Source organism: Oryctolagus cuniculus, chromosome X (genome assembly GCF_051225735.1).
Source record: "Oryctolagus cuniculus isolate XC-2025 breed Fujian yellow rabbit chromosome X, ASM5122573v1, whole genome shotgun sequence".
NCBI lineage: Eukaryota > Metazoa > Chordata > Mammalia > Lagomorpha > Leporidae > Oryctolagus > Oryctolagus cuniculus.
This window is the reverse complement of record NC_142888.1, coordinates 115216619-115288268: the sequence shown is the minus strand read 5'-3', so window position 1 is coordinate 115288268 and position 71650 is coordinate 115216619. Positions and strand designations below refer to the sequence as shown.

The 71650-nt window shown below is 43.8% G+C and overlaps 2 protein-coding genes, 1 long non-coding RNA gene and 1 pseudogene across 4 annotated transcripts; 2 read left to right on the top strand and 2 right to left on the bottom strand.

Annotated features, from left to right (window-relative positions):
• Positions 1-9552: 9552 nt before the first annotated feature.
• Positions 9553-10105, top strand: LOC100359245 (thioredoxin). Its single transcript, XM_002720541.6, has one exon. The coding sequence runs from the start codon at positions 9637-9639 to the stop codon at positions 9952-9954; it is 318 nt and encodes a 105-aa protein (XP_002720587.2). The 5' UTR covers positions 9553-9636; the 3' UTR covers positions 9955-10105.
• An 8834-nt stretch (positions 10106-18939) lies between these two features.
• Positions 18940-19235, top strand: LOC100356399 (10 kDa heat shock protein, mitochondrial pseudogene; annotated as a pseudogene).
• A 24344-nt stretch (positions 19236-43579) lies between these two features.
• On the bottom strand, positions 43580-54527 carry ZIC3 (Zic family zinc finger 3). 2 transcript variants are annotated; one of them, XM_051831605.3, is made up of 3 exons: positions 53335-54527; positions 52050-52213; positions 43580-44140 (listed from the first exon to the last, which is right to left on the bottom strand). In XM_051831605.3, exons 1-3 carry the CDS (start codon positions 54392-54394, stop codon positions 43991-43993), a joined length of 1374 nt encoding a protein of 457 aa, XP_051687565.1. In that variant the 5' UTR covers positions 54395-54527; the 3' UTR covers positions 43580-43990. The 2 variants fall into 2 exon arrangements, with proteins under 2 accessions (XP_051687565.1, XP_002720572.1); XM_002720526.6 differs by lacking the exon at positions 43580-44140 and adding an exon at positions 49009-51248.
• On the bottom strand, positions 45317-47841 carry LOC149119731 (uncharacterized). The gene is made up of 2 exons (XR_016228250.1): positions 47153-47841; positions 45317-45419 (listed from the first exon to the last, which is right to left on the bottom strand). It is a non-coding gene; the product is annotated as an uncharacterized LOC149119731 (long non-coding RNA).
• Positions 54528-71650: the final 17123 nt, after the last annotated feature.

The following is a 71650-nucleotide window of genomic DNA, read 5'->3' as shown; positions in this document are numbered from 1 at the left end:
TGGTTCACTTCCCAGTTAACTGCAATATACAGGGCTGGGCCAGTGGGAAGCCAGGAGCCAGGCTCTCCATTTGGGTGTCCCCATGAGTGGCAAGGATCCAAGTACTCAAGCCATCTTTCCATTGCTTTCCCAGGCACATTAGCACGAAGCTGGTTTGGAAGTAGAGCTGCCAGTACTTGAAGCAGTACTCCTATGTGAGATTCCTGCATCACAAGTGGTGGCCTAACCCATGGCGCCACAGTTGTGGCCCCAGGTCAAAGATTCTTAAATAGCTAAAGTGGTTACATGGCCCCAAGGAAGTACCTGCAGTCCACCGTAGAGGTCATCAAAGTGGGGAATAAGGGGCTACAAAAGGAAATAACTTGGCAGCTGCAGTGCAAAAAGGGCTACTCTGTCAGGAGAATTTCTCTGGTTGGCATTAATTCCCTCTCTACCTTTCTGTAAGTTTATACCAGTGTACCACCACTACACCCAGTTATCAGTGGGCCCCAGGCTGGATGATAAACCAAGAGAAAATCTGGGTCCCCAAACCAATAGCAGGGGTAAGAGTACTCATAATTGTACTCATTATGAAAAAAGAAAATTTATATCTATGGCTGATAAAGGTCATAAGCACCCCAGCTCTGAAAGAAATTATTACATTTAATTTATTTGTTTTCTTTTTTTATTTGGAAGGCAGAGAGACAAAAGGAGACAGATCTTACATCTACTGGTTTACTCCTCAAATGCCCCCCAACAGTGACAGCTGGGCCATGCCAAAGACAGGGTCCTAGAATTCAATTTGAATAACTCCCAACAGGTGGCAAGATACTAACTATTTGAGCCATCATCTGCTGTCTCCCAGGGTCTACATTAGCAGGAAGCTGGATCATAAGCAAAGTAGCCAGGACTCAAAGTACATACTCCAATATGGAATGTGGTATCCTAAGCAGTGACTTAACTACTATACCACATTACCCAACTCAAAGGTATGTTTATTGCCAGAGGAGCAACATACAAATCAAATGTCCTATACCTCCTCTGGCCATGACAACTGAAATCCAGGAAACTATGAACCAAGGGAATATTGGCAAATTGATTTTATTGTCATGCACACAGCCCCTGGAGGATAAAGATATCTCTTACTGTACATGTATATTTACAGGATGTACTGACGCTTTTATTTTTATTTGAAAGGCAGAGTTACAGAGAGAGGATAGAGAGAGACAGAGAATAAGCTTCTATGTGCTGGTTCACTCCCCAGATGCCTGCAATGGCCAAGGCTGAACCAGACTGAAGCCAGGAGCCAAGAGCTTCATCCAAGTCTCCCATATGGGTGCAAGGGGCCCAAGCAAGTTACTTGGGCCATCTTCCACTGCTTTCCAAGGCACATTAGCAAGGAGCTGGATCGGATGCACAGCAGCTCGGACTGCAACTGGCACCCAAATGGGGTGCTGGCATTGCAGGCAGTAGCTTAACCTGCTACGCCACAGCATAGTTTTCCTTGTTCGTTAGAAAGAAAAAGTGACATAACCAAGTTGTTGTTGTTAAAAGAAATAACTCCGTATTTTGAGTTGTCTTGATCTACTCAGAGTGACAGAGCTCCTGTCTTTATATCAAAACTGACATCTGACGTGGTCAAGCATTTCCAGATTAAGCAGAGGCCACATACTACTTGGAGACCTCAGTTTCCGGGAATGCTGAGCGTGCCAGTCAGACTCTGCAGAAAACTTGGAATGGACTGTGCCAAGAGACACAAGAAAATTGGCTGAAATTCCTGCCAACAGCCCTCGTGAGAATGAGGCCCACTCCAAAAGGCAACCTGAAGGTTAACCACTTCAAAATCACCTACAAGCAGCTATTCCCTAAAGATCCAGACTCCTGTCCATCCAGAGCTAGAGATCTCCATGTCCATGGAATACACAATTACTCTAAAGTAGATGGCAGACACACTGAATAGCTATGGAAATCTGTGTCCTCCCTCACCTACTGAAGACAAATTACACCCATATGTATCTGGAGATTGAGTTAACATTAAAATGAGTAAAGTGTGTCACCAGAGGATCAGTCAAATCCCACTGAGGGGTCTAACATTGTGGCACGTTGGTTAAGCCGACACTTGCCATGCTGGAATCCCACATCACAGTGTCAAAATCCTGGCTGCTCAGCTTCTGATCCAGATCCCCTCCTAGGGCACCTGGGAACACAGTGGAGGATGGTGTAAGTAATTGGGTCCCGGCCACTCCTGGCTGAGCCCTGCTATTGCAGCTATTTGGGAAGTGAACCAGCAGATGTAAGATGTCTCTCTCTCTCTCTCTCTCTCTCTCTCTCTCTCTCTCTCTCTCTCTTCCCCCTCCCGCTCTCCCTCCCTTTCTGCCCTTCTGCCTTTCAAATAAATAAATAAGTAAATTTTTTTAAAACTTCCATTTGGGTAGGTCCCCATCTGGTATTACCAATCACATATTCCTCTGTAAAACTGGAGGATGTTACATCCTAAATTCACCATAGAGAGGCAAAGACAGCCCTGACACTAGAGCAACAGAATCAAAGAAGGCACCAGATAAGTTCTGCTTCTGTGAACCAGTCTACTTCAGCAGCACTATGAGCAGAAATCAATTTGAATCCTCCCCAGTTGTGCTCCTCTACTGGGAATAACTTCTCTTACAGCTTTGTTAGTAGCTTTCATGCTTACACTCAGCTGTGCCTGCCTGGAACACCCATAACCAAGTGGTTTGGCCTCACTCCTACCCCCAGAAGAAATATTACAATTCAAAAGACTGGCTTACTTTGGAGTGCTTTCAGTAGCTATATAGTCATCGGTGCTTTATGGTTTCCTATGGCATCATGACAGACTAACTTCTTTTGCAACATCACACAGGACATACAGAAAGGGTGGAATCTTGCAAATTGCTGGATTTGCCACCGGCAACCCACCATTAACAAAGGAAAGCTACCTGTTTCACAGGGGTATCTTCCCCACTCAAAGTAGGCTTGAATGGCGCAACAGAACAAGAAGGCCTTGACATACTCTAGTCCCACACAATTTTAACAGAGCCTCAATCCCTTTTACTATCTGCCTAGGATATGAGGACCCCTCAAAACATCTATTTTTGTGCTCAGTTACTGTTACCGGGCACCAACATTGCCCCCTGGGACTAAAATTTAACAAAAAACTTCATTTGTGAGAAAGACTATAATTTAACTCTTACCCCCAGACTAGTGTAATGATTCAGGCCCTAGCAGAGGAAAGACCACTCTGATCTGCTATAATGGGGCTGAAGAACAGGGAACCTGCAATGGTACTAAAATTACGTCAAGAAAATAGTCCCTCTATAACAACAAGGAAATTAAAATGGAGATGGGATTAAATTGCTCTGCCTATGAGAAAACCTATAGGGGCCGGTGCTGTGGCACAGCGGGTTAATGCCCTGGCCTTGAAGCACCAGCATCCCATATGGGTGCCGGTTCTAGTCCTGGATGCTCCACTTCCGATCCAGCTCTCTGCTATGACCTGGGAAGTCAGTAGAAGATGGCCCAACTCCTTGGGCCCCTGTACGCACGTGGGAGACCTGGAAGAAGATCCTGGCTCCTGGCTTCAGATCAGCGCAGCTCCGGCCGTTGCGGCCAATTGGGGGGAGTGAACCATCGGATGGAAGACCCTTCTCTCTCTCTGCCTCTCAGTAACTCTGCCTTTCAAATAAATAAATAAATAATTTTTTTTAAAAAAAGTGTTGGCTCAAAGAGCTAGTTTAAATGAGATACATTTGTGTTACACACACTACATTTCTGGCACTATACTATCTACTCTTTAAATGTTATTGCATGTAATTTTAAAAACAACATCATGAGGGACATGCTACCATGTGTTTTACACATAAGAAAAGAAAGGCTGAAAGAAATTCAATGACTTGTTTCAAATCACCCAGATAGTTTAGAGTACTATAGTCTAATCCAGGTCTAGCTGTACTTGAAGGTGACTGAGCAATGAGTAGGTTTTGGAGGGTCAACTGGCTGATAAAACAGGCCTGAGACTAAGGTTTGCATCATAAAATTATTTGATTCAAAATACAGCCACAGCACTTTTCCTTCAATTAAGTCATTCTTTGGGTTTGACTGTTTTAACATCATTCATTTTTTTTTCCTTTATCGCAAACTGATTCCCTGCATTCCACAGAGTTTTAGAAAAGATCTTTAATTTTGCAAGTCTGTAGACACAGTCAGACATTTGGCTATTATTTGGCAATGTGTTGATAAAGGTAAAAACCAGGACACAGATTTAAAGACACAGGAGGAGTGCTGAGTTATATCCTGTGCTGAACTACATGCAAAGATGTAACAGGTAAGTGGGGGAGAAGATCACATTTACACAAAGTTCCAAGCATGAATGTTCTTATTGACAGTGACAACATATGGGAGCCGGCGCTGTGGCACAGTGGGCTAATCGGTGTCCATATGGGCACCGATTGGAGACCATACACTCAACTTCCAATACAGCTCTTAACTATGGCCTAGGAAAGCAGCAAAAGATGGCCCAGGTCCTTGGGCCCCTGCAGCCATGTAGGAGACCCAGAAGAAGCTCTTGGCTGCGCTTCCTGCTCAGCCTGCCTGAGCACCACAGGGACGTGGTGGTGTGCGACAAGCTGATGGCGGCGGTCCGCGACAACAACATGGCTCCGTACTACGAAGCCTTGTGCAAATCCCTGGACTGGCAGATGGACGTGGACCTCCTGAGTAAAATGAAGAAGGCCAACGAAGAAGAGTTGAGACGTCCGGATGAGGAGCTCGAGGATGCCGAGAAGAACCTGGGGGAGAGCGAGATTCGCGATGCGATGATGGCCAAGGCCAAATACCTGTGTCGCATAGGGGACAAGGGAACTCTCCAGATTTATCGCTGCTGGGAGACTACACTGCAAAATAGATAAAGTGAATGAAATAGTAGAAACCAACAGACCTGATAGCAAGAACTGGCAATACCAAGAAATGATCAAGAAGGGAGATCTGCTACTAAACAGAGTTCAGAAACTTTCTCGAGTAATTAATATGTAAAACCTTGGAGGATTTTCTCTAGAGATAATTATTTGGAATTTTTATAGCTTCACTGTGTGTGCAATTCAGCTGTGTAAAATAAACTTTCTTTCAGTTTAAAAAAAAAAAAAACTGTTAAAGTGACCACATATGGATCCAGCTTTGTGGTGCACTGGGTTAAGCAGCTGCTTGCAATAGCCATACCCCATTAAAGCTGCTCCCTGCTAATGTGCCTGGGAAAGCAGCAGAACATGACCCAAGTGCTTGAGCCCCTGCACCCATGTGAGAGACTAGGAGGGAGTTCCTGGCTCTGCCTTTGGCCTGGCCCAGATGTCACTGTTGATGCTGTTTGAGGAATGAATGGAAAATCTGTCTCTGTCTCTCCTTCTCTCTAGCACTCTGCCTTTCAAATAAATAAGATAAATCTTTTTTTTTTTTTTTTGACAGGCAGAGTTAGACAGTGAGACAGAGAGACAGAGAGAAAGGTCTTCCTTCCATTGGTTCACCCCCCAAAATGGTCGCTGTGGCCAGTGCGCTGTGCCAATCCAAAGCCAGGAACCAGGTGCTTCATCCTGGTCTCCCATGCAGGTGCAGGGCCCAAGCACTTGGGCCATCCTCCGCTGCCTTCCCGGGCCGCAGCAGAGAGCTGGACTGGAAGAGGAGCAACCGGGACAGAATCCGGCACCCCAGCTGGGACTAGAACCTGGGGTGTCGGCGCCGCAGGTGGAGGATTAGCCTAGTGAGCCGCTGCGCCGGCCAAATCTTATCTTTAAAAAAAAAAAAAAGTGACCACACAATTGTTTCCCCTCTTTCTCTTCAGATGAGTGAAAGAGAACATGACTGCCTTTTCCTATATTAAGAACTCTTTTCTTACACAGAGAATCCCAGCTCTGTTAACTTTTAAATTACCCAATAGTCTTAAGAAATAAAATTGGGGGCTGTCATTGTGGCATAGTAGGTAAAATCGCTGCCTGCAGTGCCAGTATCCCACATGTGTGCCAGTTTGGGTTCCAGCTGCTTCACTTCCAATCCAGCTCTCTGCTTTGGTCTGGAAAGAGCAACAGAAGATGGCCCAAGTACTTGTGCCCCTGCATCTGCATGGGAGACCTGTAAGACGCTCCCAGCTCCTGGCTTCGGATCAGCCCAACTCCAGCCGTTGTGGTTATTTGGCGAGTGAACCAGTGGATGGAAGACCTCTCTCTCTCTCTCTGCCACTGCCTCTCTGTAATTCTGCCTTTCAAATAAATAAATAAATATATTTTTTAAAAAAGATAACATTGATCCTATATCCATAGAGAAGAATTTCTCCTGTGTGCCTTTCTGGTATCATATTTCAGGATATTACTAAAATCCTTAGCTTTTAACAATCCAGTCAGATTCCCAGACTTCACAATTACTGGAGTAACTATCTTCTGAAACCAAACAGTATATATTTTATCAGACAAATGCCTGTTTAAATGTGTCACAAGGATGGAGTGTAAAAGTCCATTAACATAGATGCTATCACAAACAGGCCTTTAATAGTTTTCATTTGGAATACAAATCCCAAAGTGTCTAAGCAAAATGTTTACGTTAAGACTTATCAGAACTAATTACTCTTTTCTAGATAAAGTGATAAGGAAAAGGGAAAAGAAAAATCCAGAGTGGATTTCTTGGAAATAGAACAGGAGCATTGTGTGTGGTTGTGGATACTCTGATTTTTCACACATAAATCTGGAGGAACAGCATTTCAGCTTCCTAATTAAGTTCAGTGTGTAGACTCATTTCAAGCATCTGAATTTTGCAACCCCACTGACATACTCAGCCCACATGGCATGGCGATTTGCAAATGATTGCTTTAAGGAGCTAAAACTCTGAGATTAAAAAAAAAAAAAAAAACAGTGAAGTTCACACTATGTTTTGAAACTTCCTGACTCTTTAAGTGTTTTGAATGCTTAACACTGTTTGGAACCCATTTTTATTAAGTTTTTCCTTACAGTTTTTTTCCCAATTTGAAAAGAAAATTTCAAAGGCCAGTTAGCTGTGAAGTCGCTCCTACAAGCAGTTTTAATTACCTGACAAATGTTTCCTACACTTATCATACCCTTCTGCTGCTGAGAAAGCAAGCACCCCTTGAGAAAGGGATGGCTACATATATTTGTTTGTGTGTTTGTGAGTATCTGCAGATTTGAGAGTGTGTGTTTTTAAGTCAAGAGACAGCCACTTCCTTAGCATAGGCAACCAGCCTAGTGTACACAACAAGAAATCTGTTTAGATTGGTTCAATACTAAATTACTGTTATTGGTGTTTTCAGCACTTTGTATTCTAAAGGACCTAACTCTAATGTTCATTTCCTTCAAGATAGTTTCATATGCTGAAATTTGCTCTGGTAACCAGATGTCATGCTCCATTCTTTTAAAATCTCATTAGGTGGCCTTGTTCTCATTTCTAACACACTGTCTTCCTTGGATATTTAGGGGAGGAACAGATGCTCAGAGAAGATTCAAAAGATGAGGTAATGAGACTGACTTCCTATAAAACATCGCTGGGCAGTTAAGCACAGATTAAAAATCTATGGGGTGGGTGTTGTGGCATAGCAGGTTAAACTGTCAGAGGGGATGCCCACATGTCATATCAAAGTGCTGGTTTGAGTCCCAGCTACTTAGTTTCTAATACAGCTTCCTGCTAAAGCACCAGGAACAAGCAATGGATGATGACTTAAGTACTTGACTCCTTGCTACCCACACAGGAGATTCAGATGGAGTTCCTGACTCCTGGCTTTGACCTAGTCCAAACCTGGCTGTTGCAGGCAATTGGGAAGTGAACCAGTGGATGGAAGATCTCCCTCTCTTTCTCTCTTTCTCTGTCTCTGTTTCTCCCTATCTCTGTCGTTCTGCCTTTCAAATAAATAAATAATAAATAAGCCTTTTTAAAAATCTATCCATTTGCTATACCAAATAAATTCAAAAGAAAAATAAACATACATAAAATAAACTAGAACATTAGATATCAAAATGCTAAAAGTAAGTGGTTGCCTTAAGATAGAGAATATGAAAAATATTTTTTAAAAATCTACTTTTCTAATTCTCTGTAATAAATGTGTATTTCTTTTAAATGAAAAATTAAATTCTAACACATGATTTCTTTATATCATACAGAAAACAGTTTACTTGTCAGGTCACTTGTTTGACAATTACTGCAAGTGCTTCTGTGGACATCCTTTGGTTTTGTTGATAAGTAGTAGTGATTTATGCTTTCAAGTCTCCTCAAGATTTCTAAGCCTATTCATTTCATAATGATAATTCTTGGCTTACAGAAAATTGGGCCCTAAAAATTTGGTTGTAGCAATAGAGATAGAAACAACGATTTCCATCATCAAGGACACATTCTCACAGGGAACCTTTAAGGAAGAGATTAGGAATCTCTGTCTCCTTTAGATTTCTACAGAATTTTTTGTTTGTGAAGATTATTTTGCACTTAGCATTCATAATTGTTTATGTTTTAGTGTTCCTCATACACACTTGTTTCATCTATCAAATAAGTAATAAAGCTCCACATTTTTTAGAAACCTTTTTATTTAATGAGTACAAATTTCATGAGTACAACTTTAGGAATATAGTGATATTTAGGAATATAGTCTCCTCATAACTGCCCTCCTACCCCCACTCCCACCCCACTTCCTCCTCCCTCTCCCATCCCCAGTCCCATTCTACATTAAGATTCATTTTCAATTAACTTATATACAGAAGACCAACTCTATAATAAGTAAGGATTTCAACGATTTTCACACACACACACACACAAAATGTTTGAGAACAAGATTTACAGTTAATTCTCATAGTACAACTCATTGAGGCCAGAGGTCCTGCATTGGGGAGTAAGTACACAGTGACTCCTTTTGTTGATTTAGCAATTGACACTCTTATTTATGATGTCAGTGATCACCCGAGGCTCTTGCCATGAGCTGCCAAGGCTATGGAAGCCTTTTGAGTACATAGTCTCCATCAGTATTTAGACAAGGCCATAAGCAAAGTGAAAGTTCTCTCCTCCCCTCAGGGAAAGTACATCCTTCTTTGATGGCTGCTTCTTTCCACTGGGGTCTCACTCACAGAGATCCTTCATGTAGGACATTGTTTTTTATTTCACCAGTGTCTTGGCTTTCCATGCCTGAAATGCTCCCACAGGCTTTCCAGCCAGACCAGAATGCCTTAAGGGCTGATTCTGAGGTCAGAGTGCTATTGAGAAAGCTCCACATTAGGTGCCTTTGAAAAGACTTTAAATCAGTATTTGCAAAGATGTGTGAGCATCATGTACCTACCCAGATCAATCCTTGGGTGCAGTTGGGAGTTATGGATGGAATGAGTACAATCAACTAGGAGAGATTGTAAGTCACACAGACTGAGTTGGACCGAGAAAGCTCTCACTTTTCCTGAACATATGGGAAAGAGAACAACAAAACAAAATGGGGCTCCTCCAATGAGGAAGAAGAGGCTGAGCTTGTTAGGAATGGGGCCACCTGCAGCAGCAGATGATGTTCTTAATATGAAGGTGTAAGTAAAGATTTCAACATCAACAGGCTTGGCCCGGCGCTTTGGATCTGCTTCCATCTGTTCTTACGGTCGCTCGTCAGCCCCCTCCCCACCAGCAGCCAAAATGGTGAAGCAGATCGAAAGCAAGTCTGCTTTTCAGGAAGTCTTGGACAGCACAGGAGATAAGCTCGTCGTGGTGGACTTCTCAGCCACGTGGTGTGGGCCCTGCAAAATGATCAAACCTTTCTTTCATGCCCTCTCTGAAAAATTTAACAACGTGGTGTTCATTGAAGTAGACGTGGATGACTGCCAGGATATTGCTGCAGAGTGTGAAGTCAAATGCATGCCGACCTTCCAGTTTTTTAAAAAGGGGCAAAAGGTGGGTGAATTTTCTGGAGCTAATAAGGAAAAGCTTGAAGCCACCATTAATGAACTACTCTAATTGTGTTTTCTGAAAACATAACCAGCCTCCAGCTGTTTAAGATTTGTAATTTTTTTTTATTTACAAAAAGTAGAAATATGGAAACTATATACCCACCTGCCATCTGATTACAAATGACAATAAAGTATCAATTCTACCCTTTTAAAAAAAAGATTTCAACATCAAGAGAGGTGATTGTTCAAACAGTGGGATAGGGAGCAGGAAGAGAAAACAGAAAATTAGAATGCAAAAAAAATCAATCAGCAAAATTTCTAGCACTATATGTATACATTGAATGTAGAAACACAGATGGGTATCCACAGTCAACACCCACAATATGGTCACTTAGGTGCCCTATGCAGCTTACTTGTGTGATGCACTATTCTAATGTGCCTAAGGCACAATCTTATTTGTGTCTCCCAATTACTTTATTTTTCATGTATAGAAGACATAAGAAGCAGATAGAATATGGAAAAGACTCCTGCACAATTATAATATGATAAACCCAAGAATATAAATTGATTCATAATATAGACTCAATTGATGTGTTGCAAAACAATACAGGTTTTTTTAAGTTTATTTATTTGTAAAGCAAAGTGACAGAGAGAGAGGGAGAAACAGAGAGATCTTTCATCTACTGCTTCACTCCCCAAGTGGCTACGATAAGCAGACTAATCCAGGTCTCCCATGTGGGTGGCATTGATGCAAGTACTTGGTCCACTTTCTACTGATTTCACAGATAAGTTAGTAGGCAGCTGGATTGGAAGCAGAACAGCCAGGATCCAGACACTCTAATATGGGATGTCAGTCTCGAAGGCAGTAAGTTAACCATCTGTATCACAACACTAACTTCATATTTTTAATGCAGATTGTCTGATGTTTGCATTATGCCTTGCATTTTGCTCAGGGAGCACACAGGGACTTGCACATAATAAACATAAATATCTGATGAATGAGTAAGTGGGTGAGTGAATAAATTAGCAAGTTATAGAAACCAGAGAATATAATTCTCATGCGTAGAGGAGGAAAAGCAGTATCTTTTCTTCACCCACCCAAGGTTTTTGTCTGAGGAACCCACAACAAAAGACAGATTAACAGGAGAAAGCATCTAAGTTTAAATTTTATATAAACTAGACATGACATCAGCAGGACAGATGCTCTGGAAAATAACCTTGGGGTTGGCATTGGGTCACAGGAGCATCCCATATCAGAGCACCACTTCGAGTCTCTGTTGCTCTACTTCTGATTCGGCTCCCTGTTAATGTGCTTGGGAGAGCAGTGTAGACCCAAGTGCTTGGGCCCTGTGCCCACATGGAGAGATGGAAGCAGTTCCTGGCTCCTGGCTTCAGCCTCGCCCAACCCTGGTTGTTGTAGCCATTTGGGGAGTAAAACAGCAGATGGAAGGTCTCTGTCCCTCTCTCCCTCTCTCCCTCTCTCCCTCTCTCCCTCTCTCCCTCTCTCCCTCTGTCCCTCTCTCCCTCTTTCCCTCTCTCCCTCTCCCTCTCCCTCTCTCTCTCTCTCTTCTTCTGTATGTTTGTGTGTGTGCATCTCCCCCTCTCTCTATAATACTCTGTGCTCTGTCTTTTAAATAAGTAAATTAATATTTTTAAGAAGAAAAAGAAAATAATATTCTCAAGTAACATGACTGAAAAACATCAGCTACCTAAGAGACAAAGACCCAGTACCTCTTGAAATGTACAGGATCATTGTATAGGACAGAGAAATTAAAAATATACATGCAGCTATGCGAATTCTCAGAAGAATAAGTGATGAAACATTTTTCTTGAGGGACAGCCATGGATCAGCTGTCTTTGAAACTGATACTAAACAGAAACAAGATGTCTGATAACAATGTGAAGATAAGAATGCTTTAAATTCCCAAAGTAACATCAAGTAAAATGCAACATTGTGTGTAATATGGAAAATTCGGCAGATAAGACATGACTGCAAGGTAAAAGTACTGCTTCCTTTAAGCCACATATATAGATGCATCTTGAGACTTCCTGGTCATAGCCCATCTAGTCAATTATTTTAAATTTATGTATTTAAAAGGAAGGGTTACAGAGATGGAGGGAGATACAGTGAGACAGATCTTAGATCCACTGGTTCACTCCCCAAGTGACTGCAACAGCCAGGCTTCATCTAAGTCTGGAGCTTCATCTAAGTTTCCCAAGTGGGCCATCTCCTGCTACTTTCTTGGGCACATTAGCAGGGAAGTGGCTTGGAAGTGGAGCAACTGGGTGTCCATATGGAATACCAGAGGCATCACAGGTGGAGGCTTAACCTGCTAAGCCACAATGCTGGGCCCCCTTGTCAGTTCTTAAAGGAATTCAAAATCTGGCATCTAGAAGGAAGCAGCAGACGGCCTGTAATCAAATAATCACAGAAGGAATCATTTAAAAACTTTTGCCAAACCTTCCCTATACATGAAATATGAATGAAGAAATATCCTAATGAAGAGAATGAGAATAAATGAAATAATGTAAAGGAAAAGTTTAAGCCTTTGAAAGTCATGAACCATTGGAATGGGAGGTGGGGAATATGGAAGTGAGAAAGCAAAGTTTGAAGGGCAGGCTGCCAAAGTCCAAATCAAGTCTCTACCATGTACTATCTGAGCAAGTTCCTTAAGCTCTGAGATTCAGTTTATTCATTTCTAAAATGAGAGATTAAGTAAACACCTACTCTCGGAATTGTTGTGAGATTAAACTAAATGCAAGTGTCTTTTCCACCACTACAATCGTGTATAATAAAAATTTGATTCCAAAACCACACTGCTATATGTATTATAATTAAACAGGGCTTCTTCACACAATTAAAGTTTACCTCCTTCATTTATGAACCGATGCAAATTATTCCCTATGTTTCAGCAGAATAAAGGAGATGGCTTTTTTTTTCTTAAAGATTTATTTATGTATTTGAAAGTTTTACAAAGAGAAAGAGAGAGAGAAAGACAAAGAGAAAGAGAGAGATTTTCCATCTGCTAGTTCACTCCCCAAATAGCCCAAACAGCCAGGGCTGGGCCAGGCTGAAGCCAGGAGACTGAAAACGCATTCTGATCTCCCATCAGGGTGTAGGAGCCCAAGCATCTGGGCCACATTCCACTGCTTTCCCATGCAGAGAGCTGGAATGGAAGCTGAGGAGCCAGCACATGAACTGGCTTGCTGCTATAGGATGTAGGCATCCCAAGTGGCAGCTTACACCACTGTTCCATAATACCTGCCTGTAAAGGATATGGCTTTGAGAAGTAGCCTTTCTATTACATTTGGTATTGATTCTATAACAAATTACTCTCTATGGTTTGGTGAGTTATTTCATATGAAATTTTCTTGGTAGAAAAATATCAACATTCAAATTTTAAATTACTGGGACCAGTGTTGTGGAGTAATAGGTTAAGCTGCCACATGCAACACTGGCATCCCCATATGGGCACTGGTTCAAGCACCAGCTGCTTCACTTCCAAACCAGCTCCCTGTTAATGTGCCTGGGAAAGCAGCAAAAGATGGCCCAAGTTCTCGGGCCCCTGCACCCACATGGGAGACCCAGAAGAAGCTCCTGGCTCCTGGTTTTGGCCTGGCCTACCTTTTGCTTTTATGGCCATTTGGTGAGTAAACCAGCGGATGGCAGATTCTCTCTCTCTCTGTCATCCCCCTCCCCCATCATTCCCTCTAACTCTCTGTAATTCTGCCTCTCAAATAAACAAAATAAATCTGAAAATTAATTAATTTTTAAAAACCTAAATTTTAAAATATTTTGTTGGCACATGTGTTCTTCAATCAAGAAACATTATAGATTATGTGCTATAGCAGCAGGAGTGGATAGTGACTATGAGGTGACTAGAATAGAATGCACATGGACAAAGAGAACAAGCTCAGCACCAGTGACACTCGCCCAGGTATTTTATGTGACCCTAACAATCAATTTTTTTTATTTCTAATTTTAACTGGCAGGCAACAATTGTACATATTTATAGAGTAACATTGTTTAAGAGAAAGGATAAAAAAGAGCAATGGAAATATCTGATGTGCAGACAAGAAAGGAGAAACAGAAAAAAATAAATGCCCTCCATAGTGAAATGTACCAAGTGTTGTTCTTCACCAACCTTGCAAAACATGTGTGCAAGAACACACACACACACACACACACACACATTTCTGATCACCACTCATCTCCAACTTAGATAAGAGAAGAAGAAACTTTTGTGATATGCAGCTACCCTCACCCAATAGCCTGCAAGATAAAAAAATAACAATAACTAAATACAGAGTCCTGGAAGTGAGGAGGGATAGGCAGAATAAAGAAAAGCATCATCTACTAGTTATCTCAGTCCTTTTCCAATTTAGTGATCTTTTTGGTAGATGGCTTGAGTCAGAAAATATTCAGAAAGATAAAAATAGAACAAATGAGATAATAAAGCACAGTGGTTAATGTGGAGATATTAAAGTATTATCGTTAGACAGACACAGACAACGTTGTGCTGGTAATTGGGAGGGCAATGAGACCTTATTCTGAATTTGCCAATTTCCATGGTACAAACACTGATTTTAAGTTCTTACCATGACATCAGTCATTCCAAACAATTATTAAATATTTAAAAATTGCTTATTGCAAACTAGTTCAAGACAGCTCCAGCACACCACTGACTATAGCTTTATAGCCTTATGGCAAGCCATGTTGTCTCACAGCAGTACACATTCCTCTTCTGTAAGTTACCATCACAATGTTATTATTATCCTATCACTATATTGTGTTACTATTCTCACAATCATTATGTTCATCATCTTCAATACTACTCTATCTGTTATTCTATTTGTTATTTTAATCCTACTTATAGCCATAGCTCCCAATCTGTTTTTTTTTTCTTTATTTGAAGGGCAGACAAAAACAGAGAAGAGATCTTCCATCAGCTGGTGTACACTCCAAATGCCAGCAGAAGCCAGGGCTGGACCAGGTCAAAGCCAAGACCTCAGAATTCTATCCAGGAACCCCAAGTAGATGGCAGGGGCTGAAATACTTGAATTTCACTGCTATCTACCAGGGTGTGCATTAGCAGGAAACTGGAATCAGAAGCAGAGCTAGGACTCAAGCCCAGGCATTCTAATAGGTGATACAGATACCCCAAATAGTGTCTTTTTAAAAGATTTATTCATTTATTTAAAAGGCAGAGTTCTATATAGAGAGGGAGAGGCAGACAGAAAGAGAGAGAGAGAGAGAGAGAGAGAGAGAGAGATCTTCCATCTGCTGGTTCATTCTCTCGATGGCTGTAATTGCCAGCAATGGGCCAGGTTGAAGCTAGAAGCCAAGAACCCCCTCCAGGTCTCCCACATGAGTGCAAGGACTCCAGCACTTGGGCCATCTTCCACTGTCATTCCCAGGCCATTAGCAGGAGGTTAGATTGGAAGCAAACCAGCTGGAACTCAAACTGGTGCCCAAATATGGATGCTGGCACTGCAGGCAGTGGCTTTACCCACTATGCCACAATCCCAGGCCCCCAAGTGGTGTCTTAAAAATTTTTCATTTATTTATTTTAAAGGCAGAGTGACAGAGAGAGGGGGAAAAACAGGGAGAGAGATATTCCATCCACTAGTTCATTCCCAAAATACCTGCAATAGCTAGGCTAGATCAAGCTAGATCAAGCAGAGGCCAGGAGCCAGGAACTTCATCAGGGTCTCCCAAGTGAGTGGCAGGAGCCCAAGTACTTGGGCCATCATCTGCTGCCTCCCAGGTGCGTTAGTAGGAAGCTGGATTAGAACAGAGACAGGACTCAATCACAGGAACTCTGATATAGGATGTGGGTATCCCAAATGGTATTCCACTGTGCCACAATGGCCTCTCCCCAAGTGGTATCTTAACCACTGCACCAACAGACTACCCCAAAGCTCCCAGTCTTTATGCCAAAAGTGTCAAGTCTCATACCAAAATCTCTAAGAAACACTATAGGGTTTTTTGTTTACATAGAGTTTGATTTATTTATTTGAAAGAGTGACAGAGAGAGAGGGAGAGACAGAAAGAAAGAGATCTTCCATTCACTGGCTCACTCTCCATGTACCCACAACAATCAGGGTTGGTCTAGGCTGAAGCCAGTAGTGAGGAATTCCATCTGGGTATCCCACATGAGTAGCAGAAACCCAAGTTTTTGGATCATCACCTGCCCCCTCTTGGGCACATTAACAAGAAGCTGGATCAGAAATGTAGAGTAGCTGGGACTTGAACCAGGCACTCTTACACAAGATGTGAGCATTTCAAGTGTGGGTCCAAACCACTGCACCACAACACCCACCCCCACTAGGGTTTCTTTAAGACAAAATTAATAGAGGCTGACATTGCGGCACATCAAGTCCCTGCTACACTTCCTCCAATGCAGCTTTCTGCTTATGTGCCTGGGAAGGCAACAGATGATGGCCCAAGTACTTGAATTTCTGCAACATAGGTGAGAGACCAGGATAAAGTTCTTGGCACTTGGCTTTGGCCTAGCCTAGCTCTGGCTGTTGTGGGCATTGAGGGAATGATCATAGCAGATAGAAAATCTTTCTTTTTCTCTGTCCTTCCCACTCTCTCTGTCACTCTGCCTTTCAAATAAATAAACAAATAAATAAATAAATATCTAAGACACAAGTAATTACATAAAATTAAGTTTCCAAATATCCAAAGAATTCTTCGGGTTATCTAGGTTCTTGTAGTTCAACATTTTCTTCCAGGGAAGTAATCTCATAATGTGCCTAACCTGTTTTGTGTTGTAAGTATCTAATTTCAATTTTATTTTATGGTTGCCTGCTTATGTGTTCTAAAGGCATGATCAAATCCAAATCTTAATGGAAGCAGAGCTTATATCTTCCTAAAACACCTCCAGGAAATCACTATACAACCAGACAATTGGATATACAGGCACCGCACAATTTGTATGCATAAAGGAAGTGGGAATACTTGATGACTGAAAATGAAAACACATTTTTTAGAGTTGGATGTTAAAAAACCTATGGCAGAAGAGAACAAGCCGAGTGTGTTAGCTAGAATTTTGCTGCATCAAATATTTCTGGAAATGAGTGGATCATTGGCTGGGTCTTAGATATTTTTAAAGAAATGTTGTTATGTGAGCAGTTTCATTGGAAAGGCATTTTTTTGTAATAAAATTTAATGCCAAGACCAGTTTGGTATGCGCTGAACCAAATATTAAAAGTTGATGTATGTCTCACTATATTTGTTAATTGAGTCTTTCAATAAGATAAGATAAGATAAGAACATCTTTGGTTCCATATGTCTGAACCATTTGGAATTCTGCAGCTTTAAAAACACTGAAAATATATAGCAACTGACCAAATTAATTATAGTGGTGTTTCTTAAACCCAGTGAGGAATTATATACAGCCTATGTTCTAGGGTTAAAATTTAGATTTATACAGTTACAGACTGAAACTTTTCACGTAAAATCTAAGCTTGGAGAGACTTTTGTGTGTGTGTATGTTAAATTTCTTTAAAATTACTACTTATAATTTTAGACTACAGAGCCCTGAAAGTTAAAATTCTTTTTTTAACTACTCCAATTTATGGATGGGCAGAGAGAGAGCGAACTTACATTGATGTGAAATATTGCATATTGACTGTCTTTCTCTTACTCATTTTTCTATGAATGTTTATTGAGCTAATTTTTATTCACCACTAAAATGTAATTAAAATGTAGAAATGTAGGGCCTAGCAGAAATTTAAGTCATTAAGACTATCTGAAATATGAAGTCATATTTGAAAAAGTTTACATGTCAAAATTATAGACTTGTATGTCAAATATATTTTAGGGATGATAAGGAACAGTGTGTGTTGTGATTATAGTATATACCATCAGTCACAACATAACCTGAAGTATGTCCCAAAGAAACACAGTAAATATTCAGGTCATTGGTTCTGCCTGTGTGACTTAGAATTTTCTCCTAAAGACTGAGGTTTCTTTTCCTTTTTCAATAGCTGCTTGTAACAATGAAATTAAAGGTGGCCTTCTAATTCCTGACATGATGGAGAACTTAAATGGGCCAGGGTATCCCGCTCCTGAGCTCAGCCTTGGGGATGATGCAGAAGTGTGTGTGTGTGTGTTTGTGTGTGTGCGCGCGTGCTCGCGTTGAAGTAAGGGGGGCTGTGACACCAGAATACTAAATGAAAACTGTGAGGAATCACTAGAGTCAGAGAAAGTAGTTGGACCCCCATTGCTGAAGATGAAGATGGAGTTGAGTCTAGAGTCACCCATCCTAATGGGAGGAGTGCCAGTTATACTCTTCAGTTTCACCAACATTTTTCTGGGACAGCTCTTTCCTGAGGATGGCATTACTATGGGAGAGAAAGTAATAAGAATAGCACCACTTAGAAGTTGTAGGGTGGAATCGGCATTGTGGCACAGCAGGTATCCCATATGGACCCTGGTTCCAGTCCCTACTCCTTCACTTCAATCCAGCTCCCTGCTAATATGACTGATGAAACAGCAGAAGATGGCCCAAGTGCCTGAGCCCCTGCCCTCCCCGTGGGAAACCCGGAAGGAGTTCCAGGCTCCTGGCTTCAGCCAGTTGTTGCCATCTGAGGAGTGAATCAGAGAATAGAAGATGTCTCTGTCTCTTCCTCTCTGTAACACTGCCTTTCAAATAAATACATATTTTTTAAATTACACAGTTTAAAAAAAAAAAAAAAGAAGTAGGGAAATATCCGGACAGCACTCAAGTTCATCTGTTTTTAGGAGCAGATAAATGAAGCTATTGGCAAATAGGGTGACCACTCCACCTCCATCTCATGAGCTAATTGTTTAAAACTCAGGAAAAAGAATAAATCCCAGTGTAGACGTATAGGGTGTTCCCTGAGTGTCAGGATTACTTGAGATGGGGAGAAATAGCAGACGTGAAGATCAGATTATGTTCTGTCCCAGACTTGGAATTTCCCAAAAGGAAACCCCTCGAGACAAAACTGAACACAAATACTTTATCTATGGAAGAGGCAAATGGACTAATCCAGTGATTAAAACCTTGGCTCTGGGGCCATGGCAGGACAGGCATTTAGGAAGTTTCTTCCACTCTTGGTTGAGAGGAGCGCCACGGAAATGGTAACCACAGGAGGCGTTATGCTCCCTGAAAAATCTCAAGGAAAAGTGTTGAAAGCAATGGTAGTAGCTGTTGGATCAGGCTCTAAAGGAAAGGGTGCAGAGATTCAACCATTTAGTGTGAAAGTTGGAGACAAAGTTATTCTTCCAGAATACAGAGGCATTAAATAGTTCTAGAAGACAAGGATTATTTTCTATTTAGAGATGGTAAAATTCTTGGAAAATACATAGATTGAAATCTGTTTAAACGGTATCACATGAACCTTCCCATTCCACTGAAGTTCTGAAATCTTTCCTCATGTAAATAATTTCCTTCTCTTTTATAATAAACTAATGCTACATAAAATAATGCCACCATTGTCTCTAAACTTTGGTTTCACTGTCCTGGTGTAAACATTTACAAATTATATATACACACACAAACACACACACACACACATATATATATATAAAACTTTGTAGGACCAGCTGCATTACTCCCTCAATTCAGTGAGTGAATTTTAGTAAGTGGTTGGTTAACAATCATAAGAGCAGGATCAGGACACTTTAAGTTAAGGGAGGGAAGATGGAAGAGTGCAGCTAGCATCTGTATTCAAGGTACTGCTCAGTTTTAAGAGTACCTATATTTAAGTCTAGGCTATACTTTTTTTTTTTTTTTTTTTGACAGGCAGAGTGGACAGTGAGAGAGAGAGACAGAGAGAAAGGTCTTCCTTTTGCTGTTGGTTCACCCTCCAATGGCCGCTGCGGCCAGCACACCACGCTGATCCGAAGGCAGGAGCCAGGTGCTTCTCCTGGTCTCCCATGGGGTACAGGGCCCAAGCACTTGGGCCATCCTCCACTGCACTCCCTGGCCACAGCAGAGAGCTGGCCTGGAAGAGGGGCAAATGGGACAGAATCCGGCACCCCAGCTGGGACTAGAACCTGGTGTGCCGGCGCCGCAAGGTGGTGGATTAGCCTATTGAGCCACAGCGCCGGCCAAGGCTCTACTTTCTATTCTAGCTTCCTGTTACTATGCATCTTGGGAGGCAATAGGTGATGCCTCAAGTACTTGAATCCCTGCCATGTATGTAGGCAACCCAGATTGAAATTCCTGGCCCTGGATTTAGCCTGGCCCAGCCTTGGCTGTTCTGGGCATTTGGGGAGTGAATGAGCAAGTGAGAGTTTCTTTCTCTCTTTAAAGATTAATTTATTTCTTTGAAGGCAGAGTTAGAGAGAGGCAGAGACAAAGAGAGAGAGAAAGGTCTTCCTTCTGCTGGTTCACTCCCCAGTTGGCCGCAATAGCTGGAGCTTCGCCAATCCAAAGCCAGGAGCCAGGAGCTTCTTCCGGGTCTCCCACGTGGGTGCAGGGACCCAAGCACTTAGGTCATCCTCCGCTGCTTTCCCAGGCCATAGCAGAGAGCTGGATCAGAAACTGAGCAGCCAGGACTCAAGCTGGCGCCTATGTGAGATGCCGGCTCTGCAGGCGGCAGCTTTACCCACTATGCCACAGTGGAGACCCCAGAAGTTTCTTTCTCTCTCTCTCCCTCCCTCCCTTTCAAAAATAATGAAAACAAATAATGAAATAAACTTCAGTTTAAAAATGCACCTACATAATAGAAAGAATTGTGACTCCTTTGAGAAATGGCTGACTCTAGGGCTGGAGCAGAGAATATGAAAAAGAACCTGGCAAATGTTAAGTGCTAAAAAAAAATCAGAATGTGAAAGACACACAGAGACCAAATAAAAGATCTCCAAAAGCCCAAATATGGAACTATTTGAACAACAGAATCACAGGACTGTCCACTCTTCCGAAAGCAATTCAATGCGATACCAATCAAAAAACCAAAGACATTCTTTTTACATATAGAAAAAATGATGCTGATATTCATATGGAAACACAGGAGACCTTGAATGACTAAAGCAACAAAAACAAAGCTGGAGGCATCACAATACCAGATTTCAAGACGTACTAGAAGGCAGTTATAATCAAAACAGCCTGGTACTAGTAAAACAAACAAACAAACAAACAAACAGATGGATAGACCAATGGAACAGAATAGAAATGCCAGAAATCAACTTATATTTGATCAAGGAGCTAAAACCATTCCCTGGAGCAAGGACAGTCTCTTCACCAAATGGTGCTGGGAAAACTGGATCTCCACATGCAGAAGGATGAAGCAGGACCTCAGCCTTACACCTTACACAAAAATCCACTCAATATGGATTAAAGATCTTAATCTATGGCCTAATACCATCAAATTACTAGACAACACTGGAGAAACCTTGCAAGCCATTGGCATTGGTAAAGACTTCTTAGAGGGGCCAGTACTATGGTATAGTGGGTAAAGCCAGCACCTGTGGTGCCAACATCCCATATGGGTTCCAGTTCAGCTCCTGGCTGCTCCACTTCTGATTCAGCTCTCTGCTTTGACCTGGAAAAGCAGTGGAAGATGGCCCAAGTTCTTTGGGTCCCTGCACCCATTGGGGAGATCCAAAAGATGTTCCTGGCTCCTGCCTTCAGACTAGCACAGCTCCGGCTATTGTGGCCAATTGGAGCGTGAACCAGCGAATGAAAGACCTCTCTCTCTCTCTGCCCCTCTTTCTGGCTCTGTGTAACTCTGACTTTCAAATAAATAAATAAATCTTTAAATAATAATTAAAAAAAAAACTTCTTAGAAAAGACCCCAGAAGCACAGGCAAAATGGGATTACACCAAATTGAGAAGCTTCATGGGGCCAGGGCTGTGGCTTAGTGGGTAAAGCCACCGCCTGCAGTGCCAGCATCCCATATGGGCACCAGTTCAATTCCCGGCTGCTCCACTTCCGATCCAGCTCTCTACTACAACCTAGGAAAAGAGTAGAAGGTGGAGCTCCTGGCTCCTGGCTTTGGATTGGCGCAGCTCTAGCTATTGCAGCCAACTGGGAGTGAACCAGTGGATGGAGAACCCCACCCCACCCCTCTCTCTTACTCTCCTTCTCTCTCTGTGTAACTCTTTCAAATAAATAAATAAATCTTTTGAAAAAATTGAGAAGCTTCTGTGCTGCAAAAGTACACTCAGGAAAGTGAAGAGGCAACTGACGGAATGGGAGAAAATATTTGCAAACAATGAATGGAAGATTCTCTCTCTCTCTCTCCCTCTCTCTGCCTCTGCCTCTCAAATAAATAAGTAAATCTTAAAAAAAAAAAAAAAAGTTCTGTCCCTTAAAGATAGGCTCTGATTTTAAGTAATTCAAATTGGTTAGGAAAACAGTACCTGGGGTTCAAGATGTCATGTTTGGACCCCATTTTTGTTTGAATCCTACTTACTAATTGGGTGACCTTGGGCATACTGTTTAAGTAACTTGCACCTTACTTTCCTATTAATGGGACCTAACCTACCACCTAGGGATGTTATGAATTTTAAATGAGGTAGTAGATATAAAGTACTTACACAGTGCATGGCACACTGAAATAGTAAATGCTTAATAACTTCAGCTGTTACTTTTGTAACTTGAGAAAATTTTCCACTCTGGGACAAATTTAAATTTTTGGAGATGTATTTGTTTATTTGAAAAGAAGAATGGAAGAAATGTGTGTTAAGACCAGTGTTGTGCAACAGCAGGTAAAGCCTCCACCTGTGAGGCCAGCATCCCAAGTGGATGCCCCTTAGAGTCCCAGCTGCTCCACTTCCAATCCAGTTCGCTGCTAATTTGCTTGGGAAAGCAGTAGAGGATGGCCCAAGTGCTTGGATCCCTGCTACCCATGTGGGAGACCCAGATGAAGCTCCTGGTTCCCGGCTTTGGCTTAGCCCAGCTCTGGCTGATGCAGCCATTTGGGAGTGAACTACCAGATGAAAGATCTCTCTCCCTCCCTCTCTCTCTCTCTCTCTCTCTCTCTCTGTGTGTGTGTGTCTGTAACTTTGCCTTTCAAATAAATAAAATAAGTATTTTGTTAAAAAAGAATGTGTGTGTGTGTGTGTGAGAGAGAGAGAGAGAGAGAGAGAGAGAGAGAATATCTTCCATCCACTGGTTCACTCCCCAAATGTCTACCACAACCAGGGCTGGACCAGGCTGAAGCCAGGAGCCAGGAACTCCATCTAGGTCTGTCACATGGCTTCAAGGGCCCAAGTACTTGATCCATCTTCTACTACTTCCAGACACATTAGCAGGGAGCTGCATCAAAACCAGTAGTAGCTGGGACTCAAATGAATGGCACTCTTTTCTTTGGGGATGCTGGCTTTGCAAACAGGGCAAACCATGGTGGCCCCAGTATTTTTACTTTAGCTAACAAGGGCTGCATTTGTGTCACAGGCAGAATCTACCCACAAAGTGAGCAAGCAGATGGAAGATTTCTCCCTCTGTCTCTGTAACTCTGACTTTCAAAACTAATAAATCTTTTTTAAAAAACCCTACCCACAGTTCTACTGGCATAATACTTTTTTTCCACACAAAACTAAGTGGAAAACAGAAAAAATTCACATTAGGCATCACAAAAATTAATGTAAAGCATAAAAAGCAGACATCTTATTTCACAACTTGGAAAATAAATATTTTAATACATTTATATTTTTCGATGCCCTCCAAGACTATTTGTTGTATGAATTAATAGGCTGATGTTTTTATTAACTAAAAAGATGAAGTATGGGGCCAATGCTGTGGCGTAGCGGGTAAAGATGCTGCCTGCAGTGTCAACATCTCATATGGGTACCCGTTCGAGTCCCAGCTGCTCCATTTCTGATCCAGCTCTCTGCTATGGCCTTGGAAAGCAGTAGAAGATGGCCCAAGTCCTTGGGCCCCTGTACTCATGTGGGAGACCTAGAGGTAGCTCCTGACTCATGGCTTCAGATCGACGCAGCTCCAGCCATTGTGGCCATCTAGGGAGTGGACTGACAGATGGAAGACCTCTCTCTCTCTGTGTCTGCCTCTGTAACTCTACCTTTCAAATAAATAAATAAATCTTTAAATAAATAAATAATTTTTTAAAAAAATTAAAATATGAATTGTAAGAAGACAATGTTAAACTTGATTTGCGTCTAATTTTTATGAATATTGAGGGATGGAAAATATTATATTTTCATCACTCATTCACAAGCTCACTGCTAACACCCCTATAACAAAAGACAGGATAGCAACAGAAAAGCACAATAAATTTGGTTAATCAAAGTTTTATATCAAATAAGATCTTTCAGAATTGAATCTTGAAAAGCCAAGTAAAAATCATGCATTTCTATGCTCAGGTTTTAATAAAACATGGTCAATAGTATAGCCATACAATTGGACAAAAAGGGAACATGATCTAATGATAATAAACTGGGGGATGGAGGACTTGGCAAGGGTTTTTTTTTTTTTTTTTTTTTTTTTGTCTTTAGGTATGGGGCAGGACCCCTTTGGAATGGAGGTCTTCTGACCTACTCTCAGGCAAGGTTGGTGAGAATTCCTTTATTGCCATGCTTCAGGGGAGAAAGGCCATGGACTATCTGGGGCCTTCTGACTTGTGTGGTTTTCTCAGTTGCCAAGATGTCATATTTCAGGGTATGATGTTCTGAGCCTCCACAATATACTTCTCTTTCTGGTTCAGAAATAATAGTATGTGAGGCCCGAGCTGTGGCACAGTGAATAAAGCCACTACCTGCAGTGCCGGTTCTAGTCCTGGATGCTCCACTTCTGATCCAGCTCTCTGCTAAGGCCTGGGAAAGCAGTAGAAGATGGCCCAAGTGCTTGGGCCCCTGTACCTGTGTGGGAGACCCGGAAGAAGCTCCTGGCTCCTGGTTTCAGATCGGTGCAGCTCTGGCTGTTGCCGCCATTTGGAGAGAGAACGAGCGGATGGAAGATCTCTCTCACTCCCTACCTCTGCCTCTCTGTAACTCTAACTTCCAAATAAATAAATAAATCTAAAAAAAAAAAGAAAAGAAAAGAAAAGAAATAATAGTGTGACAGTCTTTGCTGGATCACCCTTATCTAGTTTAATATCTCAGGACTTCCGTTTCTGAAATCCTTGATACCCAGCCCACCTGGGCTATTTTCGGACTATTTTTTGTTCCGTAGACACAGTCATGCTTCTCCTCTGATCATATGGTTTCCTTGGCTGGCAGAGTTCTCCATATCTCCAGCTTACATGTGGAATCCTACCTGTTTTTAAACAAAGTAACCATATTGTAATCCTCCTGGATTCTGTGAGTCATAAATACATGCATTGCACAGTGGAGTTGACTTGTTTCTGTTCTACAATGTCAGTGGCCTCTGTTGGGAAGATTTGAAAGGCTATGGTGATTCAGTGACTGGGGACTGGATGTGGCCAGAGATGTCTTCACTCACTCGCAATTGGCCTTCTAGGAACTTCACTCACGTCTGGCACCTAGACTGGATTGACTGGACAGTACGGCTCATCTAGGCTGTGGACAGATGTATCTCTACAGGGACTCCCCATGTGGCCCCACCTTCTCACAATATTGTAGCCTTAGAGTTCCAAGAGTAAGCGTCTCAGCAAGCAAGTCCCACCCGCTTTTGAAATCTCTTAAATAATCTCCAATATGAACCCTTTCGCTATGTCCCCTCAGCCAGTACAAAATTGCTTCAGCTTTTTAGCCATTTGAATATTTATTTTCATATTCATTTTATGTTCCCATCTGTCCCCTATAAGCTCCTTGAGGGCAAGAGCCAGGTTTTACTCTTCCGTGTTTTCCCTGAAGCAGTTAATAAGGCACTTTCTTTACTATATTGTATATATTGAACAAATATCTGTTGAACCAAAAAGAGAATCCTCCCTGAAGTGTGTTAATTTCTTAAATAGTCACTAGGAAAAAAGCACTTTCATTTGGGAGTACATGAATGATGTCAAGCCTTAATAATCGTACAAACAGGAATACTATTTGGCAGTTGGCAGAGAGGAATCGGGTAACCACTGTGAAGTGGTTATTTCCAATCAACCATGCATCCATGGATGGTTTGTGAACCATGGTTAATTTAATATCCCCACATGCTTATTAGAAGTATTCAGCCTCTTGCTGTAATCAACTTGTTTATATATTTACAAGTAATGACTTTCTGGTTATTTTAATTAAGAAACCCTTTATTCATTAGATCTGTTGACTAATACAATCCCTTCCAATGGGACAAACTAGTATTTATTTCAGTTGTAGGAAGAGCATGTTGACAAATTGCCAATGATATCCATGCAGAGGTCTTCATTCATGTATTAATGGAAAAATTACATCACATAAATGTTCTGGGGAGCAATTTTGCAATATGTATCAAATGATGTTAAATTGTGCATATCCTTCAACTGAATAATTTTTCTTCTAGGAATTCATTCTACAGTAGTTACACAAGTATATGAACATGATGTTAATTGAAGCAATGGTTATAAGAAGACCTACTTGGAAATACCACAAATGTGTATTAATGGAGCACTGGTAAAATGAATATAGCTTTATATGAAATGAAATAGCTTTATGATAGACTGCTCTATAGTTGTTTAAAAGAATGGAAAAGCTATATGAAATGGCACTGAAACACAGCCATGATACATTGCTGATCAAAGTATGTTGCAGGACAGCACATATATCATGCTGTTGTTTGTGTTAAAAACAAAAACACCAGCATGTGTTTATAACTTGTAGAAATTTAACCAGGACCAGAGCTGTGATGTTGTGGGGGAAAATGGAGGAAAAAAAACTAAGGTAGAAAAGAAGACTGGTTATATTTAGTAATTCTGGCAATCAAAATAGGTTGTGATTTTTTTACTCAAAATTGTAATTCTGGTTCCAGGGAGCTCCTCCCTTTCTCTGTCAATGTGTCTTCCGATTGGGAAGACTCAAACCCTTCATTCTTTCAGACTGCTTTTGGGATTTCCCAGCCTACAACCCTCCCTCTGTTCTAGACTGGTTGCTAGAAGAGTCATCCTTATTGCCAGCAGTCTGTCTACACATAGTCATCAGGGCTTTCCATTATCTAGTACAAATTCCAGCTCTTTTGGAGGGAAGTTGGGCAAACAGCCACCCTGTTTGCTCTGGGGAGGAAACATCCTCCAGTAGACGGTTCCCATTTACAGTGCCAGGTGCCAACTCTCGAGACTCCACAGGATGAGAGGCAGTCTTTCTGTGGGCAAGGGGACCCCTGGTCAGAATGCCCTTCCTGCCTTCCCCATTCTCTGAATGGTACTCATTCTGCAGTACCCACTCACACCAGGATGAGAACCCACTTAGTTTTATGGTTCTCAGAAATTCCTTCTTCATGAAACTCCTCCAGCTCCTCACTTGTCACTCTATCATTCTTCTTTTATGGCCATGTGTACAAGTCCCTCAGATGTATGTGAAAACTCCATAACAGTAGAAATCATGTCTCTTACACTGAAGGACTAATTTATTGGTTGATTGAATGATCAAATTTCCTTAGGCTTTGCTAGCTTGTGAGTATAACAGGGTCACAGAATCTATACTTTGCTGACTTTTGTCCCCATCTGCACCTGTGGGAACCTGTCCTCCTACAGTGCCCCACAAATATTTCAGGGAGTCATCCTGTAGCATCTCACCAGTGCTCAAACTCTGGCCCATCAGCTGTCCAGATCTGCTATCCTGTGGCCTACATTTCTTTCTTCATTTCTTGCTCTGGCCCCCTGCCAGGCCTCAAAGCCCCCTACTGGGCACCACTGTTGCTTCCGCTGGATACCATCATGTTCACTAGGCTCCAGCCTCCTGCAGACACAACTACAATTATATTTCTTTGTGCTTGCCACACTGCTGTGAACCTAACAGTCTCGCACAGACATTAGCTGTTGAATGAAGGATGATATTCACTAGGACATGCTTTGATTTACTTTTCCAATGGTGGAGATAGGTTGCACTGATTTATCCTCATGCTCTCTCCAGTCACCCTTGGGACTGACAGCAGATATTTGTGAAGTGGTTTTTCAGGGCTCAAGGTATATAGTCAAGAGCTATTGAGTAAAGTAATCCTACCTGCCAGGATTGCCAGCCTAAATCAATGGGTTCTGCTCTGACGTGTTTTGATCCTTATATGGAAGCTTCCTTTCTCTGTGTTTTCAAAGTTCAAATCCAAGTAGGAGTTGATCTCAAATTTCAAGAAAGTTCAACTCACACCTCAAACAAGGTTGCTTTGTGCCCATCTGCTAGGCCAAAGAGAGAGTCTCCTAATGTAGTTCTCACAAGGGGAGAACTGGGGAAGTAAAGCAATCAAAGCAATGCCTTCCCTGTAAGGAGCGGTGCAGGAAAGTGCACCCAGGAATGAATGGACAAATGTGCTGTGATGGATGCAAGTGTGGAGGAAGGATGGTCAGAAGAAGCTTTATGGGTGTTTGTTTCTTAGCCCTGGTGCTTAACAATATTACCATTCAAATGGTTCCTAGAGACTTTGAAGTTAATAGCTCCTGGGAAAGGGAAAGGTTCACACTTGGGGTACCAACTCACTAGACCCAAGGTCAAGTAAACCTGGTGGTGTGAAATGCTCACAATAGAGGCTCCAATGGTGGCAATTCTATTTAGGGTTTCTTTCAAAATATCTGAAAGAATATGGAAACACTCTATGTTTAATAGAAGGCAAAAATTAACTGTATATTCTTTGATGGTCTTAGTAAAAAAAAATGCTTTCAAATCATAAAAATTAGGTTAACGACAACTTCCTGTGACATCTAGCCATTGAGAAGTTGTTACATACAGGCGAAAAAAAAGCTAATGATCTCAAATATATGATAGTTTAGTAATGGACATGACCTTACAACTTTTTTTAAAGGTAGCAGCTATCAAATTTGCCCAAACTAATTTGATACAAATATTTTTGGAATTTCTAGGACATCTCTGTTATATGGCTATCATTCCAGGAAAACACCATAAATAATTTTATTCCTATACAAAGGGGAAGTTGAGAGTTATTTTTTGCCTAAAAAAAGGATCACTATCCCTTGTATTATAGTATATAACATGAGATCCAACTTACACAAATGTGTTTTCTAATCATGTTTCTTTCTTCTTTAAATTCCACTCTCATGGGTTCTTTTTCAATTACAAAAGTAGTGTTTATCTTTAAAGGGCACTTTAGATTTGTGTGACACTTTGTACTATTTAAGCCTGCCCCTTCCCATCCCCCACCTCTGTTGGTTATAGCTGCCCTGTGAAAGAGTGAGCCAGGGAAGAATTCTCCCCCTGTATTTTGTTTCATCTTCATTGTTTCCTTAAATATATCATGAACACATGCTTGTTGTGAAATATCAAAATGATTAAAAGCCTAAAGTGGAAGTCTTTTTACCCCACACATCACTTTCCAGTTTTTTTTTTTTTTCACCAAGTTAAAGGTATTGTACTGTTTCATAGAAAAGCCCACTGAGGAGTGGTAGTAATGTTTTTTTGTGATTTTTTAAAGATTTATTTATTTATTTGAGAGGCAGAGTTACAGAGAGAGAGAGAGAGAGAAACAGAGAGAGAGAGAGAGACAGAGAGAAAGATCTGCAAGAGTCAGGGCTGGGCCAGGCCGAAGCCAAGAACCAGAAGCTTCTTCTAGGTCTCCCACGCTGGTGTAGGGGCCCAGGCACTTGGGTCATCTTCCACTGCTTTCCCAGGACATCAGCAGGGAGCTGGATCAGAAGTGGAGCAGCTGGGACTCAAACCGGCACCCATCAGGATGCCAGTGCCTCGGGCGGAAGCTTCACCTACTACACCACAGCACAGGCCCCAGTAATGTTTTCAACCTAGAGAAGTGGACACCAAACCTGACTGTGTGTCAAAATTTTCTGGGTGTTCTAAAAGCACAGATTCCAGCAGCTTACCACAGATCTACCGAATCAGAATCTAAGTGCTGTGGCTCTGAACAGGATACCATCCAAAATGACACCTTGACATGCTGAGTATTTGAAAGCTGCTGACCATTGAGAAAATTGCAGCAGACGTCTCTGACCTTATCTTCTAAAGATCCTCATCTGACAGGTGTCCTGCCCTATACCTTGGAGGAAAGAAATGTTACCCAGAAAGGCCAAGCAGATCCTGGTCTTTGCTAAGTTTCTTTCAATTTAATATTTTAAAGCCATCAATTTTTTTTTTGTCTAATCACTCTTCTACATGACTGTCCATTCTTCATCAAACCTAAACATAAAAATACAGTGTTTGCTGAGTGTTTGGGTCTTGAGTTCTCAAGGCTACCATGTTTCAGGAAACTTTAGATAAATCCATTTGTTATTTTTTTTTTGTCAATCTGTCTTTTGTTACAAAAATGTGAGCCTGAACTTTGTGATGGCTGAGGGAAAAACATTACACATTCTCCCATACATAGGAAACTTTGAGTAAGCTGATTTCAGACGGTACACCATTTCCCTTTCTCTAATTCCTTCTGGCCAGGCTGTAATGTTTTTAAAATTTTATTTGAGAGGCAGAGAGATCTCCCATTTACTGGTTCGCTTCCCTAAACGTCCACAACAGCTGGGGCTGGGCCAGGCCAAAGCCAGGAGCCAGGAACTCAATTCAGGTCTCCAATATGGGTGGCAGGAACCCAAGAATTTGAACCACCACCTGCTGCCTCCAAGGGTGTGCAATAGCAGGAAGCTGGGCAGCCAGGGATCCAAGCAGTCTGGTATAGGAAGAGGCTTCTTAATGAGTATGCCAAGCATCTGCCCGAGGACTTCAGTTTTTAATACAATTAAAAGACAACTGAGGCAGTAGCTTACAACTAATAATTGACAATTTACAATCCCCATTCCGTTTTCCATTTCCAGCCTTCCTCCTTACAGTATCCTCATAGTAGGAGCCAGGGCAAAATCCGTCCTAACAGGAATCTTCAGAAATTCCCACACCTGAGATTCCAGATCCAACTCCCCTAGTCTCCATAAAAAGGAAGAACTCCTCCCCTTCTGCTTTCCCACCACAGAGGGATTGATACTGAGAGTCTCCATTTCCTTCTATGGGAAACCCCACTGCTCAACTCCATTCCCTGACCCAGATTCTTAATCGCAAGAGTCCACAGTCCATTTCCCAAAGGCTGATACATTTCATTGCAAACGACAGCAAGCTAAGCCACATTTCATCTTGTCTAGCCAGCACTAAGCCAGTTCCATCTCGGTTCCTTGTCACAGCCTTTCCTCCAATTTCAGGCACAGCTCTCTAGCCACAGATTGATTTCTATCCCAAGTTTACTAGGGAGAAAACAAACAAACAAGAAAAAAAGCCTCTGGGCAAAAAGGCACACCTATCTCCCACCAAACAAATCCAAGCTTAAGCCATCTTTAGAAAAAGGGAAATTCTCTCCCTCTACAGGAGAGCAGTTTGTTTAAACCTAATTTACATCACCAAACAGATTGATTAGCATCTCACTCTGAAGCAAATTTCCTCTTGAACAAAGCCTCGGGGGTTTTATGACAAAAGGAGCTCTTCCAGGCAGAACCCCTCCCCAGACAAAGCCAGGACCTGCTGCTCCAGAGTATGTCCCTTCCAGCCCCTCACTGACACTCACACTTAGCCCCCTATCTAAAACTCAAAGCCCTCTTTTTCCTAGAAGCCTTCCCAGATAACCCTGGAACCCAACAGATCTCATCGATCTTGTTCACCTGGCAATCGCTCATACATGGCCTTGAGACTCTTTGTGTATCATTGCCCTGAACTTTGAGTTCTTTTGTCATTTAACTTTGGATATAAATATCCATCACCACCACCAGCACGACAGCTCCCCTTATTTGATGCTAAGCTACTACAGGTGTGCAAAAGGGAGCCTCCATCCAGCTTCTGTATTCCTCTCCTCCAGGACTAGATCTATCTGTGCTTGTCACACTTCAACGTCTGTGCATTTTATAACATTAGTTTAATCCTCACAATCACCCAGCAGTGGTAAGTGTTGGCATTCTCAACTCTACATCAGTGAGAAAAGAGATTCAGAATGTTAAAGAATTCCCGAGGCCACACAACTGGGTCACAAGGATGCAATCCTGATGCGACTCCCAAAGAATGTTCTCTTCACTATTATTTTAAACTGCTTTCCAAGGAAGATATTTTGACTGGGCCTAAGGGAGGAGGGCCTTCTGTATGAAGTTACGGAATTTGTACTTCTTTTGGTAAGCAGTGGAGCACCACTGAAGGCTCCAGAGCACAGAAATGACATAACAGTGGTGGGTGTCAGGAAGATGAGGCAGCAGGCTGTAAAACAGGAGTGGGGAGAACAGGAACGAAGGGAAACCAAAGTTAGGAAGCAAAACAATAGTCCAGGTGAAACTTAGAACTTGAAGTAACCAGGTGGCAAAGCAAGAGAGAAGAATGTCAACACAATTTTCCTAAGTCAGTTTGTAGAGCCAAAGAAGTAAAGAAAAGGACAATTGGTCAGGATTACACAAAATGAAGAGACTTTGACTTGGCCTCCTTCCTTCCCCTGTGATTGTGCTTTAGTCGTCTTACATGGGACTCTTCTATCAAGTTTTTTGAAGGTACGTAAGTAATTTAAAAGTTATAGCTACCTTTATTCCATTACATGGGACTCTTCTATTAAGTTTTTTGAAGGTACGTAAGTAATTTAAAAGTTATAGCTACCTTTATTCCAACTTGGAGCAGAACCACAATATCATGTCTTCAAAGCTGAAATACAGCAAAACATGCCCAATATTTCTGCCTGGTTCAGACACAAAAGGTTGCATAATCCCCAAGCACTGATTATTGAAATTAAAGATGACACAAGTGTGAATTAGGAACTTCTTTTTAAAGCCATGTGTTATAGAAAATAAGAGCTACTTAATCTGAATTCAAGTCAGGAATTTGAACCAACTCTCCAAGTTTAACCAAATAATAAAGACATGCATTCATCCTTTTCATTCTTAAGGAAGACCTAATCACTAATTTAAAAATATCTGTGCCTGAGTATTTTTCCCCTTGCTCACTCTCTGATCTTCCCCATCAGCTGTTGTTATGGCTTTTCTAGAGCACCTTTGATTACTTTTATACCTCCAGAAATGTGCTTGATTCGGTGCTATTCAGATAATGTTATCCCATGAACCCCCCCAAACCAGACTCAGTGGTGTGCCGTGTTTTAAACATCAAACGTATTTCAATTGCTTCAACTATTTAGTCCCTGGAGATGAGTAATGTCCCAATAATGCACTAGGCACATTGTGGTAGTATTGAAACCACAAGAAAGGAAGATTACTTAATTTATTAACACAGGGTTGAAGATGGGCTCTTGCGTCAAGGGAAGGAAATAGAGGCATTAAGAAGCACACATGTTCTGATTTCTTCCCTAATATCAAGAAATCCAGATGAAGGCTCCTTGTTCAAAATCAGCACAGGGCCTGGCTCCACAGTGTGAGCTTCCAAATCGCCCTATGATCTTTTTCAGTAGTAAGATGGGTAGGACCAAAATGCTTGCACTGAAATGGGAAGTTCTACAGTTTTACTGCATTCTGGAAGCCCTACTGTACTGGGCCTCTACTTAGTGTGCATGTTATAATCAAATCCACGTGTGAACGCTTATATTTTAAAGATGTTGTACTCCAATATGTTGTCAGTTAGGGCTTTTGAAAACACTGTATAGATTCAGCACAAAGTTAACTGAAAAGCTAATCTTCTTATTGTTACACTTTAATTAGTGAGACCTGTCATTACAACTTTTTATGATGGAAAGTATCAGGCCTTTTATCTTACTTTTAAGCCCTATTCTGAAAACAGCAGAAAAGGAACTGAAAAGACAAAGGAAATTGCATTTTATGGAACAATAAGGAGAGTCTTTAAAAATCCAGGGAAGTTCACAAACTGCCAATGAAAACTATTTGAAGGCCACTCCAGTAAGAAAGGGGCCAGTTTACAACATTAGCCATCAGCTGCCTCCGTAATCCAGGGGACAAGATTTCATAACGCAGCCAATAAAAGTAACCTTTTGATTGCATCTTTAATATATATAAGAACTTAGAAATGAGTTCCAAAGCTATTAGCAAGGTCCTGGTTTGTCATACCTGTGTTCCCTTTAACACTGGCTGATAGTTACACAACAAACATTTATTGCAATTTACCGCTACTTTATTGCATTTAATTCAGTATTTGTTTCATTAAAAACTGTTCTGACATTTTTAGTATAAAATGTGACATTGAAAAATGCAAAAATTAAAAAAAACAAGCTGTAAGACATTGGAAGATTTACAGAATTAGTCTAAAATTAAGAACTACACAACTAAAAATGTTACAGGTTGAGATACTTTTATTAGATGAACTGAATTTAGCAATTTCAGTAAATAACGCACTCAAAAAGTTTTCAGGAAATGGTAACTTTTTTAAGAGCTAAAAGAGCCACAAGCCACAGACAAAAATAGGGCTTTCCTTCTGATTTGGTACTAGTTCTGCCTAGTTTCCGCAAACACTATTTATATAGACATTATCATACTTTGTCCTCAAGGTAGAAGAGGCTTGATATGAATTAATGTGCTCTTTGGAGGAAAAGTGTGTGCTTTCAGAGCACATGGGACAAAAATACAAAGACAAAGTTGGGAGTTCAGTTTTGTGTTGTTGGAGTGAAAAATGATTGGTTAGTGCTAAAACAAAAATACAAAAACTAAGTCCAGGACATAGTTTCTTTTCTGGAGTGAAAAATAATTGATTACTACTAAACTACTTCTCTTTCACTCTGTAATTATCTACTTTGGGTAGATTCAGTTGGTTTATACTGCATCTGACTTAGGAAAACTTTCTCCTGAGATAACAGAGAGCTTTCCAAAGCAAAACCAAAAGGGAACAGGGGGTGAGGATGTGATTCTGAAAAGAGGAGATCCTGCCTTACAAGGCCCCTGCTTAACCAGTACCAATACAGGAGCCCACTTGTTCCCTGTTTCCACTTGCAAATCAAAGTGGGCTTTTACATCAGAAACCCAGCCCAAAGCACACTATCATTTTAACGTTCTCCCCAACCCTGCCCATATGCCAAACAGATCAGGAAAGAGGCTGATCAAGAAGAAAAGTGGTCTTCTCTTCTGCTACCTCCACCATCACTATTCCCATTTTGGGCAGCCAGGAGAGACAGAGCCAAAGTGTACCTTTAGTATCTGTAGTTGGATCATCAAGCACTTTATTATGATATCATCATGTGCCTATATTGTGAGTTAAAAGTTTTAATAGAGAAGAACAAAATAAACTTTCTGTGAGGCAATCCATGAGCTCTAGCAATAATTCTTTGGAGAAATAAATGGTGTTTAAAATGAGCTAAAGTTTAAAAAGGAAATTTTCGAACATGCAAGTAACTCATTATTAGTTGGAACTGCATGTATTGAAAAGATTCAAAAGCAAGCATTCTGTAGCTTAGAAAATGGAGATGAACTAAGCATCTCTACTTGCTTTATTCAAACAGCATTTTCTTCAATATTATGGAAAAACAATCCTTTAGCACTCATAATGCCAAAAGTTAACTTTATAATCGGCTTTTCCTTCCAACTGACGCTGTTGTAATGTCTGTCTAATAAAAGTATAAGAAAAGTGAAAGAATTATTGTTCTTACTCATTATAGAAAAAGCAAAGGCATTATTTTCCGATTCAGGAAGTGCTAGAAATTCTTAAGACAGCACAGTATTTATAATGTTACCATTTTTAATGTGTCATGATCATTAACACAAAAAGCTACAGAAACCTGCAGGAGGACTTTTGGTGTAAAGAATAGGAAATGATCAGAATTACAAAAAGGCTTGTGTTTTGCATTGGCGCCATGGCTCACTAGGCTAATCCTCTGCCTTGCGGTGCCGGCACACCAGGTTCTAGTCCTGGTCGGGGCGCCAGATTCTGTCCTGGTTGCCCCTCTTCCAGGCCAGCTCTCTGCTGTGGCCAGGGAGTGCAGTGGAGGATGGCCCAAGTGCTTGGGCCCTGCACCCCATGGGAGACCAGGATAAGTACCTGGCTCCTGCCTTCGGATCAGCGCGGTGCGCCGGCCGTGGCGGCCATTAGAGGGTAAACCAATGGCAAAGGAAGACCTTTCTCTCTATCTCTCTCTCACTGTCCACTCTGCCTGTCAAAAATAAATAAATAAATAAATAAATGTTAAATCAAACAAACACATGCAGAGGAATCTACCACCTGGGTGTAGATACAAATTTGTCCTGAGACGTACATCTATGTGTCTCTGAATGTTTGGTAGTTCTACATCGGTAAAGCGAAGTCAAGAACTGAGACAACTGTCCACACTGAAAAAGGAATTGTCTTGGACAAACGTCATTTTGGAGTTTATTAATTGAGCAGACCATTTTGATATACTGAGTCTTATAACAACATTGGTCGTTATAGATAAATTGGTAGTGAAGACTTTCAAGAGTTGATTTTTGTTATTCTCTATCAAGAAAAGTAGCTCTAAAACTTTCATATATATTCAGATTCACCTGAAACAATTGTCTAAAAGGAAGATTCCCTGGGAGGGTGTCTTGGTACAGCAGGTTAAGCCACTACATCCCATATTCAGAATGCTGGTTCTAGTCCAGCTGACTCCATTTCCAATTCAGCTTCCTGCTGTTGTTCCTGGGAAGGAGATGGATGACTGGTCCAAGTACTTGGTCCCCTGCCTCCCACGTGGGAGACTTGAATGGAGTTCCTGGTTCCAGGCTTCAGGGAGTGAACCAGCAGATGGAAGATTCTCATTCTCATTCTTTCTCTCTCTTTCTCACTCTCTTGCTCTCTCTCATAAACAACCAAATAAATAAATAAATCTTAAAAAAAAAAAAAAACTATATGGGGCCGGCGCCGTGGCTCACTTGGCTAATCCTCCGCCTGTGGCGCCGGAATCCCATATGGGCCCTGGGTTCTAGTCCCGGTTGCTCCTCCTCCAGTCCAGCTCTCCTCTGTGGCCCAGGAAGGCAGTGGAGGATGGCCCAAGTGCTTGGGCCCTGCACCCGCATGGGAGACCAGGAGGAAGCACCTGGCTCGTGGCAGCCATTTGGGGAGTGAACCAATGGAAGGAAGACCTTTCTCTCTGTCTCTCCCTCTCACTATCTGTAACTCTTCCTGTCAAATAAATAAAATAAAAAATCTTTAAAAAAAAAAAAAAGTGAAGCTCTCTCCTTTCAAAAAAAAAAAAAAAAACAAAAACAAAAAAAACTATCTCCAAGCCCTGCCACTGTGAAGTATGATGTTATTTATGTAGGATGGGCCAGAGAAATTTAGATAGAGGTGCCTCCACAGGACACCAGCCCACACATCATAATCCTCTGGACACATCTAAACAAAAATAAAGTGGCAATGAAGGTACCAAGTATATCCCAGGTAAACACACTGAGTCATTAATTCATTCAGTAGTTATTTATTGGTGGACATTGTGGTACTTAGCATGTACAAAATTCACACTTTAGGATACCCAGCTATATGTATAATTTCCTGACTCTACTTCCTTTTGTCCATAAAAATACAGCTGTCTACAGAATGGCAGAACATCTAGCTGATTTAATGAATTAACGAGTTTAAGTACGCACAATCTCTTCATGATTAATATTGAATGTTTCCTGAAATGACTGACATTTTGGCTTGGATTATATATAGTTACCCTCAGAGTTTTAGAATACCTAATGAAATCAAGGAAGAATGTAGTGAAAGCTTTCCCTGAGAATATTCTTCAAAGCTTAAACTAAAGAAGTTCCTGGCATGATCTTCAGATTGTACCATGAATTTAACCATTTAAAGGCTGAGGATGGGAAGTGAAGCCCATGACATTTAACTTTATTTATTTATTTTCACTTTATTTGAAAGGCAGAGACAGAGGCATCCAGACATTTAATGCCTGAAGCAGCCAGGGATGGCCCAGACTGAGCTTGTACCTCACTCTGGGTCCCCTGTGTTGGTGGCAGGGACCCAAGTCCTTGAGCCATCTTCTGCTGCCTTTCAGGGTACACATTAGCAAGAAACTGGAATTGAGATAAAAGCCAGGACGGGAACCCAAGTACTTTGATGTGAGATGCATACATTCCAAACAACATCTGCTTTTTAAATTTAGTATTTTAAATTTATTTGAACGGCAGAGTTACAGAGAGAGAAAGAAGAGGAAGAGGAGGAGGAGGAGGAGGAGAGATATCTTCTATCTGCTGGTTCACTCTCCAAATGGCTGCAACGCCCTTGGCTGTGCCAGGCCAAAGCCAAAAGTCAGGTGCTTCTTCCAGGTCTCCCACCTCAAGTACTTGGGCCATCTTCCACTGTTTATTCCTAGGTACATTAGCAGGGAGCTGGATCAGAAGGGAAGCAGCTGGGACTCAAATCAGTACCCATATGGGAGCTGGTATCGCAGGCTGAGGCTTTTCCTACTATGTCACAATGCTGGCTCCCTCAAGCAGCATCTTAGCCACCAAATGGCACCAAATGCCTGCCCCAGTCCATGAGATTTGAAAAGCAAAGTGAGCATATGCACCACACAACCTTGAAGCTAATTCTCAACTTAAAAATCTAGATAATGTATTTAAAAATTAGGCATAAATACTTGAGTCACAAGGGCCAGCACTGTGGCTTAGAGGTAAAGCCGCCATCTGCAGTGCCAGCATCCCATATGGGTGCCTATTTGAGTCCCGGCTGTTCCACTTCCGATCCAGCTCTCTGCTTTGACCTGGGAAGTCAGTAAAAGATGGCCTAAGTCCTTGGGCCCCTGCACCCATGTGGGAGACCTCAAAGAAACTCCTGGCTTTGGATTGGCACATGGCTCCTGGCTTCGGATTGGCACAGCTCCAACCATTGTGGTCAATTGGGGAGGGAACCAGTGGATGGAAGACCTTTCTTTCTCTCTGCCTTTCCTTCTCTCTGTGTAACTCTGACTTTCAAATAAATAAATAAATCTTAAAAAAAACTATTTAAAACATTTTTTTTTAAATCTAATGCATAGGTAAGTTTATGTACATGCACAGAGAGATACAGATGTTTTATTGAGCACCACATATGCACCAAGTAAATTTCAATTACTAGAGGTCATAGAATCCATCCTCCCCCAATCCTAACCAAAAAAGCCTGAGGCCATACATTTAAAGAAGTGAATACAAATTAAAAAGAAATGCACAATTACCTTTGCAAAATGATTTAATTTTAATTAACATATTTGTACTGTATATGGGTGCTTAATTGATAAAAATTTTAAACAGCAGATTTGATAAAATATTTGTTTTGTCTCAACATTTGGCATTTATCAGTTGCTATGTATTTTCCAATTTAATATTTGCCCAATGGAAAACCATACTAATTCAAAGGTATTCCGATGCTTTGATTTCTCTTAAAACAGGGAAATGGTTAATGTCCTCCATCCTGATTTCAAGTAGTAAATTCCAGCTATTCACTTATCCAAAGTGATTACACAGTTAATAACAGCATTTGGGCTTAAATTCAGTGTTAAAATAGCTGTATTATGCAATTACTCAATATGCAATTACAGGGAATCTAATGGAGCCAGATGCATGCAGTACAGACACATGCAAACTAGAGATTAAGACTTCCTCGGTTTTATGCATATAAGCAAATTATGCAGTTAAGCAAGGCTCCCTAAATAATGAATTGCATCCATGTTTACCAGTGGGCCATGTGATTTTTTTTTCATTTCACCAGTTCAGAGAGATGACTAAAGCTCTGAAGCTTTAAAACAATGTGCAAATAGTATTAAGTTTCAAAACCCATAGCAAATACAACACAAAAAATGTCTAATGTATGTCTATTCCCCTCTCCCACTCAATTTCTTGCACAATATTATCTTGTAAGAAAGTCTTGTGAGAATGCTCCCCTGCAGTCTCATACACGAGGTAAAATCCAGTGCCTTAGACATAAAGATTGTGTGTCACTAGTCAACAATACGATATTCAACGAGAGAAGCATCACTTCCCATCCCTGAGATACAAGAAAATCAGGCTCAAAAATCACGGAAGCCTCCCCGGTGATCAAGGAATAGCCATCTGATGGAACAGATGTGCAATTCTGTGCTAGAAGAAAAGAGAAATACTGAACTGTATAATGATTTTGAAAAATTTCTTTGTCAAACATGTCACTTGTTTGAAGGACCTGAGTTGTTGGCATCAGATGTGGGAGATTAGCTTGTTAGCAGGGTGAAACATGACGGCAGCTAGATACCGGTGATTGATGAGTCAATTGAAAACACTGAGGTTGCTCAACTGGGCATCTTCATTTAATACGTCATTGGTCAGAAGTTAATGAAACACCTGTTTTAGGTAATCATCACAGCCAATAAGATGTCACAAATCAGTGTGACTAAATACTTTTTTCAAAGGACAGTCAGGTCTCCAAAGAGTTGATATCAATTGGGTCAAGCAATTACATACTCTGTTGGTGAATAGGTGCAAAGATATGAATGTAGCTTCTCTGTGTAATTTCTGGCTGGGTGATACTAATGAATCCTGTGTAAACATTTCTATGCACTGGAGTTACATCAAGATGTTGAAATGCATTTATTTATTTGTACCACAAATAGACTTCTTCTTCTTCTTCTTCTTCTTCTTTTTTTTTTTTTTTTTTTTTGACAGGCTGAGTGGACAGTGAGAGAGACAGAGAGAAAGGTCTTCCTTTTTCCCGTTGGTTCACCCCACAATGGCCGCTGCGGCCGGTGCACGGCGCTGATCAGAAGCCAGGAGCCAGATGCTTCTCCTGGTCTCCCATGCGGGTGCAGGGCCCAAGCACTTGGGCCATCCTCCACTGCACTCCTGGGCCACAGCAGAGAGCTGGACTGAAGAGGAGCAACTGGGACAGAATCCGGAGCCCCGACCGGGACTAGAACCTGGGGTGCCGACGCCACAGGCAGAGGATTAGCCTATTGAACCAAGGCGCTGGCCACAAATAGACTTCTATTGTCGACTCTGCGACATTTATAGGAGAACTTGTTGACAATGACATTTTCATCATTTCACCAGTGAAATTTCTGATGACCTGGTGTTGTTTTTTTAAGAGAGTTTTTTTTCCCTCAAAGGGAAGTACATACAACAAAAGGCAACAGGAGCAGAAATGCTAGGTGTTGAAAACACTTCTTCTTTGAGACTTTATTTTACAGGGATGGGGAAACTTTATTCTGCCAAGTGCCATGAGGATAGTTACATCATTCAAAGTTAGCAATTTAAAAATTAGCCTGCTATAAATCTATTGAATTTCTAGGCCCAATTGTGGTTGCCTTATAGGGCCAGACAAAATGATTTCTGGAGGTTCCCCACCCCTGCATCTAAGAGGATGTTCTCCTGCCTAATGTTCTATGAGAAGAGGCTGTGCAGATTAACCTCGACACTTTGGATCCTAGTGTGATCTCACCTATAGGACCTGTAGGACCTGGTCATGAGAGATCCTACAGCACTGCACAAGACAGACATCTATTTTGCAAATGGACACTTAGTGTTACCTGATGTTACTAGATAACAGTCAACTAAGGCTCCAAATAAGTTTTACAGAGCTGACTCCTCCCCCCCCCCCCCCCATGAAATGTACAGGGTAAATAGTAAAGGGTCACAAAGAAAGATAAAACAGAGGTGAGAACCTAAGGAAGAAAGAAATAATGAAAACTGCCTCAGGTCTACAAAGAAAAACCATTATTACCATTCAGCCTTGCTGGGAAGTCTCAGGTCCCCAGATTCAGTGGAAAGAGAAGAAAGGTTTCCCACTCAACTCCTCTGGGAAGAGCTGTGTGTTGGTGGTGTTTTTGTTTTACTACATAAGAGATCATGCCTTTCTGTGGAGGCTCAATTTTATTCACACAACATAATTAAGGTATTTGTTAATACATAAATAAAACCAATAATATGGCTTTAAAGTAATAAGGCTGGTGGTTGTTGCTCATTTTGCTGTTCTAAGTCTTAAGTGAAGCCCTTACCTAGGGAATAAACTGATTCGAAGGTTGCTGATATTGGTCAAAACATTTTGGGACTGCTCTTTGGGAACTGCTTTCAAGGTTAGTCTCCAGAATCCACAAAAAAATCAGTCTCATTACTCTATAGTCACACCCGCATAATACTAACATAAATATAGGAGGGGAAAACTGAATAATTTAAGACATAAGATTTAATCTTTTCGTTACATGCGAATATCAATTTGAAACTGTCAAATTGTCATTGAATTCTAATATAAGCATCAAGCTGTTGACTAAAGTAAAAAAAAAATTTATCCAATTAAAACATTAAATTATCTTGTTTACAGATTTTAAGCACACACTTATTTTTATCTAAGAAGTGTATACATTGGAAGATAACGAACAACAGGCATTTAATAACATTTTAATTTTATGTGTTTAAATATTCATAGCTAAGTTCATAAACCCACATGCCTGACTAGTGATTATGCTTATGAAATGCAGTATTTCTTACATGCCCTAAATCTCCATCTATTCTCTGAAAACTGTGTTAATGTACACCCCAGTACAAACCACTGTATGTTTCCAGAGAAATATTTCATAATGTTAAAAGTGGGAAACTACCCAAAAGCAACAAAACAATACCTGCCTGCAAGGCAGAAAGAAGGGAATTAACATTTGTTTAGGGACTGCTCTGTGACAGATTCTTTATGGGCATTTTCTTGTTTAGTCCCTGGAACAACTCTAGGAGGTATTATTATCACTGTGAGGCTGGCTCACACACAACTTTGTAGCTTACCTTTCCAAAGGCTTTTTTCAACAATCCTATTATAATACTCCACTGCTCCTCTAAAAGAACACAGTTCTTGTTCTTCAAAATAAAAACAAAACACAAAAATTCTACCAACATTGCTATGGGGGATACAAAAATATCAGGTCTCAGGGAGCTGAGAATCAAAGAATCATAGTCTTCTGTGACAGGCCCATTCTCCTATTTTTGATGTAAATGAACAGCAGGAATCAGGGGGAGATGAGCTCTCCTCCCACTACCGAGGAATTATAATATCATCAGTCTACTTACCAGAAATTTTAATAACACTAGATCTAAAGAACCAATAGCGATGTACTCTATTCAAGCTGCAATTTCACAATACTTCACCATGGCATAATCATGCCAAATAAATAGAAGGATGGCCAGCCACTTACAGATTACACTAGATTACAGATGTTAAATTTAAAATGAGAAATCAAGTACTTTAGTTGCGAGAATTTCTGCAAAGTGTCTTCATTTTCTCTAACACTACAATTAATTAATGACAACTTGCGTTTTTAACAACATCTATATTTCATGATGCTAGAAATGTTTTAATCAATGGTTGCGAAGATGTCTGCCCCAAAGACTTCAGGCAGGCTTCTGAATAATACACATGGTATGTGTATCATGCAATGTTGCAGTGTCCCCTCTCTGGATGCCACAGAGTTCCTCTTTGCACCTTTTGGTTATCTTCAGCTTTGTCTTTCCCATTCTTTCTCAACCAAATAGTGCCCTTCAAATGCTCCTTTTTTCTCTGGAAACTCCTACCTCCATTCCTTCCTTCTAATCACCCCTGATCAACCCTTGGCTCCGAATTCTTCCCCAGACCTCCCCAGCACCTGGCCCTGAGCCCCTCCTGGAAAACATTGAGAGCCCAAAATAGTTGGTTGGCGTTTGTTCAGTGTGGGTAGTACCCCCCGCTCCGACCACCACCAATTTTATTGCTCAGTGAAAAAGCCCAGCTATACCATGAAAAATGTGAGTCAAATATAAATTGTCCCAATTCAACAGGTTAATCTAGGTTTATTTATGGGCTATAGTTGTCACTGTAATAAAACAATAATCACAAGAATAATTTAAATGGTTTTATTTAAGTCACACAACAATTGTAGGGATCCTGGGTACTGATATTTCAATATAAACATATGAAATTAACAAAACAAGCATCCATGTTTCTATTTTTAAATTCTTTAATTCTACATGTGCAATGCAGACATTCGAGAAAGATTTTCAATAAGGTCAACACAAGGCATATTGGGTTATGAATTAGGCCAGACTTCGCCTCCATCTTCCCATGTATAAATACTAAATTGGAGGGGGAACTTTTCGCTTTTTCATTTCACAAATGACTGCTCAACACAGAATGAAATACACCCAAAGAAGAAAATAGTCTTTTTATACCTAGGGAAGAAGCTACTACTCTTAAAATGATCACTTCAAGGTAACAGACATCCAAATTGATGTGGTTTTCTTTGAAACCTCATCAGTAAATCATTTCTTGCACAGTAGGTTCGGTATTAACCCTGCATTTAGGATAGGTAGTGTTATGGAGGGCTGGCTGCTGCATACCAACGTCAGTATCAAGTTCTTCATCAGGAATTAGAGACTGTCCCGGATACCAAGCAGGACAACACTGGCAAAAAAACAAAAAGTGAACTGCAGATAGGTCAAAATAGGCTACGTTTTTTTCTTAGAAAAATGTCACAAAATGTTACATGGGTAGGTTGCTTGAAAGGAAACATCACGGAGTCACTTATTTTTAACACCTTAGATTCAAGCGGTTCTTCATACAGGTTATATTTTAATAAAGCACATTAGATAACATATACACCCTGCTGGAGAGATCAAACATAAACTTGCCATCTGGTGAAAGCTACTTTGATAGTTACTGGAAAGCTTACATTTCACTGTTGTCCATCAGTAAACAGGTTGAAAATATATAAAACTGCTGGGTTAGTTGGATGCTTCTTAAACATTTTCTTTAGTTTTAATAGATTTAGACATTTTCTTTAGTTTTAATAGATTTTTTTGCAATGAGTTTTTCCAATATTCAAAGTTACACTCCTACTAATAGTTGCTAGTAGCCAAAGGTCTCTGACCACCCCCACTCAAATGCTTTCTGGAAACTTAGTGTTTCTCAAGCTGTATATTTCAATAGTTATGATGGAAATCACAGCTTGGTGAGAAAAGTAGTGCCCTTTGAAATCATCATTCCAATAAATAGAAGAGCTCTACTAATTTATCATTTGCCCAGTTTTGGAGAAATTCCATTCACCCAACTCTTATGAAAATCAACCCGCTTTACCACGTCAAATGGCCTAGAGCACCGCGGGTATCCAGGGGAAACACTTTGCCAACGCATTTTCATTTGATTTTGAAGTCAATGTAAGAGAAACATTCTGAGTTCTATCATTCTTAAAGGGCCAAGCCCCCCTGTCTAAGTACTGGCAAGGGCTTTTTTCAAGTTAATGAACACCTCCACCCCCACTCCAGCCCCGCGCGCTTTTGGTACCAGGAGATTTAGGCAGGAAAACGCTCAAACCTCAGGGTTCAAACTACAGCATGGAGAAAAAGAAAGTACACAACAGGCACCGTTTACTTCTTTTGATCTGTCCAAAGATGTCAATAGACTATTCCAGTGTGGGGGGGGGGGTTGTAGTGATTGGGCCTGGGAAGGAAACTTCACCCACAGGAAAAGAAAAAGAAAAATAGGTTTGGTGGCAATTTCAAAACAAGTTTCCAAACCGCTGCAGAGGCTCCAGCCCCTTTGACTTGCAGGAATCGCACATAAGAAAAGGACAGAAAATACTACGGGGCATGCTTATTTTAATTGCCCAGGGGTTTCCAATGCAAAGCGCAACAACTTAAATGCATAGTCCAAATTCTTGCTCCAAAGCCGTCTTCTTTGTGCACTGAAAAGGAGGAAAGACAACCCCATGAATTGTTCTCTGAAAATAAAGACACTGTTTTGCAGATTTCCCCCAGATCAGGGCCAATCTTGCTAATGACCTGCCCACCCACCTGGGGCCCATCACAAGGTGGCCCTCAGGAACTGCCCCACACCTTCAGGAGCCCAAACGCCTGTCAATGGGCAACCCCAAGAGCGCTGCCTTGACTGTTGGTCTCCACCAAGAGGCAACCTGGAAGAGTTTGCGCTGCTGCTTTTCCTAGAGGGGCTGAGGGGTCAATAACGACACCTTTTCCTCTTACATTTTTCTCAGCCTAAAGAGAATCCGAAGAATCTTTCTGCGGAGAAAACACGACCTCGAGATCTCAGAGCCCCCAGGGTTGCTTTCGTAAGCCGGTATCAAGGCAGTTAAGCAAAAACTGTACAAAAGTTTTCGGGATTGTGGCTTGCTTTCTTTGCCTTAACGCAAGCCCAGCAGCTGTTGTGGCGTGCGTGCGTGCGCGCACTCACACACACACACCCACACACTCACACAAGCTGAGTTTTTAAACGCTCACGTTTAAATGAGATGTGCAGAAAACGGGGCCTGGGCGATGTGTAGGGCTTGAACTCGCAATGTCTGTTGACAGACCAGGACAATTTATTTAGAAATGGTGGCTACGTATTCCCCTCCTCACGGAGTCACCACTGTCCTGGGAAGAGAACACAGTGTCCTCCGTTGCGAATTTTTAGGGAGTCCAAGGTGCTGTGGAATCCCGACTGTGGCACAATGCGCAAGAGCAGCCCCTATCCAAGAGCCAAGGAGAGATGCTTAAGTCGGGCAGGGAGAGTGAGGCGGCCTCGGGGGGGGGGGGGGGTTCTGTCCAGGACTCCCGGGAACCCCAACCCCCATCGGGGAACGCCAACCTCCCAGCAGAGTGCACGGGAAGAACTTCGTCGCTTCTGTCTCGGAACAGTTTTGCGGCGCACTGTCAAGAACTACGCTCCCGCGCGAGGCGCCCAGAGCCGAGGAGCCAGGGAGTTTAAACCACACAACTGCTGGGCAGCCCGCGGTCGGTGCTTCACTGCGCTCTGCGGGGGTTCGCATCCGGCCGCCATGTTCGCGACTCGAGAGCCGCCCCAAAACCAATCCCCCTTTCTGCAGCCCTCTCTTCTCCTCTCCCTCCCTCCCGGCTCAGCAGAGACCCGGGCGCCGCAAAGCCGCTTTCAACTCTACCCCCACCCCCTCGCCGCAAAATCCGACTCGACGGCTGCCGGCTGTGCGCCTGCGCACGGCGCGGCAGTGGGGGCGGGTGGGGGAGGTCTACGAGCCCCCAGCCGCGGCTTGAAAAGGCCGGAGCCGCGGGGAGTGTGGGGGGGTTGGGGCCCGGGCCCGAGCCTCCTCTTTCCTCCCAGCGGGTCCCAGTGCAGGCCCTGGCCCGACTCTCACACGTGCGCGCTAAAAACCCACTTCAAAGTGGGTTCCCGGCGCGGGGGCGGCCTCATTCGGGCCGGAGCTCGGACCCCTACGCAGGCCGCCAACCGGGACCACGGCCTTGTAGCCCTCTCCTCCTTAGGTGCTGCGAAGAGACCGCGAGGGCACAGCCACTGAGTGAGCGCCAGGAGCCCCGAGCGGCCTTGGAGTGGACGAATAGCACCCTCCCTACGCCATCCTCCTCCCCCACCCTCGCCGCTTTAGAAAAATGAATTGAACACAAAGTTTGTGGCCAGTGCTGTGCAGTGGCCTTCGAAGCTCACCATTGTTTGGGCTCGTATTGACCCCAGGTCCGGATTAGGCAGCGGCTGATTCCTGCTTTACAGCCCCGCCGGCCTAATGAGGCCGGGAGGCGATGGGGCGCGAAGCGTCCTCGGAGCCCGGGCGACCGCCGGCTTACGGCCGCCAAGGGCCCTGTAGGTGGAGGTCAAAGGGTCAGCGGGCAGAAACCGCGAGAGAATTGACCCTAGGAAATGAGGTCCCCTCCCCCTGGCCCGGGCCTCGGCCAGGACTTGCAGCAACTTGGTGTGGACAGGGACCCTGGGCGCCCCGGCGAGGGGCCAGGACAGTCCCGTGGGAGCCATGACTTCCGAGACGCCTGGCTAAAGCCCGACTGGAGAATTAGGCTTTGAGGAGCAGAGGCCGGTCAAGAGAAAACCACCCGAGGTGCCAGGAGGACGACTTGCGTCTTGTGTTGAACAGGCCGCTAGACTTGCTCTCATTTGTCTGTGGGAGTGGGGTTTCTTATAGGAGGGACAAGGAGAAGGAGCCAGGATCGAAGCACCAGAGAAATCAGGCGGAGGGGGGGAGGAGGGGCGAGTGAGTCCAGCAGACATCAACTTTCTGGGGAGGCATTGTGAGCTCATTGGTCTCCACCCTCCCCGCCTTGCCCTGAGCAGCCCGGGTCCTGCTCTTGAACCTTCCAAACTGGAGGAAGGCCAGACTTGTCTTGCGTGGAAATGGCCATGTTCCTCTTCCCCACCAAACAGTGGTTATCTTCCCGCGCTAAATTTTCCATTTCGGAAAAGCCAATGGACTTTAAACAAAGCTTTTACCAAGTGCAACAAGGAAAATAACAAGTAGATGACCAAGAACCTAGCCTGAACTTCTGGCTTGAGCATTTATTATTTCTCTTTTGTGTGTGTGTGTAGGGGAGATTAAGGTTATTGACTGAAAATCCAAGAATATAGATGTGTACTTGCAGAGCCAGATTATATTAAGAAAATCTATAAAAAAGAAAAAGTTTTCTACCAAAACGAGTAGTTTTCTTTGCCACAGAAGACAATGGAGAGGATAAAATTTTCAGATATGCCGCACCCAAATTAGAGCTAACCAGTGGAGGGATAGAGCTTTTGTATCAATTGACATCTTCCACTCTTAGGTCATAAATAATACATTCCCCTAAAATTTTACAGTAGGATAATTTCAAAACCACTGAAAACAAAAACACCAACTCTTCTTTATCCCCTAAAGAGATATTAAATTTGGGCAAAGCATGTTTCTAAGTGAATCTTGCACCCAATCCATCACTGTACTTCAAAGTTAGGTTACCCCAAGGGACTGGAGGTACAAAGAAAATAGAAAAACTGGAAATTCCCTGCACATGTCAGGAGAAAACACTATTTAGACTTAAAAGTGGTACACATTTTGAGCCAGTCTTACGAGTATATGCTTTCTGAGAATTTTCTGAGCATTTAGAATTGTCTCTAGTTTTTAAAGTGCAGGAAAAATCCTCACACAGAAATCTAGTACAGCACCCTCAATGTCAAGGTCAAGACTGGAATGTCTGGGTTGAGTGGTAGACTGACCAGGTTACCTGCTCAAATCACACGTGTAGCCATCCCAATCTCTGTTCTTGGAATTCGGGTTTATATTGGTGGAGAAAAAAGTGGAAAAGACTCCATTCTCCACTAACAAAAAAGTCACCTCCAAAGCAACTTGCAATTAGAAACTGCCAATAATTATCTGTTGACAAAGATCAACACATAACTTAAAATAGATTGGTTCAACTGTATCCAGAGAATCAAAGTTTCTTTTAATCATCAAAAGTTCTCTAAGCATTTCAATATTAGGTTGATTTATTTGAACATGAAAATAAATTGGGCACGAAATACAAAAATGTTATAACATAAATAAAATGTGCCAAGACTTTATTTCTTCAAAAGGAACAATAAACAAAGTTCCAGAATTGAAAATGATTATATATAATACCAAATTGACTGCCACCAAAAAACCTAGAGCACTGCCCCTTAAAGAGAAAGAGGTACTTAAGCCTATTCATCACATTTCTAAATACTTTACAATTCCTTATCTCCACTTTTCTGTCATTCATGCAGAGATTGGGCTCTCAAATAATAAACAGCACCCTAATAATAAAAAAGGTCTCATTACTCTACCCACTCCAACCCCCACAAATAGTAATCAGTTTCTTTTCCATATAACCACTGTAAAAGAACTGTTTGTCCAAAGGAGTTGCTTCACTGAAGATTAAATGGATTGTTAACATTTTATCACAAAGCAAACAACCATTTTTCATTGTTATTGATTTTAATGGAAACAATGCTCTTAACATCTTTGCCTACAAATCATGAACTTTAAAAATACATATTTTGCAAATGTTTTTCTTTCCACAGTATTTCAGAACTGTTGCAGTTATTACACCGCTATATAAATGTTATGAATAATTGTGGCAATTATGAATAGAACTATATACAGAAAACAAATCAGCCTTTGCCTTCCAAAATTTGAATGGACTATGGTTCTTTTAAGAAGCACTTTAAGCATAAGTACTGCTCAACTGGCCTTGCTCATTCACCACTGTTGCAGACATATGCTATCATTTGAAAATATATAGATAGCTAGACAGATTTGATAGGCAGATTAGATAAGTCATAGATACAAACATATATAGGTGTATGGGTGACCTCTAGATAGAATAGATAGACATGCATCCTGCCGCAATTTTCATTTTTATGTAAGGTAATAAAGAACTAAGGGACATAAAACTCGTTAGGTTACCTTATGTTTATATATGTAGGGCAGGGATGATTAAATCCAGCTTCTCACTCTTTGAAGTACAAGATTGAGATGTCATGGCCACTAACTGAATTGATCAGTAATATTTGATTTGCATGCCGAAAATCCAGGACAAACACATTTAAACTCGCAGTTAAACAACCATCTGAGCTAGAGATAAAGAAAGGAGGGTCTTCCCAGATGGACACTGACACTGTAAGGAATCTATACTGTAATAGAAAAATAATTTAATAATTAAAAAAGAGATCTGCGTGAGTTATAAATACCAACAAACAAGATTCAATTTGCTCACGTCGCCTCTTTGTACAAGGAGGCTGTTACAAAACAAGAGAAAGGAGTCAGTGGTTCAAAAATTGTAAATTGTGTTCCTTTTTCAAAACAATAAATTTTTAATGCTAAAGCAGTTATAATCAAAAGCTGTACAGAATTTGTTAGAAAACATTTATCCATAAATATTGTTCAGTTCCCGGCACTTGTAGCAATAATTAAATTACAAACGATAAATATGGCATCAATGGATATGTATTTACAAAAAAAAAGTTATTACAAAAGGCAATCGTATACTAAATGTCACAATCTGTGTAGAGTAACATCACATCCTCAGCCTGAAAAAATACTGAACAACAGTTTCGACCCCATTAGACAAAAATACATTCACAAGTGTAATGCTTTGAGGAAAAGTTCAAGACATAACAGGACTTTGGCACGGTTTAAGACTGTGAGAGTTTAAACAATCACCACTAAGGCGAAGAAGAATTTCCATCAGTGTAACATCACCACCACCATCAAACCTTCTATAACTTCCTCTCAAGAAACAGGACAAGTGTTAAAATGAATTGAAGGAGTTTAGGAATGGGATGCGCAGAAAGCAAGAGGAAGGGGAAGAAAAAGCAGTGACAAGATTCTGTAAAAAAAAAAAAAAAAATTCTTCAAATGCCAAAACATTTTCTGATCCTGAGAAAAGGGCACAGCTACTTTTGGATCTTGCCCAAAACCTTCCTGGACAATTACAATTAACAAGATGTAGCCCTATATATGGTCTCTTGCATTAAAACTCCATTTCCATCTCATTGGTCTCAGTTTCCTTTTAAAAATGCATTTAGTCCGTTCTAAGGTTAACAGGGTTTGTGTTTGTGTTTGTCCTCAGACGTACCATTCGTTAAAATTGGGAGGAAGTCCAGGGTTGTGGCTGGTGCTAGTTTGAACTGCAGAAGGGGTTTTAGTGGTATCTTTACTGTTTGCAGAAGCTATAGCGGGTGGAGTGGAAGATTCATAGCCTGAACTGGCAGCAGGGGAGGAATCTGACCCTTGAGATTCATGAACCTAAAATTAACATGTATATATTATAATGAATATAATTCCAACTGGCAATGTACAAGCAAAAACAAGAGCACAATTCGAGCACTCTAAGAGCAAGACCGCCCAGTGACCCACTTAAAAAGATGCGATGCGTTTTTTTTTTTTTACATTTCCATATTAGCAATGTCTAGAAAACCCGGACACATTCGACAAAACCCAGTTTCGGTCCCAAGACTGGCAATATGGCAAAGGAATAAAGTACTCCGTTTTAGTCATGCCACTTTAAAAATGCTTTCTCCGCGGACAGAGCGGGATAAGCAGCTATTCTGTGGGGCTCTGTGAAATAGTCACTCCGGGCCCAGGTTTTGCCAAGCCAGTTTCGGCTTCGGAAAGCAGGTAGAGAGAAGGGTGGCACAGGGGGGCTGGGCGCTACGGAAGTCTTAAGACAAACGTGCGGAATCAGAACGCGCTCCTCGGCCCTATTGTTTTATCGGAAGCCAGAGGGCGAACGAAGCACCCACCCTCGGGTTCAGTGCTGTCTGTTCCCACCGCGGGCTGAGCGTGGAAGCCTCAAGCCCAGGCGAACTCGGCCAGAGCTTCCCAGTAAACAAATGATTGTTCCCTGCGTCCCCACCTCCTCCTCCCAACTCTGTTCTCTCCCGCCCCACCCTCCGGGTCCCAAAAATGGGTTCAAGGTGTCACCGCTGGAGCAAATCGGATTTAACGTGGAGGATAGAGGGTTGCCCGCGCGGGCGCTTCCGTTCCGCCGCCCGGTGTCGGGCCGAGTGTTTACAAACCGCCGACCGCTAATAAAGAGGTAATTACCTTCATGTGTTTGCGCAGGGAGCTCGGGTGCGTGTAGGACTTGTCGCACACTTTGCAGATATAGGGCTTATCCGAAGTATGCACATGCATGTGCTTCTTGCGATCGCTGCTGTTGGCAAAGCGTCTGTCACAGCCTTCAAATTCACATTTGAACGGTTTTTCACCTGCAAAAGGCAAAAACGCAACGGGGAGGAAAATACAGTCAGGGCCAGGAGCTTCCCAGAGTGGAGCTGCGGGAGACTGGGCGCCCGGCGGTCTTCCCAGAGAGGGAGCGCCGACTGGGGGCGGCTGTCGCATCTCTTTTCCCTGGAGAAAAATGGAGAGCGCTTGTTGAGCTCGAAGGGCAGGGGAGTGGTGGTCCGGGACGGGGGTGGGGCAGGGCCGGCCCAAAACCTGATCATCCCTTTGTTTCCTCAGGACTGCAAAGCGCCAGGCGCCTCCGAAGTTTCCCTAAAGTTGTGGTTCCTCCCCAGCCGGCACGGGGATCCCACCCCGCGGGCTAGTTCCGCCACCACCTCGGCGATGTAACCGAGCCAGGCGGGACAATGGGCCCGGGATGGGACGGACAATCCTGATCAGCCCCTTTGTACCTTTCAATTTGCCTCTTTCAAATGCAGCGGTTTTGCTAAGCCCACTATTAAAAAAGCCTGGGTAGTAGCACTTAATGTTCGAAAAGAGAAAACCATATAAATCCAGGCGATCCAGACAGTTTTACAAGATGTTCTGAACAAACTACGAAACTGTGGTGCCTTTTCTATACTTTAGCTTTCCGGAACACTGAATTGAACCTGGAACTCCAAATAAAAATAGTTTGACAAAAGTATCAGTCATTTAATTAGGAGATGTGCCAATCAAGTGTAAAAAAGAGCGGAAGTAAGCGGAAAGTTAGTTTTCATTAGCATTTCTATGGTTGCCTTCCTCGAATGTGTGCCGAGAGCTAAGTCGCTTGTAAGCAATACGCTCTCAACACATTCGGAGTCCCTTCACAGTAACCTAGAAAGGGAGACAAAAAGAGGCGGCGCCAGTTTGTTCTTGGGCTCGAGAAGGTCCCAATTAGTTCCCGAGACCGCAGAGCCGTCTGCCCAGGAAGTTAGGACTGGGGAACAGCACTTCGGGGAGGGGAGGGCGAGAGGTTGGAAGGGCACTGACAGCGCTTCTTTTCCGATCGACCTCGGCGGGGCGCCGCCCCTCTCCTTGGCCACCACCCCTTCTCCCTCGCACTTCAAGTCCATTCCATGGCCCGGCGCCCCTGATGAACTCCGCGCCCGACTGCCTTCCTCCTTACCTGTGTGGGTCCTCTTGTGGATCTTGAGGTTCTCAGAACGGGCAAAGATCTTCCCGCAGCCCGGGAAAGGGCATGGGAAGGGCTTCTCGCCCGTGTGGACTCGGATATGGTTGACCAGTTTGTACTTCGCCTTAAAGGACTTGCCCTCGCGGGGGCACTCCTCCCAGTAGCAGACATGGTTGTTCTGCTCTGGGCCCCCCACATGCTCCATGGTGACATGCGTCACCAGCTCGTGCATGGTGCTGAAGGTCCGGTCACAGCTCTTCTTGGGTCGGCTCAGCTGAGCCTCGTCGATCCACTTGCAGGACAGCTCCTGCTTGATGGGCTGCCGCATATAACGGAAGAAGGCGCCTGGCCCATGGTGGGCCGCCACGTTCACGCCCATGTTCATGTTCATGGGGCTGTAGTTCGGGAACTGCGCGCTGGCGGCGTAGGGGTCCGCACGCGGGCTGGCCACCGGACGGTACGGGTCAGCACGGCCAAAGAGATCCCCGCGCAGCCCCAAATGGACCTGGTTGTTGTCCACGTGCCCCGTGGGCGACGGGTGCCCGGCGCCTTGCTCGTGCAGCCCGGGAAACAGCAAGTAGCCAGGGGGCTCAGGAATGCCAGCTGGAGCGTGTAGGCTGCTCGCCGAGCCAGCGAAGAGCCCGTGCTGCCCACCACCCGAAGCCGCCTCGCTAAGCCCAGAGCTGCGCTGGCGGAACAGAAAGTCGCGCGTGGAGTTGAAGGCGGCAGAGGCAGCGCCTCCGTAGCTGGGCACCTGGCTGGCGTGGTGATGATGGTGATGGTGGTGGTGGTGGTGGCCGAGGGCGTTGGCATAGCCTGAACCCTGCGGCGTGAACGCCGAGCTCTGGCCCGAAGAGAGATCATGCGCCGCTGCCGGGCTCAGCTTGAAGGCAGCTGCGGCAGCAGCGGCGGCCGCTGCGTGGGTTGAGTCCCCGAAGGGATTCAGTCCCATGCCGGCCGACTCACGGTTGGGCATCTCGTGGTGGCGCGGCGCACCGAAGCTACCCACTCCTAGCCCGGGGAACTGCGGGCCTCCGTCCAGCAGCATCGTCATGGGTGGGGCGTTCTGGGCACTGGCGATCCGGCTGAAGTGACCGAGGGTGCCGGCGAAGCTCTCCGAAGTGCCGTAGTAGGAGAGGGGTGGCGGCCGTTGGACGCTGCCGACAGAACCCCAAGGCGCTACCAGGGGCTGCAACTTTCCGTAGCCGCAAGAGTCTCCTGCAGAGGGATAGGAGGGAGGAGGGGAAGAAGAAGGAGCGGGTGGGGTGGGGGGGAAGGAGGGGGGAAGGAGGAGAGAGCAGAAGGGAGGAGAAAAGACTCTGGGACTAGATCTGGTTTAAGAAACTAGCAGGAGCGCACAAAGAAAAATAAGCTAAATAATAAGTGGAGGGCGGAGTTTGCCAATCCTGTCCCGGGCACCCCTCCTCTCCCCGAGAGCGCCGAACCGCGGAGCCAGGAGGCTCCCTGGGTACCGGCCTCTCGCCTGGGCTGCCCCAAGTGGCGAGGCCGGCTCGCGGCCAGCGGGTAATAGGCAAGCTCGATCCTCGCCGCTCGCCGCGCGAGTCCCAGTCTCTTCGCCTCCAGAGTAATGTCCTTGGACTGATAAAGTCAATCACTCACTCCTAGCACATAAACCGAGCGGGAGGCCGTGAGGCGCGCGCCAATGGGGAGCCAACTGGCCCGCGGTCACCTGACCCCCGGCCAGAGCGCCCATTGGCCGTCGCCACAATGATTGGCAGCGCAGAGCGGGGAACATGGCAGCCGCGGCCGAGCGACCGCCGCTGATTGGGCAGCGGCCGGGCGCCTGGCAGGTGAGGCGGCGGTAGCCGTGCGGCCGCGAGTGGACTCTGCAGGGTTTGCGCGACCGCGGGGAACTGGGGCCAGCCTCAAGTCGACAAGCGGCGGGGAGGAGTCGGGCGTCTCTCGGGCTACTGCCTGGGCTACGTCCCAGCCCCAAGGGAGCAAGCACCCCTCACGCGCTCTTTACCCGCTTTGGCTAAAGAAAACTCTACCCCGCTAGGATCGTTTCCACTGTCGCGCCTCCTCCGTAGGCGCGGCGCTCAACATCTAGTCCCGCTCGGACTCCCTGCTACTTCACCGCCTGGAGGACGTGTTCCCTTAGCTGCCGCGGGATGCAGATCCCCGACTGATGCCAAAATGCCGTGCCCCGATGGCCCCGAAACACCAGACCCAGGTCGCTGCTTGTGCCGGCAACCGCCCGAGGCCCAAACAAGAAGGACTACAATTGCAGCAGATGTCCCATACGTAGGTTTGAGCCAATAGCCAAACGTTGACCATTTAGTTTTTGAGCAGTGGTTGTACTCGCCTCTGCCCAACGAACCCCACCCCTGCCATGCACGCCAGACACAACACAGCAAACACACACAACACAATAAGCACAAACAGAGCAGGATACACCAACGTAACACAGTAAATACAACTGCACCGGATGAAACACAATACATTAAATATGCACACCATACAACAGAGTAAGCACACACAACACATTAGCACAACAAACTACACACAACACAATAAACAGGCACACAACTGAACACACAATAAAGCAAATATGCACACAACAGCAAATATAGGAACAGATACAAACAAGCACAGAGCACACTTAATCCTGTACACAAAACATTCACAACACACTAAACACATATTAAAGACATAAAACACACATAGTGTCCGTGCGGTTTGCAAATCACTGGGCAAATCAGCTTAGAATTCTCAACATTTTCCAACAAAAAAGTGTGAAGTGGTGAAATGGGAACCTGTGAAATGGAATTTTTTTCCCTCGCAACTGGCCTTTCTTCCACTCCTACTGGGAGAAGCATCCAGTGACTTGGGGGAAGGCTTACCCCTTAAGGATTTAATTCCCAGGAGTGTGTGGTAGTCACTACGCTCCCCCACCCACCCCCACCTTCTGCCTAGTGCAGTGTCTTTCTGGACATAATGACCAGGTTAAGACAAGGCTATACATGCACTCACTTTTTGTCTAGCAAGGCATTTGGGAAGACTGCAGGAGAGTGAGAGTGAAAAGGCCAAGGGAAAGGTAGCTGTGACTGTCACATCCTGAGCAGGGAGAGCCCTGAAGCCTGAGCCTTAAGGCAACCTCCCAGCCTAGCCGCCATCTCTCTGTAGGAAACAGAACATCTGATCAAGTTCAGAGGCTCCAGGAGAGACCGCCTCAAGCAGCGCTTTGTAACTGCAGCCTTTCACTTCCTGTCCCCCAATCTGCCTAGCCTGGCCAACACTGCACCTCCTTTCTTTGCCAGTTTGCTGGGGGAAAGCCCTGCCGGTAGCACATCTTAGGGTAGTCACCCCTTCCCATCAAACGCCCCAATTCTCCCTCCACATCCAGAGCTCTCTCCCCAGGTTGGAAGGTGAGTTCACTGCTGGCTTCCATTATTGCATCTACAGAAAATCGGCTCTCCAAGGATGGTTTCATTGTGGCTCCTCGGAGGGTTTCTTTGCTTGGCCGGGGATGGGGGGTGTTCAGAGGAGAACAAATATGCTTAAATCATGCAAATGAATTCCCTGGAGTCAGGTTTACAAAAAGGGAGGATTCCTTTGCTCCCCTCCCCCCTGCTTCTTTTCACTTTACCCTTTATTTCCTTCCTTCCAGCTACCTTCCTTCACCTCCCACCAGTCCACGGCCTCTGGGCAAGTAGCAGATTTGAGAAAGTTTGGATTTTCTCACAGAGCGGGTCGCGGGGAGAGCGGTTCTCAGGCTCCCAGACCGAGAGGGGGCGGCTGTCTAGCCCTGGCCCGGCCAGCGCCAATGCCAGAGCTGCCAGCTGGTAGCCCGAAAATCTAGGAGTCAGGGCGGATGACTGGACTAGAGGCTGCAGAAGGGGGCAGTCCGCGGGAGCCTAGCATGCCCTGTTTGGGGGAGGGGTCTCAAGCGCAGGGCATGGGGATGCTGCCGCCGCTGACCTACCCGGTGCCCAGTGTGCATTTTGATACGGCCACATTCCGATAATTAATTGCCTCCAGCACGTGCTCTGTAGTCCCTGGAACAAAAAGGCATAATTCAATTAGATCATCAACCGAGAAGTAGGGAGGTGGGGGGATGCTTGTTAAGGGGCAGACCTGAGGCGCTTCAGCCCGGTCAAAACCCCGGGCGGTGGAGCCCTTCTCGGGGCAGCCCGGCCCGTCGAGAATGTAGGGCTCAGAGGGGGTGTTGTCGCTTGGCGGGGCGCAGGGGTCCCAGACGCCCCCGAACAGGCGAGGCTGGAGGCTTTATAAACTGTCAGGTAGAGGCAGACCATTGCAAATTCTGTTTTGATTGCTTTGGGTGGGGTTTTCTTTACTTGGGGAGGGGGGGAACCCTGATCCTTCCACACTGTGGAAATCGAAATCTCTACAGATACGGTAAGTTACCTTAGATGGAAAAAAGTCTTCCACCCCCACAAAGCCAATCACTGCTGGTAGGCAGAAAAGAAAAGAAGAGAAGAGAAAAGAAAAGAAAAGAAAAAAAAAGAGAAAGGAAAAGAAAAAAAGAGAAAAGAAAAGAAAAGAAAGGAAGTTTTACTGATGACCTGTCGCTTCCCCTCCTCCCGAAACTTGATTTGGGAAACAGAATCTGGGAACAACTTCCAGCACAGAGGACTTGGGTGGCTGATTCTGAGAGTGCAGTGGTGGCCCGCAAAGAGGAAAGTGAAAAGGAGAAAAGTTTTGCTTGTATACAGATTAGAGAGAGGCCACAGCCAGCTCTCCTTTTTCCCTTGTTTTTAAGGTGGAGAAAGGAACCACGGGGCTGGGCAGGGCAGGGCAACTGGAACCCAGGGGTTGTGGTTCTTATTTTACACTAGAACCCAAGCTCCCTCAGCAGCATTGGCTTACTGGGGTTTACATGTGTATTAGGCAGCATAAATTAACCAATAAATCTCTTTTATGCGTCCCCCAGTTGTATGTGGTCTGGTCTAAATATCCACACGTCTGTATGGATAAGAAATATAATGGAATCCTTTCCCTTACACTGAGTTCAGACAATAAATAGGAAAAAAGATTTATTTGAATGGTCAAATCTAAAAACAATACATAAAATCAGAAAAACTGATTATTGTCAAATCAGCGTTTGAGCCTGGTTTTGAGAATCCATCTTGGAGAAGCAGGAAGAAAACAGAACACCCTGAGGGGCTGGTAGGGTACTCTGGTTTCTCCGTACAACCGAGATCCCGGATCTGCAGCACTTACCCCTTCACTCCAGCCTCTTAAAAGCCAAAACAAGCACTGCACGTTGCATTATCAATCAGAATTTCTTTCTAAATACATTTTCTGTGGTGGACCTGAAATTCTCCTAAGTCGGAAACCTAGCAATTTTCTTTAAGTCCAAAGGAAACACTGTGGTCTTTTCTTCTGTTTTGTATTTAGGAAAGACTTGCAATCTAACACTCGCAACATTTTAAAGACCCTTTAAACCCAGCAAGCGGATTTCCGTTCTGCCAATGCTTCCTGATTTATTTCAAGAAATGAATCTTTGAATCCAGGAAGGGAATTATTCCAAGACGCTGAATTTGGTGCCCCTGCCTCTCCCTAGTGGAGCACAAAGTGTTTCTCGTTGAAACGTGTCCTTGAAACTCACCATTATTCGAATTTTTTCCTAGTAAACGACAGTTTCTTTACATAAATCCCCTCTCTCCCTTCAGAGTCCCAGATCTTTTAAAAAGGAAAACTACAAATGGCAATAAAAAAAATGAAGGGGGAAGAATGATGGGAAAAGAATGCGTTTTTAATTCCTCTTTATTTTTATGCTAAGATAAAGCTCTTAATTGGGTGCAGGGACCGGAGCCGAAGGATCTCCAGGACCGGCGGATACACTCACTGAGCTCCAGATTTTATTGACCACATCTGAGTTTTCACTATGGCCCCATCAACTAACAAATATTTTATAAGCCCTAAATACTTTTAAAATTCAATAGGGAATGAACAAACAGGTTCTGTTTATCAACCGTTTTTACAAATCTGTTTTGCCTTTGTCCTTTGCAGTCCAAGGCATGCTGTTGCTCCATGTAATGAAATGCAAACCAGACAGGAATGAGACATTTTCATTGTACTTGTCAATCAGGACTGTGTGTGTGTGTGTGTGTGTGTGAGTGTATATATATATATATATATATACACACTTGAACTTTGGAGACACAGGCTGAAGTAAATAGGACTGAACTTGGAGAAAGAATGCAGGGAGGTGAACGGGAGCTATCAGAATCCCATTTGGGATTATAATAGGAATCTTTGAAATACAAGAAATAGAGGGAAACCCTAGGCAGAGGCAGTGTTCATCAGCCTAGCTGTGGCAAAAGATTCATGATGAGCTGTGTTGCTGATGGCCGGTCCTGCTCCCAGAGAGAGTAGTTTATGGCTCTAAGGAGTGCCCAGCTGTTAAACTCTACCAGCAGTTGGGCTCCAGGTGCCAGAAAGGCAGCCACATTAGAAGAGGGCTTCCCCTTTCCTTTGGGATCACAACACCTTGTAGATGAGTAGTGCAAGGGAGAGGGAAGCTCAGGCAGAAGCAGAGATACACATAGCACCCTCTGATTTATGTTTACAAGTTCCTTCTCATAGACCCAAAGAGATGGGAGAAGAAGAATGGATTCTGAATACCGGCCTTGCCTGGACACATTTATCTGGACCTCAAATTCCTTCTAAGCTGCTAAATGGTCCATTACTTGTAAAATGTAAAGCATCTCAGCTTGAAAACTAGTGCTCAGAAGCTTGTGACGATCCTGAGGTATTTGCTGATTAACTTTTCTGCTTTGAGACAGAATCCCATACCCTAAGTGACTGGAGAGGTGTCCCTACACCACAGGATGGTTTCTAGCAGTGAGTTTCATCCTTGGTGTGTGAGTCTGGAGCCCCCACCATCCATTTCCGTAGTTCAGACCTATTCCAACAACCTATCTCCCTCCCCCTCCATGCTCTAAAGTCCAAAGGATTTTAGCATTTTAGCATTATAATTTTTGCTCAAGCTGAGAACAAGAATTTCTGCCCCCTAGAGAAAAATACTGTCTGTGACTCCCAAGGAACTTCATATAGTTTGCGAAAGGCATTTTATAAAGTTAATTGACCTTAAATAAAAATATCAATTGACTGTTGTTTTTGCACTTGGTTTGGAGTTAATCATCTAGTCCCGGTGAGAGGTTGGGAGGAAAGGAATTTGATATGAAAACTAAACTTCATACCTTTCTCTCCTCCCCTTTGCTGTCTCCTCCTAAACAAGACAGAGTGCAGGTGAATTAGACCAACTTCTGGGTCAAACTGCAATGATAAACTATGGCCTGCAAACTATAGGTCAAATCAGGCCCACACTTGTATGTGTATGGACCACCTAGGAGTCAGGAATGGTTTTCAAAACATCTTTAAAGGGTTAGAAGCAAATAATGAAGGGGAGGGAGGTAGACATGGAAGTTGAACATGGCCTGAAAAGTCTAAAATATGTTGCATCTGGTGCTTTACAGATGCCCTCTGTATGGACTACTGCCCACCTGCAGATGCTAGTATTGGTAAGGGGTATGTTTCATCCACCCTCACCTTTGTATTGCTCAAGCTGCATTTGGCATATGAAATGGATTTATTTAAAAACAAATTCAGAATCACACCCCAGTTATTTCTGGGGGTAACTTTGGCTTTGGAGAACAGCAGAAAAAAAAGTAATCAGGCCAGGGGGAGCCCTGGAGAGAAAAAGGGGGTGGACCAGAAGAGAGAAGTGAGAAAAAAAAGAGTTGTGAATATCTCAATCAGTGCTGAGGTGACCTCTGACCCAGAGGGTGGTTTCCTAGTCTTTCTTCTCTAGTCGGAGATACATAGTTTATTGGCCCTTTCTGCGTGACTGAGCCCTGAGAGGCAACAACAGCCGCCAAACCAACCCCAGCAAGGGGAGTGCAGGCGAGGCCACTGGGTAGCCATCTTCAGGTAGCCCAAGAAGTGATCTCAATTCCCTAAACCTCAGGGGCTTTGGGGGACACAGGGGTCTCCTCTGTCTCATCTCAACTGCCCCTCCTCACCGAGGGGCTGCTGGGCATTCCTCTGGTCCTCTTTCTTTCCCGGAAACACTGCCCTCCCCTCCTCTCCTCTCCCCTCCCCTCCACTCCCCTCCCCTCCACACACCCCATCCCCCATGCCAACCGCAGGTAGACTTGGGCGAGAATTGTAGATTCCTTACTTGTGCTCCTCCCTGTAAATGGCAAAGGGAAGTTGATGTGAAGATTCCAGACTGCTCCCTACAACCCAACATGCCAGCTACTGCCTTAGCTGCTCTGCTTAGGTCTACCAGGTAGCCCAGTCTTCCTTCCCCCTCTTCCCTGGCCCTCTGGACGGGATCAGGGATTTCTCTTTAAGGTTGCATCCTCCCTGGCCTTAACCCTTGCCCCTCAGACTCAAGTTTGGTAGATTACACTTCACCTTTGAACTGGGCAAGATCAGACTGGAGTTCCCCCTGCCTCAAGTAGCCACACCACTCCTCTCCAAAAGTGAGAGCAGAAAAACCTAGGACACTCAGTTAAATTACAGTTTCACATGAGGACTATTTTTCTTTTTCAATCTCAGTGTGTGTTGTACATTGCATGACACACACTCATCCAAGGAGATTCTTCATTGTTTACTGGAAATTCAATTTTGACTAGATAGCTTATATCTTATCTGGCTACACTGCTTTCAGGGCTATGGTCTAGATAGGCTACATTGTCCCACCAACAGAGCTCTCCCCTAAATGTGGCCTGACCAGGTGACACTGGAGAAGGGGGATGGAAAAAAAGACATTTCTTGCACTAGAGATTTTCCAAAGGTTCCATTTGCAAGGAAAGCAATTTGAGAATGGGTGGCCCCGAAGGGCACAAAAAGGCAAGGGCAAAATTCCGGTTCCTGCTCAGTGGGGGTGCCCTTTCTCTTCCAAACTGCAAGGAGGTGCCCTGGTGAAAATGTTACTGCTGGCCTGCAGGGGGCAGTTGTCCAGCAGCAATCAATCTCTCCTGTCCTGGCCAGAGCCCCTAGAGAGAAGTGCCGTGTGCTAGGACCAAGGCACACTGCAGAACCTTGAGACCACCAACACTGCACGCCTCTCAACTCATTGCCCTAATTCTCCTGCCACCTCTGCAGGACACCGGTGGTGTGCAACCCAGGTCCCCTGCATTTTGTCTGCCAAGGGTCTAGTTACCTGTGACCTGACCCCCAAATCCTCTGCACCTTGCCCCATCCTAGCTCCTGGTTCTCCCACTTGGAGGGGGATAGGAGCGGGGTTTAAATGAGAAGGATCTGGAGTGGATGGTGGAGCCTGTGACCCCTGTGCCCATCCTTGTCCTCCTAACTACGATGCATATACGTCAGCCCATACTGGCTGCACAGAGCCCCTCTGCAGACGGCAGGGGCTAAAGGTCAAGTTTTCCTGAGGAACTAGGGCGAGTGAAACAAGTTTTATCAGCAGACATCTGTTCTCCTGCCCTGCTCTTCACTCCTATCACACATTCCTCCACAGAAGGTTCTTCTTATCTCAGTCTGTTAAATGAAAGGGGAAAAACATGGTCTAGAATTCTCCTTTCCCCACTCCCCCAGTACCACTTCCAAGGGCAGCTCAATGGCCTCAAAATCATTGCACAAGCCCCTCTCCTTCCTATCAGGTACATATCTCCTTTCCCTTTTAGAAAACATCACAAAGTTTTTATGTCTTACCTCTTCTTCCTTCTTGAAGTGGTTTCAGTCTCCCAGGTTTTTTTGTTTGTTTGTTTTGGTATGCTTGCTTTTTGAGCCAACAGACTACTGATGGAAAGCAGAGTTGTTGGGGGGTTGCGTAAACCATAACCACTGACATGTCTGTACACACTTGCTTCTCCTGAGTTTCTAACACGCCCCCTCAGACTAGGAGGACTCAGATCCTTGGTGCTTACATGTAATTCCAGCTCCTGCAGCATCTGTTCAGTTTGTGGTTCTCAGAGAATTAGGTCTTTTTTTTTTTCTTTCATTAAAGCTAGAGTAGTGTATAGTTCTTAACAATTTTTTTAAAAGAAAATTACACAGAGAGGGAGAGACAGGGATGGAGAGATCTTCCATCTCCTGGTTAGTGCCTCAGATGGCTGCAATGGCCAATGGTGGGCCAGGAAGAAGCCAGGAGCCAGGAGCTTCTTCCAGATCTCCAAATGGGTTGCAGGGGCCATGGTACTTGGGCCATCTTCTGGTGCTTTCTCAGACCATTATCAGGGAACTGGATAGAAAGTGGAGCAGCTGGGACTCAAACCAGTGCCCATACAAAATGCCAACATCACAGGTGGTAGCTTTACCAGCTATCCCTGTTTTTTGATTTTTTTTAAGTTGTAGCTCCTAAATATAGGAGAGAACATGTAGTATTTGTCCTTCTGTGTTTGCCTTATTTCACGCAACGTGATATTCTCCAGTTGCATCCATTTTGATGCAAATGGTAGAATTTAATTCTTTTTATAGCTGAATAATATTCCATTGTATATAATATTCCATTATATACTACATTTTTTATCCACTCATCTGTTGATGGACATGTTGGTTGATCCCATATTTTGTCTATTGTGAACAGTGCTGCAATAAGCATGGCAGTGCTGCCATTGAGAGTTATTTCTTTTTTAAATTTCCCACCTCTCCTTCTCAATTTAAGAAGAGGTGGGGCTGCCTGCCTTCTGTTCCAAAAGTAATAGAGTGGAACTAGGAAGGATTCCCAGGGTTAAAATGCCTGGCTCCACGTTGGAATCTCCTGGGGATCTTTAAAATATTCCCATGCACAGATCCACCCCAGAACTTCTGAATCATTTGCTCTAGAGAGGGGTGCCATAGCATTATTTGTTGAGGCTTCCTATGGTGGAAGCCACTGAATCAGTTTACTTTGTTATCTGGAACTTCTTTGCTTCCATGTTGCAGCCTTTCCCAGGCTTACATTCCTGGCCCTCACTTTGCCACCCAGGTCAGAGGTACTCTAGCTAGATGTGCTCTGTGGAAATTCTTAGAGATCCTATCGTAGGTGTTCCCATAAAGGAAACCTCACCTTCAACTTCAGCCTCACTTCCTTTGATTTCTAGAAATGCCTCCTTGCTCTGGTCTGAAGTGGAAGAAATCATGGGCCTCCAGTTAAGAACTGGCTTGGCCCAGACCCATTTGTTTTATTTCAACTAAAGGATGACAGTGTAGTTGTTACAAAACAAAATTTCCAAGAAGGTGAAGGATGGAGGTCAAGGAAAGGACTCTTCTAATCCTGTTATCACCAGCCCAGAAGATCTAGCCTTTTCTTTCTAGAAGAAAGAAGGGGGTAGGGTGGGGACAGCATTCTGTCTCACTTGTAATTGTTCCCCATTAATTCTTTTTTTGTATAAACATAATTTATAAAAGCTTTATTCATAATAGCTCCAAACTGAGAACAACAAAAATACACATAAAGAGGAGAAAAGTAAACAGGGGTGAATTTGTGCAATTAAATACTATTCAGTGATTTAAAGAATGGATGTCTGAAATGAACAATAACATGGATGGATTTTAAAAACATGCCAAGTGAAAAGTGCTATAGACAAGTATATTGTATGATCCCATTTATATGCAATTTAAGAGCAAACAAATCTCATTTATAGTGACAGAAATAAGATTCATTGCTACTCATGAGGCTGAGACATGAGAGAACATTCAATTCAAGGGTGTTGGAAACTTCCCTGTCTTGATTGGTGCTGTAGTTAAATGATCATATACACACTCAGTTATATTAACAACATTAACTCATTTAGTTGTATACTTAGGATCTATGAGATTCTTTGGAAATACCTTAGTCTCAATTTAAAAATATATGAAAAAAAATAATTTTTTAAAAGATTTTTATTTTATTTATTTGAAAGACAGAGTTACAGAAAGAGATAGAGACAGAGAGAGAGGTCTTCCATCCTCTGGTTCACTCCCCAGATAGCTGCAATGGCCGGAGCTGTGCCCATCCGAAGCCAGGAGCCAGATGCTTCTTCCTGGTCTCACATGTGGATGTAGTGGCCCAAGGACTTGGGCCATCTTCTACTGCTTTCCCAGGCCATAGCAGAGAGCTGGATAGGAAGAGGAGCAACCAGGATTCGAACCGGCGCCCATATGGGATGCCGATGCTTCAAGACAGGGCTTTAACCCACTGTGCCACAGTGCTGGACCCAAAAGAAAATAATTATATACCATTTGTCTTTTAATTTATTATAAATACTGTCAACACCCACACTACTAAGACATGCTTTGTATAAATCTGAAACAATCATTATTTATTAATCAGTTAAAATATCTATTAGTCATTATTTTTGAGCAAAATATGTAAGGATCTAGGCACCATGTCATTGACGGTTTTGTTCATTTTGATGCTGCAATAATGTTAAATTTTAATCTACATTAAAATTAAAATATTTTTTAAAGGTTTACTTATTTGTTTGAATGCCAAGAATTACAGAGAGGCAGAGACAGAGAGAGAGAAGTCTTCCATCCACTGGTCACTGGCCAAGGTATGCAGCAGCAGGAAGCTGGAATGGGAAATGGAGCTGGAACCTGAGCCAGGCATTCTGATAGCGGATGCAGTGTCCCCCCATTAATTCTTCCTTCCTTCCTTCCTTCCTTCCTTCCTTCCTTCCTTCCTGTCTCTCTGTCTCTCCTCTACCGTAGCTGGATTCCCTAGAACTGGTGAGGGAAATATGAGTGCTCCCAGATTCTAGATGATTGCAAGGGACAGAGCTGTCCAGCTTTGGTTCAGTCCCCACAGACACCTCCCCGAAGTTATGGAAGACAGAGAGAGATGGGGACAAGTGATTGCAGTTCAAGTTTTCAGAGTGACTTCAAGCTGAACATTTCTTTTCCTTAGAAACACTTTTACAAAATTTACATAAGAAATACAGTCGTGGGATTCACTCTTCAAAATATTTATAGCTTGTCTGCTGCGTGTAAGACACTTTATGAGGGGAGTACTGTGAGGGACATGAGAGTAAATGATTTTATGGCTCCATCTTGCACATGGACTAGCAAAACATTTTAGCACCCTGACAATGAATGCTGGAGCTTGAAGTTTTAAAACAAATATTTCTTCGATATTATGGTAGCTACCTGACAGTACAGAGGTAGCTACCAGAATATCTTCATTTTTAATTATTATCTATTTTAATACATTTTTATTTAATTTACTTTAAAGGCAGAGAGAAGGAGAGGGAGAGACATAAACAGATAGAGATTTCCCATCTGTTGTTTCACTCTCCAAATCCCCACAACAAGCTCATACTAGGTCAGGCCAAGCCCAAGAACTCAATATAGGTCTGTTACATGGGTGACAGAAACCAGACTACTTAAGTCATCAACTGCTGCCTTCTAGGTTGTGCATTAGCAGGAAGCTGGAATCTGGGACTCAAAGCTAGGCACTCTGACATGGATTGCAGGCATCTCAAGTAGTGTCTTAACTACTAGGCCAAATGCTGATTCCCATTATTCTTATTTAAACATGACTCTCTTGATTTATCTTTTCCAACAAAAATATGTTGCTGGAGTTTTCCAGGACAAATACTCAAATGAGACTGTTAGAGGATAGTCTGTCTTTTCCTGAGGAAAGAAGAAATCAGCTTGAGATAATTATTTTCACAATTTGGTGGGGAATGACTTTTTTTTAAGATTTTTATTTATTTATTTGAGAGGTAGAGTTACAGACAGTGAGAGGAAGAGACAGAGAGAGAGATTCTTCCTTCCGTTGGTTCACTCCCCAGATGGCCGCAATGGCCGGAGCTACGCTGATCTGAAGCCAGGAGCCAGGTGCTTCCTCCTGGTCTCCCACATAGGTACAGGGGCCCAAGGACTTGGACCATCCTCCACCGCTTTCCCGGGCCATAGCAGAGAGCTGAACTGGAAGAGGAGCAGCCAGGACTAGAACCGGCACCCATATGGGATGCCAGCGCTGTAGGTGGAGGATTAACATACTGCACCACGGCACCGGCCCCATGAATGACTTTTTCCATTATACTCTACTTTCGTTGTCTTTTGTAATATATATTCTTCAAAATCAAGGACTCCATTTAACAATTCTTATATTCTGTCCCCTTTAAAACAACTGTATATGCAAGTGTTGTGGCAGAGCAGTAAAAGCTGCTGCCTGTGACTCTGGTATCCCTTATGGGCACCAGTTTGTGTCCTGGCTGCTCCACTTCCAGTGCTGCTCCAACTCCCTATTAATGGCCTGGGACAGGCAGCAGAAGATGACCCAAGTCCCCGGGCTCCTGCCAGCCATGTGGGAGACCTTGCTGAAGCTCTTGGATCCTGGCTTCAGCCTGGCCCAGCACTGGGGTTGTGGCCATCTGGGGAGTGAACCAGCAATGTAAGATCTCTGTGTCTGCCTCTCCCTCTCTCTGTAACTTTCAAATAAATGAATTAATAAATCATTTATTAGAAAAGTAAAAATGTTTGGTAACAATCTGATGCTTATTTTTATTATTATTAATTTAATAATTCCATAACTCCCTCCCTTACATACATAGAGGAGATAAACTGCAGGAGAATGTTTTATAGTTCAGTCCCGTACACAAATTTCATTTCTTGAGCTATGCTGTTATTCTACGGCTGTGGTGTGTTCAAATGATGTGTTCAAATTCTGAGAGTTACACTCAAATGGGTTGGGAGGCAAAGTGCTCTGGAATGTGGCTTGGCACTACATTGTCATTGTCATTTAATTTTTGGTTTTTTGTTTTTATAATGTGGGTATGTCACAAATAATTTACTAAAAGAAAGAGCCCTCTGAGGATAATACAATGGAGAAAGTATATTGTGCATATGGTCTGTATTATCAAATTCTCTGATTCATAGAAAACATATGCTCAGTGAATTATTGATCCTGCGGTTGTTTTAAAAGGTCCATTCAATTATGTTGTATGCTGCTTGTGTGTGCTGTTACATGGAGGGGATGTACACAATTTACAACAGAGTCCTTCATCTTGAAGATCATGAATTTGAGCCATTTATTCACATCCCAATATGTGTACTCAATATGTGAAACACTGTTTGGTGGGCAAAGAGTTGGCTCTTGCCTTTCCCAGAGAAAGACAATTTGCAGACTTCTGGGTAAGTCAGACAGGCTCTAGGGGCATGCTGCAGCTCCCAGAGCTTTCTGTTTCATTGCCTTGACCAGAAAGGCATCTGAAGGACATTTTTCTCTGAGCAAAAGGTGGGAAGGAGTCATCCAAGCCATGTGGTAGCTGTACTTACTCATCCTCATCCGCAGTCTTCTTCCCCAGCAGCTGGAAACCCCGTCCCTTGCCTCTGGAGTTTCAGTAGAGAAAACACATTTGGGCAGCAGAGGGGGTCTTAGGAGCACTCCATCAGTGTGTTGGATTGTGTTCTCAGGTTTCTTTAGGAAATCACAGCTCTCTCTCTCATCTTCCCTCCTTGCTCACCAGACTCCTCAAGTTTAGGATTTGAGGTTTCTCAGCTCTCCCCAGCAGAATTAACAGCACTATGCGCTCTGATGGGAAAGCTACAACCTGCATATCATTGTGACCTACTGGTCTGAGCAGCAAACACTGTTACCAGAGAGAGTGCTGCACGGGCTGCTCTGTACCAGCCTCAAGGGCTGACTAAGGCTGTAACCAGGCCGGGCTGTGTGGGTGTGTGCTGGGAGGGTGGTTATTGGTGGAAATGAAGTGAGCAGAGCCTTTCAAGAAGTAAGCGTGTAGCGTGTGTGCGAGTGTGCCTAAGAACAAGCCCAGCTTGCCCAAAGCACATCCCACCATTAGCGTCTCCCTTGCCGTTCCTGAAGAGCCACTTATAACAGCTCCTGGGCCGGGCTTTCAGCCAGTGAATCTTTGCACAGTCTCCTCTTTCTGTTGGTCGGGAATCGGGATCCGCTACTTTGGGATCCTGGGAGGGTGAAGTAGCCGGAAATGGGAGTCCATAAGCCCGCAAGAGGAGCAAGGACCCCAGAGATGATTCAAGAGCCTATCGTTCCATGCCCCGCCGCACCCTGGAGATCCAGAGAGGGCCGGGGTGGGGGCGAACATCAGCTGCTGCCGAGATTTGAGGGGGAGGGTACTGGAAGTTGGCGCCGAGCCCGAGCTACTTGGACGGCCTTCTTTCCATTTGGTTCCCCGTGGGGAACCTCCTCCCCTTCCTCTCTTCTCCCTCTCCCTCTTCCCCGCCTCAGAGCGGCGCTAAGGATCCACCGCTTCCCTAAAGCCCAAAGCCTCAGTCTGCCTATCCTGGTCGGGAGGGTACAGGGGCTTGGGAGCTGGGCTCTGGAGCCGGCCAGTCCTTACGTTTCTCCTGGAGGGAACGAAGGGGTGCAGAGTCTCGCCTCCCTTCCTTGCCCGCCGCCGTTACGGAGAGGCTGTTTAATTAAAAGGGAACCCGCAATGTATAAGTCAGATAAAAGCAACGCGCAGAATAAACTAATTAAAACATTGTGTTTGCAACACATTTTATTTCTCTCCCTCCTTTTTTTGATCTTGGCTGTGTTTTAAAGAAATGTCATCGCACCATAAAGCGAGCCGTGAAACGCTATTTCCTTATAGTGTGCGGCGCTTTTCAAAGGCTAGTGTGATATATTTTAGAAAAGGGATCCCGCTGTGAAAGCTTGCGTGTCTTCCCTTTACCAAACTAAGCTCTTGTCAATCATGCCGAGCCCGGTCCAATCACCGAGATCCTTTTTGGAAAGCAGCTCATCCCGCTGTGCTTTTATACCGCACTCCGCAGCCTGTTTTGATGCATTTTTACCAGCACGTCCAGGGAAATGAATGATGAGGCCATGGACAGTGCAAGCCTGGCTCCCTGAGCTGAGCTCCCGCCTGGCTTTAACGAGGCGCCGGCGCATTGTGTACCGCCCAGACTTTCTCACGTGGCGGTCACTTTGCGGGGTTACCCCGACGTCAGGCAGGTCATTGCTGGGGACCCGGCTTGTGAAGGCCACGCGATCGCCTCCACCCGGACTGGAGAGTCTTGATAACCACTCTCCTGGTCCATTTGCCCAGGCAAGCAATGGGGCGCTTCAGCCTCATCTTTAAGATGTGCCACCTCTCCAGAGTTGTGGGATAGGCGGGAGGAGTCTGGGCATGTCGCCCTCACGTAAGGGGTATGTGGCTCGCCTTGCCCGTGCTTAGGTTAGGCTTGGCGTCCTTGCAAGCAGCCGGTCTCCTCCCTGGGTCCCCCTCTCCTTGCCCCATCATGCCTAGCATTTTGGGAAGACTTGCCCAGCCTTCTGGGAAACGCTGTCCTGGCCCGGAGGAACTACAAAAACGACATGGGCTCCGGCAGAATTCACAAAGCCCTCAAACGTGAGGCCCTGTCACAGATGGCCACAGGTAGAATCCAACCGGTGGTACTGGGCCAGGTCAAGCCTCCCAAATTGCACGGTTACTGGTCTAATGCACCACGGAGCCTCAGGGCAGGGGTGGGTGGCCCTGAATAGCCAAGTATGGACTAGTAAACCATTACAAGAGAACCCAAAGGATAAAGGGCCTATGACTGCATCTCCCCTAGATGGGAGGAAAGGTTGGCAGGAATCGCCCAGATGCAGAGTTCCACAGATGTCCCGCCCCCTCCTCCCCTCCTCCAGTTTTGTCTGCCTTGCTGAGACTGCGGGTGCGTCGCGCCGGGGTGATGCGGAAGCTTTTGATCGTCACAGTGGCTTCCCAGGTCCCGGAGGACAGACGCGGGAGGAGGCTCTGTGGTCCTCCTTTCTGGCAGCTCTGGAATCATTGCCTGCTTTTGTTTCCAGTTCCACTTCGAACTTGAACCGGGAGAGTGCAAACCGCTAAGGTCTCAGGGAATGAACAAGTGAAAGCCGTGTGAGATCATGCGTTTGTAGAATAGCCCAAACTCTGCATTTTGAAATAGTCATCCAGTGTGATTCATCTAACCCTTCCGCCTGTGGGTCTCTTATCTCTGTCTCTGTCTCCTACTCGCCAATACGCCCACTCCTTAGCCTCAGATTACACGCGCCCTCCGAGTCCATGTTCGATTTCTACCGGACAATGACTCCTTCTCCCCAGCGCCCAGGCGCACCTCGATCCCATCTGTCAGTTTCTTGCTCTAACATTCCTCTAAAGACATCATTTGTTGTCAGGGGCTTGGGACCATCCGGGAGCCAAGAGCGAGGGGAGGGGAGTGCTCAGTTTTCCTGAATTTTTGTTCACCCACAGAGTCTCTCTCGTTGGAAGGGAAATCGCTGACCGTACCATCCCTTCCCTAGCGAGTCCCTCCGTGATAACTACATCCTCAGGCTGACCCTATAACGACGGCAGGACAGGAAACCTCTTCGCCGCCCTTACCCGTGCCTCCCGCTCCCGGCCCAACGCTGTGGGGATCCGGACTAGATGGA

Excerpts from the sequence above, each read along its gene's own strand:
- LOC100359245 (XM_002720541.6), top strand. The coding sequence starts at position 9,637 with ATGGTGAAGCAGATCGAAAGCAAGTCTGCTTTTCAGGAAGTCTTGGAC.
- ZIC3 (XM_002720526.6), bottom strand. The coding sequence starts at position 54,394 with ATGACGATGCTGCTGGACGGAGGCCCGCAGTTCCCCGGGCTAGGAGTG. Across the intron at positions 52,214-53,334 it reads CCACAAGAGGACCCACACAG|GTGAAAAACCGTTCAAATGT; the intron begins GTAAGGAGGAAG and ends TGCCTTTTGCAG. Across the intron at positions 51,249-52,049 it reads CCCTGCGCAAACACATGAAG|GTTCATGAATCTCAAGGGTC; the intron begins GTAATTACCTCT and ends TGTTAATTTTAG.